Genomic DNA, 72,089 nt, shown 5'->3' on the forward strand with positions numbered 1-72,089 from the left:
GGTCACAGGGACTCGAAATAGTAAAATGGTTTCTGAATGATAACTCAAGAATGCTTACGCCTAAGATCATAAAACTTCATAGGTACATTGATCATGACTGGAAGATGACCCCTATTCATTTTCAGGTTACTAGGTCAAAGGTCAAGGGCACAGTGACTCAAAACAGTAAAATGGTTGCCTGATGATAACTCAAGAATAATAAGGCCTAGGATCATGAAAATTTATAGGTTAATTGATCATGACTGGCAGATGACCCCTATTGATTTTTAGGTCACTAGGTCAAGGTCACAGTGACAAAAAACGCATTCACACAATGACTGCCACTACAACTGACAGCCCATTTTTCATTCATTGTATGTGTGTGTCCAAAAACTTTAATCTTGGTTAAAGTATGATAACTTTTGCAATAATGAAGATAGCAACTTCATATTTGGCATGCTTGCGTATCTCACTGAGCTGCACATTTTGAGTGGTGAAAAGTCAAGGTCAAGGTTATTCTTCAAGGTCAAAGGTCAAATATCATTGTATTTTTCTTTCCTAAAACTTTGACCCATTTATGCCTAGTGGACTCTTCCATCCAGCTAAAGTGGATCAATTTATCATGACTGGCAGAGGACCCCTTTTGATTTTCAGGTCACTAGGTCAAAGGTCAAGGTCACAGTGACAAAAAACGTTTTCACACAATGGCTTTCACTACAACTGACAGCCCATATTGAGGGCTTGCATGTTTTACAAACAGCCCTTGTTGTTTTTTTCTCCTACAGGCAATTATCATGAAACATTTGTCCCAATAGCTAAGTTCGAAACTGGAATATGTGGTGTCAAAAACAACATAAATAGATAAAAGTAATATATAAAGGGAAAGCTTGCAAACACTATTATTCACATTTTACGGAATCATTAAACATCTCCAGAACATTTGTTCTGATAATCTCTTTGACGAGCTAAAACAGTGCAGGTCTGTTGATGAGCATGGACACCAGAGGGTTGGGCAGTTTTAAATATGCCTAAATCTGATCAAATTTTAACCTTAATCTTTCTGAATCTGCTCGCAGAATCTATAATATCCTCGTTGTGTAAAGAACTAACAACAAGTTATTCAACTGATTGCACTGAATCCTCTGGATCGATTATTAATTACCGGTAAATGTTCGCATCCAATGCAAATCTGATCTTATCCAACGGGATACCGGAGCCTACTTTGTCTCAAAGTATCCGTTTAAATTGCCCTATTTTCGGACATTTGAGTATTCAAAACATGTTCACTCAGTCTTTATTCCAATTTTTAACAAGGGCAATTATAAAATATTGAGTTGATAGATCTTCAAAACAGGGCGTCCTTCGACAACGAACATCTACATCAAAGACGTTGATACTTTTGCTGAAAATATCACATCTCATCTTATTTTGTTATCAACGCTGTGAACTCAGTAGACCCAATAGACAAGTTCTTATTTGCATACACGAACCTGGTGATTTTGCAAACAAATTACGACGTAGCATTAGAGAATGGACAACTGCATACCAAAATTAAAGCAAGCAAAAGTGTTAATCAAAATATTACATGGTTACACCACAAATCTAATCAAATTGCACATCCTATCAAACAATTCACTGGAAAGCTCAAATAAAAAAAACTATCACCATTTTGTGTGGTCATGTCTTTAAACATTCATCAAACCTTTGAACAAATTGTCTATATAACCTCTAATAAATGGATCCGATGCACTTGGCAAAGATCCAGTTAAAGAATCAACTTTTATTACTAATTTAGAGGCATGCTGCTAGTTTTTTTGAATAGCCGTCTATCCATGTACATGTACATAGCAAACCTCCCTTTGTGATGTTAACATTATGTCTGAAGACGTAACTTGTGAATAAAAATGCCTTATAAGGAAAATTGCAGAGCCCGATGGAATCTTTCATATCTCAAGCCTTTTCAATTTGTGTCTACTTTGAGGTATCTACCCACAGTCATGGAAAGAAGCAAATGCCCGGCTTATCTTCCAATTGGGTGATCCTTCCTTGGTAAACAATTAGCGGTCCATTAGCGGTCTTCAACTTTCTGTAAACAGTAACTCCACAATAAATCAATGAACATTTACATATATTATACATTTTCAAGCGGATTGTGAATGGTAAAAAGAAAATGTAGTATTTTGTGACATAAGCAGGGCATTTGACTCGGTTTTGTGCAAAGGTTTACTTCACAAACTAAGCAAAATATGAATTAATGGGTTACAATAGAATGAAATACTTCATATTAAGCTAATGTTAATGAATCTACACAATGTATTGTATAACCAGGCAAACATTTAACCTGAAATAATATATTTGTGGATGTTCCCAAGTGAACTTGTGCTACAGCTTGCTCCAAACACATATCAATTTGTAGGGAATGCTTTTAATAGCTTTTACCTTCAACCCTTAAATCCTTCAATAAATTATCTCCTATATATGTTCAGTTGAATTGGATCAATCGTTTAAACGTATGCTTAAAGGCAGGTTAACAATAGGTAATTTTTTATTATCTGAGGGGCCAAATTATTTTAAACATACGTCATACCAGAATACCAACATATTGTGGTGTATTTGCAAATGATAAGTCCATCCCTTTCTATCATACTCCAAGAGAACCAATTGGAGCCGACTGAATCTGAAAGCATTATTGTAAAAATTGTTTAGACAAAAATTCAAAAGAACAAAGAGTTTCTAGTTGTCAGATCCCTTTTCACTTGCCGTCTTTTTTTTTTACATACAAATACACTGTGTTGACACCAAAACTTGATCTAAATTTCATTTGTTCTTTCTTATAATATATGTCCTTTACTATTTGAAAAAGAGATCTTGCTTTTGAACATTGGAACTTGTCTCACGATTTTATTTTACATAATATAAAAAGCACATTATTATTATGTCAACCAGAATTTTGAAATATATCTAGTTATAACTTACATTTATGAAGTATCCCTATAATTAACACCAGCTTCCAGCCCAACCCATGCATTATCTTTAGGTCAGAATGTACCTTTTAAATTTCTATGAATATATATGATTAAACCATAACGTCTGAAAACTCTAGACATCAAATTATTTGCCAAAACATTATGAAACTTGCTCAAAGTGTTCTTTTGTTTTGTCACATGGGAACAAGTAATTCTGTTGCTTTTTTTAATGATCAAATGTTTGATTTATGTTATTTTTATTGGTATACGTTTTCTCCCATTTGTTGGTTTCTTTTATAATTGAAAAGAGCAAGATAGTTGTGTTTAGTGGAATATTTTAATATAATAAAGTGGGTGATGCTAATGTAATATATCAACATAGATTGTCATAGAATGTTTGATTTACATGCAAATCATAATAAATCATCATTGGTTCTTTAATACTAGTAATTGCAGAAAAATGTTACTTTTTTAAAAACACAGCTGCACAAATAATGGCAATACTTTCGCAATCTAACTCTTATAAAGGCTCTTATGCAATCTTCAATGACTATTGTTGTTCTTCCTGCAATGAGATAACTATTGAAAAGTATGCACACTTCTATTGCATGGAATGTCAAAGATTTTACTATTTTCCCCATCATGGTCAAGTGTTCAATAAACATACCACATATTGGATATCAGTATTATCTGAAAGTATCCAGTGACCAAGGAAGTGGAGGATTCCACTAGGAAATGTGACAGGAAATCTTGACAATCCTTTCATTCATCACGGTCAACTGAGTTGTCTAAAATGTGTCCATAAGGAACAGATACGGTATCTGAGATTGTGTTTGAATTATTATTTAATATTAATTAACTTAACATTATGTTCAATTATTGACATTAATAAGCTGCTGAAGAATCAATGAAAATAAAAAACGTGTTTTTATGCCCAAACATAATAATGAATATTGAATGTGTATGATTACTTGATGACCTTTACAAGGTAATAACATTACCACATAATATTTAAAACTAAGAACTGTATACAAACTACTGATTAAGATAGGCCATTGTGAAGAACTCAACAAATATACTTCATGTATTATATGCAAAAAGAACATTTGAACAGAAGAAAGAGACATTGTTCAAATGAGTTTATTGTTTATTAAACAATGAAAACATGAAACATGTTGGTTGATATTGGTAGCACTTATCAATGCATGTTCAATTACATCACAGGCAACAAATTACTTTTATTGTTGCCAAAATGAAACACTTTTGTCATTCATACATCTTGCATGCCCTGTTGTTGATAGTCTTGTTTAATGGTAAAGTTAGCTTTCACTAAATTATCCAAATGGTCCATATGATTACCAATTTTCCCAACAAGCCCAGATGATGATAATTTTCAATGTATTAGTTATGTGCTCAGAGTGAATGACCTTTTCAATGTGAATAACTCAATAATTAAATCCATTTCAAACTAATTAACAACCATCTTATAAGCCTTAATGACATCAGAAAACAGTAAATTTCAGCTGATTTTTTACGTGTTCATAGTAAAAAACATTTGAATGTGGAAACCTCCATAATTAAATCCATCTCAAACAACCATCTTAATGACACAAGAAAATAGTTCAATGAATTCTGAACTCTCCCCCTCGTGCTTTCCCAGAATGCATAACTATGCTGGAGGTCCAGTGGCCACTATGTTGGGCAGATCTTGGATCCCGTCCTTGGTGATACATCTGACCTTGAATGTGGGCATGTTCACAATAAACCTCTGCTTGATCTGAAATGAAACGGTCGGAAAGTTTGATCACTGTTGCTATGACGCCAAGATGCATGGCTTTGCGTTTATTTATAAGGTAGTTTATAAATATATATATATATTTATATATATATATATATATATATATATAAACACTTGTATTACATTATATCAAGTCTTTTTCATACCCTTTTGGGGAAGAACATTTCAACCGAAATTTTGTGTTTTTCAGATTTTCAAGTTAGGCAGGGCTTTAGATACATGTAATAAGCGTAATTAAAATAACCAAAATCGTAATTAAATTCAAAATAAAGCATACAAAAACTCAAATAAAAATTTAAAAACTTAATTCCCGTAAAAAAAAAACTTGCGTCACGAAACGCAACTCTAACAAACACCAGGTGTAATTTTTAGAATGGTTATTTTCCGTACAAAAATGTACCAGATAGTTAATATGCCGTCCTATGAAGAAAAGAAGGCAGTCTTTCCAGCGGTTATCAATCTTTGGGGGTATTATTGTAATTATTTGTAGACCCGTCTGATTTCTACTTTCATTTTAGAGGTATTCAACTCAAAATGACCCGAAAACGGGGTGCATCGCTTTGAAAAGCCATCAATTGTGCAGCAATTTTCACGCACTCTTTCTTATTCAACGCAAAAATGAATGAACTTTGATCAGAAATTCAGTAATCGTTTGTTGTTATGTACAGGTACCTTTTTGAATTCCATTTGTATAAATAATAGGGATGGCAACAGTAATTTGGTTAACCGGTTATCCGTTTCTTAAGGAGGTTAACCGGTTACAAAATTAATATTCGGTTACTTTTGCAGAAAACACAATTTTTAGTTGAACGCAATAAATGCTCAAATCGTTAGTTTTGTTTAACTTCATTTTATTGTATTTGCTAATCCGCTTTTCTTATCACAAATTATCGGCAATTACCACCTTGTGATGCCCCCCTGTGGATCAAAAGCCATTAGAGTTGTAAACCATCGGGGTGCAGCGGATTAATGAGCAGGCACACGAGCAATTAGCACCTACTCTGCAGTGTGTTTGTTTAGCACTTTACATTCTACATGTATTGTGTTTCAATTATTCACATATTGATAAATTTAAATTATAAACCGACCAATTAGGCTTGTCAATTAGCCCTTTTTACTGCCACATGTCCTTTTTTTTATAAGTATTACATCCATGTGAATATTCAGTATAAAGTGGTCCAACTTGTTCAGATATCACGTATTTAAAAAGTTAAGAAACAATATACATGTATAATCATGCCTCTAACATCGGATGTCTGGAAATTTAATTTTAATTCCCAATTTAAAGGACCAACACAATTTGTAAAGAAGCAGTAATTAATTGATAAATTTAACCATTGTTAAAGTAATACGGTTACACGACAATACACAAGATAGAGTATATTTGCATATACATGTAATTGTTTATAAACGTATACGTTTTTCGGAGTTTTTTTTTCATTTATGTGGTACAACGACAGTCGGTTAACCAGTTAACAGCTCGAACATCGAAACAGGTTAACCGGTTACGGATTTGCTTAGGTTTTCCATCCCTAATAAATAATATAGTAACCTCGGTAGATTTTTATTATATTATATATGTCATTCCCTAAATTACCCAATTGAGTTAAAAAAAACGGGGGTGAAAAACCCAATTAAGCTCAAAAGTAGGAGGTGAACATTTTTTGCTAAAACTCTATTGAATTTACAAAAACCCTATTGTAGTCAAAAACAGGGGTTGATACCCCAAAAGTTATCTATAGCCCTGGTTAGGTAAATTAATTACCCTAGATTAAAATGTTTTTTACATGAACTTTTATTTCAAATGTATCTATATTTTAAATACTAATTTCAATTTTAAGGCAATGGTTCTTGAACTTTAATATTAGTGTGTATATCGTTATGTCACCTATTTTCGCGATGTATTTTTGATTTCACATCGCGAAATTTTATTACCGAATATACTGAAAATATGAACTTTTTTTAAGTAATGTAATATACCAGTTGTGACATTTTTATCAATATAAACTAATAATTGTAACAAAATATTGTATTTTAAAAGTTTTCTTATTTTCGTCAATCTGGTTGACAGTCCCTTTAAGACATAGGAATGCCATTAAAACAAGATCTACAACATGTTATATATAATTTTAATTTAATTAAAATAATTGTGCAATCTCAAGTCAGGTTTACAGATTAGCTACCAACAAACAAAATGTCAATGCAATACCTCCAGCCAAACACAGGATATTTAGCAGATACTTTTTTTCTATTGTCAGCAACAGTGACGTTGAAATTTATCCGATCGGCCAGGCTGAGCACAAACTTGCTCCAAGCCAAGCTCAAGCCAAGCTCAAGCCAAGTATGTGCGCTTGAAGTATACACACACATTTTTCCTGTAGCATCTTATTCAATACTTAAGATATTGGGCAGAAACAGTTCATCTAGTTTCACTAACATTGTCCTTCACCTTAACCTGACAAGCACCAAATTAAATCTTAAGCAATATACCTAGTCAAGTTTACTTTATTTAAAGTTTCATCAAGATTGATTCAATCATACTGAAGTTTATGAATGTACAACACTTATGAGAGAGCAGACATGATAAATTCTGCCATATTTGGGAAAATATGCAAGGACAATAACTACAAAGCACTTAATGCAATCTGACTGGGTTTCCAACCTGACCAAGATACATTATTACCAAGTTTTGTGATGATCCTATTACAACTCTTGAGTAATTAAGTGGAATAAATTTCCTGGATGCTGCCAGCCCGCCACATGTGTTTGCTAATACCCCCCATTTGTTGTGTTGGTCAATTTCTTTAAACTTTCATAATAAAAGGCCTATAAATACCAGGTATGTTTGGAATTACACGTATTGTCAAGCTTTACCTTGAACAAATCCATTCCAACTATAAAACTAAATAACTGTTTGTATAAATATTGGATAACATTACTAGAACGATAACAGGTTACTTGCTTTCCAAACACTGATCATGAACTGCAATCCCATATTTTTTTGTCCACAGAAACAACAGTAAATGTTTAATTCCGAACAGTTAACTTTAGCAAAAGAATAAGAAAGAAAATTCTTTATTGATACACAAAATAATTATCATGTTTGAAAAAAGACTATCAACTGAAGTTTCCATTTTGTTTGACCAAACTGGTTTTGACCAATAGTAATTTGATACTGAATGAAAAAAAACAACAAATCCCTACCTCATTAACACACTTAGCTAAAAGTTTCTGTGCCTCATCCAAGGTTATATCTGAAAAGAATAAACTCCATATTAGCAAATGCTATTTATTTACCATATCTATGGTATGGTGTAAGCAATACATAGAGGATATTTGTTGGATTCGATGGAATATCGATTTTATTTCACGAGTGATCATATAAAATAATATTTTCTCGAGTTGTGCAGCCACGAGTGAAAATATGTATTTTTATGATCACGAGTGAATAAAAATCGATATTCCATCGAATCCAACAAATTTTCTTTTTATTTTATGCTCTTTTCATCGTTTATTTACATTGGAAAAGAGTTTAAACTGGATAATTTTGCTGGATTTATGACGTCATTTCGTCAAAAAAAATGACGTCATTTCACAGTAAAACAGTAAACAGTGAAAAACCAGTTTTATTTCACTGATATTTCTCTATAAACCTACGGAAAGCATAAAATAAATGGACAAAATTCAAGTTAACCAATACATACTTACGTTATTCAAAACTTATGAGTGAAAGTTAGCCTATACATTTGGCAAAAGTTACATTCCATTCCCGACAGTCTGGCAATTCTTCAGACAAAATCAAATGTTAAAATAATTTCACAATTAAAATAGAAAAATCTTTCACCCCCATAACCATGCACTTTTTTTATTTGTTCATTAAACCTAGGAATGCAAAAAAGCACAGAATGCAATAATATGCCAAACAAGAAATATCTTTTAAAAAGATATACGGCGTTGATTGTGGTCGATGTTTATGAACGATCAAAAGTTATCTCTATGAGATAAAAAGTAGCGGATGCCTTTTTTCTGCGCAGTTCTTAGCTACATCATAAGCAAATCAATTACGGGGTGTTGCGCCAGATTTCGTGGCTTATTTTGCTTTATGTGATATTATTACTCAGATATCTATATTTACAGAATAGAAAAACACAAGAAACATGAAAATAAACGATTGCATATAGGTCAGCCGGCAATACTCGAATCTTATTTAATTGCATAATTATAGTATAGTGAATTATTGTGCTCATGCTTAATAAACTGGTCTAAATGGATAAATATTTCTAATTATTTTTATCAAAATTGGTCCTTATCATGCAAATGTTAAAACCATATTAAAAATCGATGATTGACATACCACAATAATATCGCCGAATATCTTTATTTAGTATCTTTCTGATCAAAACAGACTTCAAGTGCACAAAGTTTACGAGACGGCGTTTATATAAAGATTTCTGCAACTGACCGCAAACTGACCTTGATACCTTGCGGATTGGAATGCAATGCATTACAGTCAGTACGTTATTGTCAGTAAGACCGGTGTAACACAATGATCGCAACCCCTTCTGCGAACTCCGGTGATGAACTGTATATAAACTCTGACTTTCACAAATGGCCGGGAGTTGACCCGAAACCTCGCGGGTTGAAATGCAATGCAAGTTAGTACTAAATATGACAACATAGCTACTAGTATAAACGCTTTTGCGCTGGTAATTCTCTGAAAATAAAAGGTGAACGCACAAACTGTATTTATGTCGAAAATTGATTGTAAAACTGTTCTATCTATTGAGCCTTTTCATTAGAGATAAAATTGTTTCATGCAGTAAAACAGTGTTACAAAGACGCGGATATGTTTCCAATGTTATGGTGTTATACTCAAATCAGCCAATGGAATAAATGAAGTGTATTCATTCGTACCTAGCCGCGGGAAATTTTATTTGAGTATTATTGGACACTTACAAAGGTCAAGTCAGGGTGAAAAGCTGGCTTATTCAGCTAACGCCGAAAAACACGTAAACAGATATTGTGAATTTGAAAAAAGTCATTTGTTTGAGATTTTATCACACCACTATTTCTTTGTATGCCTGTCCACACCATGGATCACTGCTTACACCATATTAAGTTGCCAGGTCAGTGAATAACATGTACCTAAGGGCTATGTGCTATGGGTAGACATAACAACTAACATTCAAGAGATACAAACTACAATGAATAATAATTGTATTTTCCATTTATTATTGCATCCCAAACTATAATTTTGTACATGGTTCATTGTGTTTAACAAATTAATTGACTAAATATGCAACGTTTCATTTCTGTCAATGGTGTATTCTTTTTTAATTTAAAGGTGTTTCTAACAAAACACAGATTTATTATGTTTTGGTCAGAAATTTATCATGAAAAGTAGATTTGTTGTGTAAGTGAGAGATTTTCACATCACAATCCAAAATTTCATTTAATGAATGCATTAGAGGATACAACTTACTCCATAAAACTTGTCAGACACATTGCCTGACAAATTGTGTCTGATATTGCCCTAATATTAATCAGGCATTGTTCCTTTTTTATCAGAATTGTCTGACAGGTTTTGTAGAGATTGATACAATCAAAGAGAAAAGATCCATTTAAACATATTTCTTATTTTGTGGTCACTCTAAATATGGTTAACAACAACCCCAGCTATCATCACCAATGAAGCATATTGTGTCGGTCTGTGGACATGGTGTCAGCCTAGATATCAGAGGGTCCTGGCTTCGATCCCCACTATGGGAGCTTTGTCAAGATTTCACCTTATGACACAAAGTACTGATTCTTGTAAGAAATTGAATCAAGCTTAAACAAGTAAGTTAAACTCTTTCAGAGACAAAGTGCAAAAGGGTATATAGAACCAGCATAAAACCAAAACAGCCTCCTAGTAACTCGCCGTCTGTTCAGGATTTATGCTGTTTGCTGCTCATCAGTATCTTAGGGTAGGAAATAAGCCTTTAAAACTTGAATCTATCCATAAGGCCTTAAATTTAAGTTGATTTTCTAAAGGACTACAAGCACGTCAAAGTATATGAGTGATAAAGGGTAAAATAAATAAGCTTACACTAAGAAATCCTATGAAAGACCAAGTACCTTCGCGATAATGTCTGTCCAATATACTGACAGTGAAGAATGACCCGTAGCCATGAGCTCCGAACGGGACTTTGTTTAACGAGGCGAGGTAGTCCATGAAATAAAGTGCTGGCCCCTCATCTTTGTCATATCCAGCTAACAACAGATTCACCATGTAGGGGGTCTATAAACAAGAAACATCAATGATTAAGAAAGGGACAAAAGAAAAAGAGTACTGCGATTAGTTAACAAATTAACCATGATGGACGTTGGTCATTAGAAAATGAGAAAAAAAATTGCTTTTAGTTAACAACAATAAATTTACAATGAAGGGCAATGGGAAATTTAAATTTTGTCGAAGATATTATTGCATTACATAACACTTATATTTACATGTAAATTTCTGTCAGTTCAAAATCAGACACATTGGCATTTGGGAGTATATATCTATTTGTTCAATAATTTCACTTAAATAAACTCATTAAATTCCAATTACAAATAATTTACCAACTAAAAATATTTAGTAGCCAAAACTTGAATTCTAACAAAATTTGACAAGAAAAGTAGTTAAAGGACAAGAAATGTTTAATTTTCAATAAGATTGGAAGCTCATAAAACATTCAAAATGTGTAAGTAGACTGCGAGTATAATTATGCCATCTTGTGAAAAGGTTGAAAATACAAACAAGAGGGCCATGATGGCCCTGTATCGCTCCCAGGGTTTTTTCCCCACTTTTTGGGAAGATAGCCCATGGCTTTGGAATTGGGAATTTTATCAGCATTTTCATGAAATTGGGAAAATAAATTCATTAGCCTTTTTTTCCACACGAAAAGTCCACTGATTAGAGAAATACTAAATTTGATATAACCCTTTATAATCATTCAAATTAAAAGAACAAAATCATATAATACTTTGTTAGATGTAATTGAATTAAAATTGAGATAAAATACACATTAGACTTCTTTCTAAAAAAAAATATTTTTTTTTTTTTTTGGAAATTGGGAATTTTTTGCCACATTTTGGGAAAAAAGTATACTTTTTGGGAACATAACCGAATTTCGGCTATAAAATCGGGCCAAAAAAAACCCTGGCTCCAATGTTTTTTATGCGAAAAAAGCCTGCAATGCACATGGGTTGAAATGTACTCAAGCATGTGACTTTCTCTTTCTATCCCTCATCCCACTGGGCGCTTAAAGTTGGAAGGGTGAGCATTTTTATATATGGAAAACGTTACTAGGGTGCTAACTAAACAGACTAAAAAGCCTGGGAATTGTCGCACAGGTCCTTTGCTTATAACGTAGGTACATTTATCTCTCCAAAAGATATTGTCGTTCTTTCTATTTCACATATTTTTAAATGCTAAAGATCAAATCTACGCATGTTTTACAAGATTAATGAAAGTTCCTTCATTCAATCATGAATCTTTTTCCAAAATTCCAAAAAGTGTTTGTAGGTTTCAAAGTTTCTGTTACTTATATAGTTCATGACATATGCAAAATACCTAATGACGTAGATCACCTGAACTTTACTTCATTCTTGAGGCATTAGTGAGTGTAGCAGGATTGTTAACGTGGTGAAGAAATTGTTTATTGTACAAAGAAGATATTTGCCTGAGGAAACATAAAGTTACGAGTTTTTCAGGTTCATGAGGTGACGAAAGGCAGTAGGAATGATAACTTTGTAGAGGTTGTTTGTTAAACAAAGTAAATGTTTATAAGAGAAAAAATTGAGTTATAATTCATCAAGGTGTTGCGATCATGGCAATACTACTTGCATATGGCGTGAGGTTTAAAGAGATATCATGACAAACAATTAGCTTGACTTAACTTTCCTTTACTGTTTTCATCTGATGTTCCAATAGACCATAATTCCTTCTGTAGAGTTTGTTTTCGTTTTGAAAACAGGACTTCCGGTTTCAAAAAGGAGAAATTGCTTATGATGAGCAATTTCTCCTTTTATCACAATGATTTCTACCCCACCCAGCCAATTTATAATTAGTCCTTTATAATATTATTTCTCATCTGCTATTTCTTTCAATTTGGGGCAGTCCAAAATGTGTCGTTTGGTAAAGGGTTAACATTAATGGATAGTTAACATGTTGGTCTACCTTTCACGCTCGACATGTATGCATTTATCTCTTATAATTTAAAAGTTATTCCAAGTGTATTTTGATAAACTTGTAGTTTGAGAAGAAAATAGTTTATTCATCCCATAATGAATAAAAAGCAAAAACGCATAAACATGCAAAGTTCAACGACTTCCTGCGGCCATGTTTTTTGACGAATCAAATTTTCTTGAACAACATTTTAATGGCTTCAAGGGATAAATTTGGCCCCACGGGCATAATTTGAACAAACTTGGTAGAGAACTATAAGATGTCACTAACATACCAAATTTGGTAGCCCTAGGCCCAATGGTTATGGACAGGAAGATTTTTAAAGTTTGCATAAAAGAGGCTTTATATCCAGTGTTTTTCTTTATGGCAATTTCGGGGCCGTGTTTTTTGACGAATCAAATTTTCTTGAACAACATTTTAATGGCTTCAAGGGATAAATTTGGCCCCAGGGGCATAATTTGAACAACCTTGGTAGAGAACTATAAGATGTCCATACATGCCAGACGTCCCGATCTCGGCGGGACAGTCCATCTTTTGGGCCCTTTGTCCCGATATGAGACGATTTTTCTTGACATTCGTAAAAAACGATGTAAGGTCTATAGGTTCCCAATAAAATTGGCTATTTAAGCTCTGTTTCGCTAACACTTACCACCGCTAATCCCTTTATTGCCCCCAATTAACAATCCGATTCTACTTCTAGTGTGTACCAGTGTTGTTTATGACACCTAATCAGCGATTTATCGGCTAATTATTGATTTTATCAGGCATGCACACTATGGTGGTCTTCAAGATAGTGCATGGTCGCTTATTGCTATCGATAGTTGTATTATAATGAAATAAATGTTGAAAATGTGTTTGTTTTTGTCCTTGTTTGAAACGGTTTACAAAACAATTGTTTTGTAAAATTAACTCTACGTCATTAATGAGTCTTTTACATTCAATGTTTAGTTCCAAAATAGTGGGATAATCCGAATGTGCAATATACCAAAATTGCAACAATAAGTCCAATAAGTGATACCCATCCTGTCTAGTGTAATTGGGTGTAATTGTAACAAGAGCACTGCCTTGCGGGTGCAGACCGCTCATCTATTTTCTTTTTAAAGGTGAAGGGACTCTCATTTTCAATCACAAAGGAGGGAGGGGTGGAGTGAAGAGGGGTGTATAGTGTGGGGGTGTGGACATTTATTACATTATTTTCCATAAATGCGGAAAAAAAAAATCGGGGGTGGGGGGGGGGGTGGGGTGGGTGGGTGGTGGGGATTCTTGGGTGCGATGGTTGGACGGTATTTCAAACATAAAATAATAAAAATAAAAATTTGTGTTTTTTAACCGTTTAAAAAAAAAAAAATTGGGAGGGTGGGGTGGGGATGTATAGTGTGAGGGTGTGGTGGTCATTTGTGAGATGATCTTAAAAAAAAAAAAAAAAAAAAAATGTGGGGGGGGTGGGATTCGGGTGGGGGGAGGGGGGGGGATTCTACGGTGCGATGGTTGGACGGTATTTCAAACATAAAATAATAATAAAAAAAAAAAAATGGGTTTTTTAACAGTTTCAAAAAAAATAATTTGGGGGGGGGGGGGGGGGGTAGGGGGGGGGAGTATAGTGTGAGGGTGTGGTGGTCATTTGTGAGATGATCTTAAAAAAAAAAAAAAAAAAATAGGGGGGGGGATTCGGGGGGGGGGGGGGGGGGGTGGAGGGCACGGGGGATGGTTTGGGTGGAGTCTATTGTGGTATGTCAGGTAAGAGTAGTTTTGTCAAAGTATCAATCAAATCTAATCATAAATAAAGAAGTTATGGCAATTTTAGCAATATTTAATAATTTGACCTTGAGAGTCAAGGTCATTCAAAGGTCAAGGTAAAATTAAACTTGCCAGGTACAGGAACCTCATGATAGCATGAAAGTATTTGAAGTTTGAAAGCAAAAGCCTTAATAGTTAAAAAGTAAAGTGGACCGAAACACAAAATTTAACCATATATTCAAAGTTACTAAGTCAAAAAAGGGCCATAATTCCGTAAAAATGACAACCAGAGTTATGCAATTTGTCCTTTTACTGTACCCTTATGATAATTTGCGAGTGTTCCAAGTATGAAAGCAATATCTATGATACTTTAGGGGTAAAGTGGACCAAAACACAAAACTTAACCAAATTTTCTAAGTATAAGGGGCCCATAATTCCGTCCAAATGCCAGTCAGAGTTACATAACTTTGCCTGCACAGTCCCCTTATATATACAGATGAAACTGACCTAACGGCCACCTGAATTTACCGGTCACCTGCAGACAACGGTCAGTCTGGAATCCCCCCGACGAAAAACACTCTAGATTACACCTGAATTTAACGGCCACCTGTCCATAACGGCCAACGGCCACTATATTCAACTCCGAAATTCATGTTTGAACTGAAATCAACGGTCACGCGTCAGTCGTCTCGAGTCGCGAAAATTAAAAACACTGCACATCATTTGTCCGTCTATTTTGCGGTTAAAGCGTTTGATAGCGGTAATTGCCTTTGATATTATAAAAGCGGCTCGCTGCGAGTAAACAAATAATAAGGTGTTGAGAAGGTTTGTTTTCCGGGGAAAATTGTGGGGGTTTCTTCAACAGAAGATATGTCAGAGTTTTTGACACGTTTAAAGTAATAATCGCTAATTAAATGACCGCTAATTAGAACATTGTACTTACAACATTGAGTATCGATTTTAAAATAACATTTTCGGATCATTCTTTAAAAGAGCTTTCTAGCGTGCACAACACTTCTAAAAGCAATCGGAATAATAAATCACGGAATAACAATGAGTGGTAAACGTAAGTTCCTCACATTAGAGGAGCGAGTCAAGTGTTTGAAACTATTTGAATCTGGAAAAAGTTCGCGTGTAATAGCAAGTGAGCTCTGTGTTGGACCTACGCAAATGCAGAGTGTGCTTAAGCGTAAGCGAGAAATTATGGAGGAGTATGATTCGAATGCAAATGTGAGTTTAAAGCGTTGTATTTTGTATGAGGTTGTTGAATTAAAATGCTTTTTGTGTGATGTTTGCGTACGAATAAATTTAAACAAACTTGTTGCGTCTTTTTCTTTGAATTAGAACTGTACAATATCACCGTACTATCGGTTTATGAAAGCAAATCCGCTTTTTAGACTTGTACGGCACATGACAAGTTTTATTAACTGAATGATCGAGATGCATGATTAAACAATTATACAAGCGTTGATAAAGTCATTGCTTTAGTTTAATAACAATATGAAATTAAATCAATCTATAAAATATTATTCTGTATTATTCAATGTAAGTAAATTCTGTTATTATGCTTAGTTAACGGCAATGAGCATTTGTTTAACACTGTGTGCAAACAACTGAGTGGGGTAACGATGTAGCAATACTACCAACTGACAAACCATCTTAAAATTGTGATCCGAATTCAACGGTCACCTGTGGACAACAGTCACTTTGGTCATTTCCCTTGACTGACCGCTGAATTCAGGTTTGACTGTAGTTAATAGGTGTTGCAAGTATGAAAGCAATAGCTTTGATACTGTAGGAATAAAGTGGACCTAAACACAAAACTTAACCAAATTTTCAATTCTCTAAGTATAAAAAGGGCACATAATTCTGTCAAAATGCCAGTCAGAGTTACATTACTTTGCCTGCACAGTCCGCTTATGATAGTTAGTAAGTGTTGCAAGTATGAAAGCAATAGCTTTGATACTTACGGAATAAAATGGACCAAAACACAAAACTTAACCAAAATTTTCAATTTTCTAAGTATAAAAAGGGCACATAATTCTGTCAAATTGCATGCCAGAGTTATCTAACTTTGCCTGCCCAGTCCTCTCATGATAGTAAGTAAGTGTACCAAGTTTGAATGCAATAGCACTGATACTTTCTGAGAAAAGTGGACCTAAACGCAAAACTTAACCGGACGCCAACGCCGACGCCAAGGTGATGACAATAGCTCATAATTTTTTTTCAAAAAATAGATGAGGTAATAAAAACAACAAGGTGCTATGCATGACAGTTTGACCCTACTCCAATGAAGCTAAAAACAACAAGGTGCTATGCAGGACAGTTTGACCCTACTCCAATTAAGCCGCGACAATTGACAAGTAACAAACTGCGCATGGATACATGCTTAAAAAACATCGCAACAAACAGTAAAAGTGGTAAGCTGATGTAACTGTTCGGTAGATAGTTTACTGTAACCCGTACTTTCAGTGTAACGAATAGCCTCCCCTGCGTTAATGTTTGCCATTGAAAGTAATATAATGAGTATTGTTGTCGTAATGTTCCAGATTTTGTACTCTAAAAAGATGAATATTATCTTCGTTGTTTGCTGTATGTCTTATTTAATAAAACTGTTATTGTTATGTTTTAGATTTCATGCTTCATATCAGATGTTTTATGTCTTGAATAAAAGTATCAAGAGTTTTTGTTAGTACTATACTGACTACAGTAAAGGTGGAATGATAGATTGTTTTAGGTGTCCTGCTTTTTGGTCAAATGTCCCGACAATTTTTTATGGAATGTCCCGCTTTGGACCTAAACAATTCTGGCATGTATGAAGATGTCACTACATACTAAATTTGGTAGCCCTAGGCCCAACGGTTATGGACAGGAAGATTTTTAAAGTTTGCACAAAAGAGGCTTTATATAATATATTATGCATATGTTCAGTTTTGTGACCCCCGGGCAGGGTCAAATTTGAGCCCTGCGGAATAATTTGAACAAATTTGGTAGAGGACTATAAGATGTCACTACATACCAAATTTAGTAGCCCTAGGCTCTATAATTATGAACAAGATTTTTAAAGTTTGCACAAAATAGGCCTTATTCAAGCATATGTTCATTTTTGTGACCCCCGGGGCAAGGTCAAATTTGACCCCAGGGGCATAATTTGAAAAAACTTGGTAGAGAACTTTAAGATTTTAATACATACCAAATTTGGTAGAAATAGAACCAATGGTTATGGACAGAAAGATTTTTTAAGTTTGCACAAAATAGGCCCAATATAAGCATATGTTCAATTTTGTGACCCCTGGGGAACGGTCAAATTTGAGCCCAGGGGCTTAATTTGAACAAACTTGGTTTAGGACTATTAGATGTCACTACATACCAAATTTGGTAGCCCTATACCATACAGTTATGGACAGGAAGATTTTTAACGTTTGCACAAAATAGGCCTAATTTAAGCGTATGTTCATTTTTGTGACCCCCGGGGCAGGGTCAAATTTGACCCCAGGGGCATAATTTGAACAAACTTATTAGATTTCACTTCATACCGAATTTGGTAGCCCTTAGTTGGCACGATGGTTATGGACAAGTAGATTTTAAAGTTTGCATAAAATAGGCTTTATATAAGCATATGTTCATTTTTGTGACCCCCGGGGCAGGGTCAAATTTGACCCCAGGCAGGGCTCGAAATTAACAATCGCACACTCACAAAATGCGAGTGCAAAATACCGATTGCGAGTTAAGTTTTAAGCCACTAGTATTTTTTGGAAAGTAAATAAATAGTGAAACAAGGGACAAAATTGTCACAAAACCAGGTTTTCATTGTGAAAAAAAATCTGATAAAGGGAGACAACTCAAACTGAACTTTTGAAATGAACAAAGAAAATTAACCCCCTTTGTAAGTTTGTTTTAAAATAAATCTATTTTTAGTCGTGGCGACCTTGACATTGGAGATATGCACATGAATTTATTTTTTTTGACCTTTGACAATGAAAGATGACCTTGACCTTTCACCACTAAAAATGTGCAGCTTCATAAGATACACATGCATGGCAAATATCAAGTTGCTATCTTCAATATTGCAAAAGTTATGAGCAACGTTAAAGTTTTCGGACGGACACACGGACGGACGGACGGTCAAAATTTGTGTGCGTATGGAAAGGCGTTGTCCATATACACATGCATACCAAATATGAAGGTTATATCTCAAGGGACATAGAAGTTAAGAGCATTTTTCGAAACCTAAACGCAGATTTTGAAACCTAAACGCAGACCCCTACTTCAAGGTCAAGGTCACAGGGGTCAAAATTGTTGTGCGTATGGAAAGGCCTTGTCCATATACACATGCATACCAAATATGAAGGTTATATCTCAAGGGACATTTATGGCCATTTTTGACCTTTGAACTCAAAGTGTGACCTTGACCTTGGAGATAATGACGTAATTATTTCGCGCGACACACCGTCCAATGATGGTGAACAAATGTGCCAAATGATTTTAAAATCTGACAATGAACGACATAGTTATGGCTCGGACAAGCTCATTTATGGCCATTTTTGACCTTTGAACTCAAAGTGTGACCTTGACCTTGGAGATATCGACGTAATTATTTCGCGCGACACACCGTCCAATGATGGTGAACAAATGTGCCAAATGATTTTAAAATCTGACAATGAACGACATAGTTATGGCCCGGACAAGCTTGTTCCGCCTGCCCGCCAGCCCGCCAGCCAGCCAGCCAGCCAGCCAGCCAGCCAGCCAGCCAGCCAGCCAGCCAGCCCGCCCGCATTCGCCAATCTAATAACCAGTTTTTTCCTTCGGAAAACCTGGTTAAAAACAATGAGTAATATTGCTAAATGCGCTCGACGTCGTGAACCCTAAACCATTGGTCAATTTATGAACGTCCGAATACCCGTATGCAGAAGCGCGCACCTTGTATGTAGACTTGTATACTTATAGTACAGATACGCGGATGGTATTGGTACAAAGAACGTGAAACAGTCTACTAATTTACACGTGTTCATTGAACTTGAACAGGCATGGTGTCGAAGCGAAAAATAACAAGTTTCATTTTGCCCACATACTGAAATAACAACACGAAAGATAAAGCAAAGTTAACCGTTGAGTTAGAAAAAAAAACGGAAATTAAATTGTTTCCAGCAAAATTTGCGAGAATGTTTTTGATTTTGCGAGTTGGTATTAAAGCTGCTCGCAATGTTTTGCAAGTAGAAGAAAAAGTTAAATTCGAGCCCTGCCCAGTGGCATAATTTGAACAAACAAAGTAGAAAACTATTAAATGCCACTACATACCAAATGTGGTAGCACTAGGCCCAGTGGTTATGGACAAAAAGATTTTTAAAGTTTGCACAAAATAGGCTTTATATAAGCATATGTTCAATTTATTGACACCTGGGGCGGGGTCAAATTTGACCCCAGGGGCATAATTTAAACAAATTTGAAAGAGGTTCACCCCAGGAACATTTGTGAGAAGTTTTATCAGAATTGGAATTGTAGTTAAGGAGAAGAAGATGTTTAAAGAAAAAGTTAACGCACGCACACACACACGGATGGACGAACGCAAGCACGCACGGCGGACACAGGACCATGACATAAGCCCCGCTGGCCTCTGGCCAGTGGAGCTAAAAAAATTCTTACAGAGCTACGGAGGTAATCTGCAAGATTCTTTCTAGTGAAATTTGCAGCTGCATGTGGGGATAACTCATAACCTGCAAAAAAAAAAACATTTACAGAAAGTGTGAATGATGCAGTACAAATATATCAAAACAAAGTGCAGCATGATGCAGTTCAAAATATTATGACAGCTATTCAAATACCTTTATCCAAGATTCTAAATTTTGTTATTCCAACTAAACATATACACTAACATGTATCCATGATTCTAAATTTTGTTATTTCAACTAAACGTATACACTTATCCATGATTCTAAATTTTGTTATTTCAACTAAACGTATACACTTATCCATGATTCTAAATTTTGTTATTTCAACTAAACGTATACACTTATCCATGATTCTAAATTTTGTTATTTCAACTAAACGTATACACTTATCCATGATTCTAAATTTTGTTATTTCAACTAAACGTATACACTTATCCATGATTCTAAATTTTGTTATTTCAACTAAACGTATACACTTATCCATGATTCTAAATTTTGTTATTTCAACAAAACGTATACACTTATCCATGATTCTAAATTTTGTTATTTCAACTAAACGTATACACTTATCCATGATTCTAAATTTTGTTATTTCAACTAAACGTATACACTTATCCATGATTCTAAATTTTGTTATTTCAACTAAACGTATACACTTATCCATGATTCTAAATTTTGTTATTTCAACTAAACGTATACACTTATCCATGATTCTAAATTTTGTTATTTCAACTAAACGTATACACTTATCCATGATTCTAAGTTTTGTTATTTCAACTAAACGTATACACTTATCCATGATTCTAAATTTAGAAATTTTGTTATTTCAACTAAACGTATACACTTATCCATGATTCTTTAGCAGATATTGATAGTGAGATACAATTGTATTACATGAAACACATGAACCATTTGACTTTCCACAATTCTAGTTGCTAATCATGTGTGTTTGAAGTTTAATTGGATCAAAGATATTATAACAAAACAGATAATTATACAAACAACATTAGCACATGTAATATGAAAACTGTAAAATTAAAAGAACATTTTAATAAATATCTAAAGCATGTTCATATTGGTTCTAAACTTTATTAATAAAATAGAAAACTATGCAGCAAACAGTCAGTACCATTTCTCATTTTGTAGAGCTGAATGTTTTTACTCATGTACTCTGCGAACTGGACTGTGTCGCCAGACTCTCCCACCACCAGCATCAGGAGATTGTCATTTAACTTGTGCATTTTATCCAGATCTAAAATGGAATAATACTTAGTTATGCTCCACTCTCTTATATTAAATGAGGTAAAACTACTTTCCCGCAAGTCTGCTGAAGTATACATGGCCCCTATTCCAAAGAACATCTAAAACTATTTCCTGTAGAACAATAATTTAACATACATTTATGATTTTGTGGGTCATACCGCAAAACATCAATAGCAAAATACCTATAATGACATTATAAAGCCATAGAATAGAAGAAAAAAATTGCATAAATAATGCAATGTCTGAACAATGCTACAGAAACCTTTGAATACAACATTCAGAGACAAACCAGTGGTAGCAAAAGTAATCATGTCCAAACGAACAGTGGTACCTCCAAATTCAGTGGTAAGGGTCCCTTGTAAACAGGAGGTTAAGTTGGGTGCATATAACATGGAACCAGTAAATAACTTGCATGTATTGATGCCAGTTATTCCGGCAACTAATGAAGACCCAGTGGTGTGTTTGGAGAAACCACCTGACCAGTTTAAGACTATCAAGAAAAGGGCGGTTGTGTGGAATGCCTATGAATTTGAAGAGGTTTTTGAGGGTGGCCATCAACAAGCGATGCCTGCTAAAGGCATCAAGTTACATACCGTAGCTAATGTGGATCACTGCTCAACAACGGAACATAACAGAAATCTGTTGGGGATGTCCGGTGCTGGTTCTAATAGCCAACCAGAGAACCGGAGACCGTGGCAGGTTGCCATGTTGAGTCGGACCAGCAAAAGAGGGAAAAAGAAGTTTTCATTCCTGACCATCAGTATAAAGTGTACAAAGCCTCGATAGGGAAATTGACGGGTGAACAAGTCGGTGCACTCACCGGCACACTTTTCTCCGAAGAAGTTGACGACGACATTGGCTTAATAAAGCAGGGCAGTTTCCGAACGAGGGGTCACCAAACAACTTATGAGCACGGATTGCCGAGTGGTCTAAGCGATGTCCCAGAAGTTGAACGCGTGTTTACTTTATTTTAACCTTTACCGAAAACCGTACGTAGTTCACTATCACGACTTTCGCTTTACGACATCTACCGCAAACCATACGTATTCAAACATGTCACACAACAACAAAAGCTATCATAAAACAAGAGCACCGCCTTGCGGGTGCAGACCGCTCATCTATTTTCTTTTTAAAGGTGAAGGGACTCTCATTTTCAATCACAAATGAGGGAGGGGTGGAGTGAAGAGGGGTGCATTGTGTGGGGGCTGGGACATTTATTACATTATCTTCGAAAAAAAGGAAAAAAAAAATCCAATTATTTGTGTTTTTTAACCGTTTAAAAAAAAAATGGGGGTGTGAGGTGGGGGGGGGGGGGTATAGTGTGAGGGTGTGGTGGTTATTTGTGAGATGATCTTACAAAAAAAAAAAAAAAAAAAAAAATTAGGGGGGGGGGGGATTCGGGTGGGGGGAGGGGGGGATGGGGGGGGGATTCTTGGGTGCGATGGTTGGACGGTATTTCAAACATAAAATAATCAAAATAAATAGTTTTTTTTTAACCGTTTGAAAAAAAAAATTGGGGCGGGGTGGGGTGGGGGGGGTATAGTGTGAGGGTGTGGTGGTCATTTGTGAGATGATCTTTAAAAAAAAAAAAAAAAAAATAGGGGGGGGGGAAATTCGGGGGGGTGGGGGGGGGATTCCGGGTGGGGTGGCACGGGCGATGGTTTGGGTGGCGTCTATTGTGGTATGTCAGGTAAGAGTAGTTTTGTCAAAGTATCAATCAAATCTAATCATAAATAAAGAATCTAATCATAAATAAAGAAGTTATGGCAATTTTAGCAAAATTTAATAATTTGACCTTGATAGTCAAGGTCATTCAAAGGTCAAGGTAAAATTCAACTTGCCAGGTACAGTAACCTCATGTTAGCATGAAAGTATTTGAAGTTTGAAAGCAATAGCCTTGATACTTAAGAAGTAAAGTGGATCGAAACACAAAATTTAACCATGTATTCAAAGTTACTAAGTCAAAAAAGGGCCATAATTCCGTAAAAATGACATCAAGAGTTATGCAACTTGTCCTTTTACTGTACCCTTATGATAGTTTGCGAGTGTTCCAAGTATGAAAGCAATATCTATGATACTTTAGGGGACCAAAACACAAAACTTAACCAAACTTTCAATTTTCTAAGTATAAAGGGCCCATAATTCCGTCCAAATGCCAGTTAGAGTTACATAACTTTGCCTGCATCGTCCCCTTACGATAGTTAATAAGTGTTGCAAGTATGAAAGCAATAGCTTTGATACTGTAGGAATAAAGTGGACCTAAACACAAAACTTAACCAAATTTTAAATTTTCTAAGTATAAAAAGGACACATAATTCTGTCAAAATGCCAGTCAGAGTTACATTACTTTGCCTGCACAGTCCCCTTATGATAGTTAGTAAGTGTTGCAAGTATGAAAGCAATAGCTTTGATACTTAAGGAATAAAATGGACCTAAACACAAAACTTAACCAAACTTTTCAATTTTCTAAGTATAAAAAGGGCACATAATTCTGTCAAAATGCACGCCAGAGTTATCTAACTTTGCCTGCCCAGTCCCCTCATGATAGTAAGTAAGTGTACCAAGTTTGAATGCAATAGCATTGATACTTTCTGAGAAAAGTGGACCTAAACGCAAAACTTAACCAAAATTTTCAATTTTTTAAGTATAAAAAGGGCACATAATTCAGTCAAAATGCACTACAGAGTTATCTAACTTTGCCTGCCCAGTCCCCTCATGATAGTAAGTAAGTGTACCAAGTTTGAATGCAATAGCATTGATACTTTCTGAGAAAAGTGGACCTAAACGCAAAACTTAACCGGACGCCGACGCCGACGCAGACGCTGACGCTGACGCCGACGCAGACGCCGACGCCGACGCCAAGGTGATGACAGTAGCTCATAATTTTTTTTCAAAAAATAGATGAGCTAAAAATTGACAAATCTGTTTTAACTTAAAAATAAATTGATATTCTTTCAAACAAGTACAACTTAAAAGTCAGTCTTCTTCAAATGCTGGCAGTGAAACGCCAGAAACGTCCGGTCAAGAGAGTGTTGAAAGACTGTTTGCTTAACCTGCTTTGCACGCCGGAGAGAAACAGGCTTGTGGAAGCTACACTGGAGTCCCTGATCAGACTTTGTCTGCACACGGAGAAACTTGGTGAAGAGGAGGTCACCAGAATAATTGATAAATTCGCTGAAAAGCCCAGAAATATTGAACTTTGAACATAAACATAACATGTTTATTAATAAAAGAGTTTGAATTATGTTTTCTCCCTCTGTATGGTGAACTATAGTGTTAAAACTTGATTTTGTACTGTTACTAGCTAAGCATAGAAATTTCCCTCTTTTCCCCTTTTATGCGCGAATTTTCCCCCCTCAGGGGACCCGACCCCCTTCCCCCTAAACTGAAAAAAAACACTGAGTTTGGCTATGCCCTTGACTTGAGATGTAGATCAGGGTTAGCATTCCGAAAAAAAAATGTAATGCCACATCCGTCATCGTGACTTTAACAAGCCGAAGAGACCAAACCACATCGACCCAAAAAGTACCGTGGCAGTAAAATCATGCAGTAAATACAAAAAAAGCATATAACAAGTAAATAAAAATGCGGTGGGGTTAATATGGGCAAAAGCCCGCGAAGCGGGCGTTGACCGTTCATACATATGGGAATTTAGACATAAAATTACATAAGAATACCACATATGGATACGTCTCAAAAAAATTTGCCACGCGACATATATTTTCGCGTTGCTATTTATGACCTTGAACAAATCAAAAACACTTTGACATATGCTTAATCACATGTAAATACATACCTCAGGAAAAGTTATATCAATGACATCATAATTGTGTAGCGAATCGCACTAAATATTCTCGCATTATTTGTTTTTCTTCACAACCGTTCCAGAATTAAGTCATTACTCAATTATCTCCCCTGAATGCTCTTCTTCAGTGGGTATAAGCCGAAGACTGGTTCACTACATATTGTGACAGTCTTTACCACACAATTGAGGTGAACATAACCCGTCTTTAATATATTGCCGAATCTCAGATTTCTGTCGAATTTATTTGCTTTGATCTTTTCGATATCGTATTGTTATTATTATCCTGACAAATCACAAACGCTTGCTAAAAAATTGTTTGTTTTAAACATTATAGTTGGCATCTCTATTCTTCCAGTATTCTCGCGGTATTTCAATAACGACACCCTACTGTTTATTTGTCAGAATTTGTGACGCATTTTCCATTCGCTCTCAGAAAGAAGTATTACGTGTGATCATGAGCAATATTCTGGTATGTTGTCGTTGTTATCCACCAGAAACACACAGGCCTTGAAGAATTTTTCCATAGCCACTCGCCCTGCAGGGCGAGTGGGCCTGACAATCCAATCGCCCGTCACTTTCATCTACTCGCCCTGCATTAAAAAAAAATATATCTATATTTATAGTTTTGATGACCTTTCTTTCTGTTCCCTGTCTCCACCACCTTGAAGATATTTTGAAATAGAACCCTTTTCCATGCTGAGTTTTAATATTTCAGGTGAATTTTTACTGAAAGACACGCTTGATTGACAAATGGTTACAATATGGTAAATTTTTGCTAAGGCTTCTGATCAAGAAATATTATGTTTATTAATAATTATTTTTTCTTTTTATTTTTAATTAAATATAAGAAGTATTATAATTAACCATTTTTTTATTTTTTTTAATGATATTTACATTAAAATGAAATTTTATTTTTCACGGAATGACCAATATATTTAACTGTGTTTTTCACTTTAAATCGATTAGCTGACAGCACTGACACCTACAAAAAGAGCGCAGCCGATTTCGAGAATTATTTTGACTGTGCCCGTTACGTCATTTTTCAGTGTCAAAACGAAAGTGCAGTTTCTTTGTGTACTAAAAATATTTTTGTTCTTTCGAAAAATTGCTCGCAATTTGTATTGATGTGGCAGGAGTTCTGGAACTGAATTTATATTTCTCAACTTGAAAAACAGCACTCGCCCGGTCGGTCGAGTATTTAACAAACTTTACTCGCCCGACCATCAACTTCACTCGCATATGCGAGCGGTCGAGTGGATTCTTCAAGGCCTGACACATTTATTCATAACATTTTAAGATATTCCGATCTAACTTTTTAGTCTTTTAGCTTTAATTTTTAACGTATTTACACCTCGTCTTCTCGCACTTTACCGATATCCAGAAAGGTTACATATCACTTTAATTAGTTTAGGCCTAAAACCACAAAATCCGATACCGTTGGATTTTCGTACCACAATCTTACGTAAAAAATCTTCCAGATTTGAAATCAACAAAAAAAGACATTTATAAATTGTCTGCATTATTGATCAAATTTAAAGATATTTGTTGGTTTTCCGTTTTTAGAAGCTGTTCTGCAAAGGCAAGAGCTGGGCATCATACAAGCCATTCTATCCAGCAAAACTGACAGTTTTGGTTTACAGAAATCAACAAAGGAGGGATTCCTGAACTATCAAAATTTCCAAGCTATACACACAGTTATTATCTGTGGTGATCTTTATTGGTTCTGTTTGTTTACTTGGATGGAACATGTGTGAACTTTTATAGAACTTTGAAAAGTCTATATATGTCTATCTATAAACAAAAATCAGCTATGGTATAATAAGATCAGATGTTCAAACAATGTCAAAGGGTTGTTGAAAAACTAGTAATACACAACTTACCACAAGTATGTAAAAGCACTAAGTACCTGTGATCATTTTTAGTAAGATAGTGTAAATCTAAACAGTAGCAAATAGCTTGTTTAGTAAATGCATAATGCAATTAATATGATTTCCGTTCTATTGTGTAATTAATAAATTGGTTGTTACTTATTAATCCATGATAAATGTTTTATGGCTAGTACAAAACCAGCAATGTTAATTTTGTAAAAGGTAATACAATAACACCACTTTGTAATTTCATATACGTAAATATTCTTGACATGTAGGTTGATGACAGTGTTATAGTTTTACTTATTTTGTAACTATTATTTTATGTGCAAATTAATGATGTGAAGTGTTTTGTATCTCCACACAATACCACATACCTTTTTTTATTTTATGCTTTCCGGTGGTTTATAGAGAAATATCAGTGAATTAAAACTGATAATTTCACTGTTTCAAACAATGAAAATTATCAGTGAAAATTATCGATAATTTTCACTGTTTGTGTTAAATGACGTCATTTTTTTGACGAAATGACGTCATGTTCCCAACGAAATTCTTTAGTTAAACTCTTTACCAATGTATACAAACTGTGAAATTAAGCATAAAATAAAAAGAAAATTTGTTGGGTTCGGTGGATTTCGATTTTAATTCACTCGTGATCATATAAAATATATATTTTCACTCGTGGCTGCGCCACTCGTGAAAATATTATTTTCTATGATCACTCGTGAATTAAAATCGATAATCCACCGAATCCAACAAATATCCTCTATATATATGTACTGTGTTATGTGTTATTTGAATGTTTAAATAAAAAAATATGGATGATATAACAGGATGCATTCTAATATTTGCATTCAAATTGTAACTATAGAGCTAAGTGAATGCAGTTTAGACTGTGATTTTAGAATTGCTACAAAATGGCTAGTTTTTTAGTGGCGACAAAATTTAAACTATTCAACAATAGTTTGCGAAAGAAAATTAGAAACCTGCAAGATACCTGTATTTATTAAATATTTTAATTGCGAAACAAGTATGTTGTTATGCTGTTACACATAATTATACATTAATAATAAATAAGAAGACAATTAGTGGTGTTAACGTTTCCCAACAGTAGAAATCATTCTTCTGATGAAGTCAGTGATTATAATACAGACGAAAGCTCCAGGTATGGCTTTCAATACGTAGTGTGTGTTATTTGACAATCTAAAACTTATTGGATTAAAAAAAATCCTGTCAAATTTGTCAATCAAAATTAATTTGACACATCACATGATTTTGATTATGTTAAATCAGTGTACTGTATGCTAAATGCAACTGCTTTAGCAAGCTGGCAAGTTTCCTGGGTAGGACCAGTACTTAGTGTGTATATGACGTACCATGACGTCGAAAGTCTACAAGACCTACTAGGTAGAACGAGTTATGTACTTCCACGTACAATTTTCACCAACCCTTGAGTGTTAGCCAATCAGAAGACACCTTACGTCTGTTGCTTTTGGAGATATTTGACATTGAACATTATTATTATTATTATTTATACCGAATTATGCGACTATCGACCGCTTACTCATAGATATTGTGCATATTTATTAAACATTACTATTATTATGATTTATACCAAATACGCACAATATGAGTTAGCGGTCGATAGTCACATAATTTGGTATAAATTACCTACTTAAGGGATCAACACAGAGACCTCCCAGTGACTAAGCCAGTTAGCAGACACCCCATCCACTATACCACAGATACCGAACCAGCTATAAATTATTGTGGCTAGAAAAAAAAATAAAATAAGATGCTAGATCTTTAAGCTTGGAACATGTAACTCGTTTAAAGATTGAATTTTTTTTATGCATTACTTAGATATTGCAACAATTATAATATTTTGAACACAATCATGTCCATATATTTATTAAAAATACATGGTTATCAAAAAAACTTAAAAAGCTTTTGCCCATAAATTAGGGGTTTCCGGTCTTTTCTCCCCCTGGACGTTTCTCCCCTGGTCTTTTCTCCTCCCCAACCCTAGACTTTTCTCCTCCAAACATTTTTTTATTATCTCTATATTTAGGTAGGAGAAAATAAAGTATGTGATTGAAGAACCGTAAATGAAGGAGCAATTAGTTATACCAATAAATGTTGGTGTTGTTATTGCGTTATCAGTGAGTAGTATTATTTTTAATTAAATTTTGTTGTAAGTCTATAAGACTATAAAAGAAATAGTAAAATAGCGACATATTATTTTAAGTTTCTGTTTAAGTTTATAAGTTAATCTATTGAAATAAAAATTGATTGTTAATCATTCTTCAATATTTATGAAATGATCAAAAGATGTTGTTTTTCACACTTCTATATTTTGTTTATAAGAACATGAGACTGATTGAAATGTTTGATGTCTAGTGATAAAATACACAATTTGATTAAATTATCACATTTATGATTGATCTGGAACATTGTTGGGTGCTAATTAAGAAATATTCTTTATTTAAAATATTATTTCATACAAAAAATATCATTTAATACAAAAAATGTCTTGGCACAGATATAACTTCTGAAATGATATTATTGCAGCAATTTAAATAATATCCTTCATTTAAAATATTATTTCATACAAAAAATATTATTTAATACAAAAAATGTCTTGGCACAGATTATTACAAAAAATATATTTAAATTTTCATTAAATGTTTTACAAAACTAAAATTAGTTTTTGCTGTATACCATAATATTATGAGTAAAAATTTATGATTTGAAATAAAATAAAATTAATTAATTTGTAATTGTGTTTTGTTTCTGTTTAAAATATATTTAAACTTTCATTAAATGTTTTACAAAACTAAAAATTGTTCTTGATATATACCATGATATTATAAATAAAAATTGATGATTTGAAATAAGATAAATTAATTAGTAACTGCGTTGTGTTTTTGTTTCTGTTTAATTATCAGTTAAAAATCAGCCAAGATGTTGATTGGCACATTCTTTCAAATAAACAAGGATAGCAATTCCAAAGGATGACACATTCCACCCATGTAATTTAGCAAGATTTTTTCACAAGAATGTCATAGGGATTCAGACCTGACCATTTCCACATCCTGTCCATATCCTGCCCAGTCCAGTGTACAGAAGAAACTCCCTCCGGAAGAAACCCCCTTCGCTAAAAACGGCAGGGCGGAAGAAACCCCCTTTCATAGTTTACATACGCGGAAGAAACCCCCTCGCTAGTTTTGAATAGGCAGAAGAAACCCCCTCGCTAGTTTTGCATAAGCGGAAGAAACCCCCTTCCATAGCAGAACAAACCCCCTTCCAGACGATCTAATTACATTCAATCGCACGGTAATTGTTTATAAAAAATTCACTTTCATTTTCAGAAAGTTCCTGGTAAGCATGATTCCATTTTTTTTTAAAGACGAATGCTTCGGTTATTATAAATATGTACGAAAAATCTTCGTCACTATCGGCTCTGGGCGCTAATTTTGTGTTTTTGTTATTTTTATCAATCTAGTACAAGTTAACGCATATAAAATGGTATAATCTCACTGAAACGAGTGCAAGACAAATTCACACGAGCATCTCATCATTAACAACTTGTGAACATACGGCCGGTACACCTCTTTACTCAGCACATAACAGTTTGGAAATAGATTTTCGCACCTTCATTTAATTATATAAAAGGTCCTTTAATGTACCGGCTATTGTAGATAATGATGAGAAGTTGTGTCATGATCGGCGCCTTTGCGGCTCGTGTGAAGTTATGTACAGTTTTTTTAAATTACATTAGCATTCAGCTATAAGTGTGTGATTTTAGGGAATGATTTGATCTTTGTAAATATATGTAAATATATGCCTGTTTATCGTTAATAAATGCGTGTCCTTTTTTGCAACAACAATTTGTTTAATGTTTTTTAGTATATGCTTGCTTGATCTTTGTAAATGAATGTTAATATATTTCATTCTATTTTTGTCTTTTTTATCCTTCAATAATAATTCTTTCCCCCATTCATACATTATTTGTTTTATTACCATCTTGATTAATTCTTCACAGCTTGTGTGAACAAACGGCCGATACATTGCTTTAATCAGATTTTCGCACCTTCATTCAATTATCACGATAACGATGTTTGAGTTTCACAGATTGAATATTTAGTGTGTATCATTAACAACTTCATTAACAACTTGTGAACAAACGGCCGGTACATTTCTTAACTGTAAATCGAAACACATTCCCGTAAGTTGGTATTAACGCGTTTTTAATACGAAACACACTTCCGAATGTAAATGTTACCGCAACGTTGAAATATTTTTGCAGTGTAAATTCTATTTTATGTTGACTCCTTCTCTCAATAAAAAGGGCGTTAAAATTATGCAGCATAGAAAGCGCGGGTGTATTGAGCGTTGTAACAAGCACACAATTAGTCAGGGGATTGATGCATGTTCGGAGGGAATATTTCATCAAGTCTATAAATAGTCACGTATGCCGAAATTTATTTGATACAAGAGAAAAAATGGCAAGGTTTGTGTTAAAGAAATTATTGAGAGCTTTTATCGTTAATATTTACCAGAAAGTGCTTTAAAAATGTTATAAACAGTTTATCCGGAAATGAATATAAACTTGAAAAGTAGCAAGCATGCAGTGATAGAGTCGGGTTGAAACGGATGTATTGGGGAATCGTTTGAGTCGGGATTTTACTACCTCTGCGGGAAAGACTTAACACAGGAAGGGGGTTTATTCCGCCTCTCTGAAAACACAAAGGGGGTTTATTCCGACTGTCTAAAAACTTGAAGGGGGTTTGTTCCGCCTATGCAAAACTAGCGAGGGGGTTTCTTCCGCGTATGCAAAATGTGAAAGGGGGTTTCTTCCGCTATGCCGTTTTTAGGGAAGGGGGTTTCTTCCGAAGGGGGTTTATTCCGGTAATCGCCCAGTCCCAGTGTCATGAAAAGAGTTAGTTTTGATTTGACTTTCATTGCTTCATGATCAATTTGGAAATTGTTAAATTGTTTTAAATTCAAAATTAATAATCAATATTCAAAATTTGGGTTGCTACACATTTAAATCACACACTTATTTTAGCAATTTATTTCAATTTGCTATCATTGATTGTGTGATCTAAATCTTTAGCAGTTTAACTTTAAAAAACATAAAATGATAATTCACTTGAATAATTTAATAATTTTTTACATTTTGTACATTGATACTTTGGCATTAGTAAATAAAAAGTAGCTTGGAATATGTTTAAAATAAATGTACATACTTAATTCAAATTAATGTAAGGATTTATTTTGAAATATAATTCAGAAGATGTTCTGTGAAGGCAAGAGCTGGGCATCATACAAGCAAAACTGACAGTTTTGGTTTACAGAAATCAACAAAGGAGGGATTCCTGAACTATCAAATTTCCAATACACACAGTTATTATCTGTGGTGATCTTTATTGGTTCTGTTTGTTTACTTGGATGGAACATGTGTGAACTTTGAAAAGTCTATATATGTCTAATTTATAAACAAAAATCAGCTATTGTATAATAAGATCAGATGTGCAAACAATGTCAAAGGGTTGTTAAATTAACAATTTGAAGGCAATTATGATGAAAAAATATGAGAGTTCCCATGCAAATGTTGTCTGTATATCAACAAGTGTCTGCCGATAATTGTCAAACTAGTAATACAAAACTTACCACAAGTATGTAAAAGCACTAAGTACCTGTGATCATTTTTAGTAAGATAGTGTAATTCTAAACAGTAGCAAATAGCTTGTTTATTAAATGCATAATGCAATTAATATGATTTCCGTTCTATTGTGTAATTAATAAATTGGTTGTTACTTGTTAATCCATGATAAATGTTTTATGGCTAGTACAAAACCAGCAATGTTAATTTAGTAAAAGGTAATACAATAACACCACTTTGTAATTTCATATAGGTAAATATTCTTGAAATGTAGGTTGATGACAGTGTTTTAGTTTTACTTATTTTGTAACTATTATTTTATGTGCAAATAAATGATGTGAAGTGTTTTTTATCTCCATACATTACCACATACCTTTTTATATATGTACTGTTATGTGTTATTTGAATGTTTAAATAAAAAAATATGGATTATATAACATGATGCATTCTATATTTGCATTCAAATTGTATTTATTGAGCTAAGTGTATGCAGTTTAGACTGTGATTTTAGAATTGCTACAAAATGGCTAGTTTTTTAGTGGCGACAAAATTTAAACTATTCAACAATAGTTTGGGAAAGAAAATTAGAAACCTGCAAGATACCTGTATTTATTAAATATTTTAATTGCGAATCAAGTATGTTGTTATGCTGTTACACATAATTATACATTGATAATAAATAAGAAGACAATTAGTGGTGTTAACATCACATGATTTGGATTATGTTAAATCAGTGTACTGTATGCTAAATGCAACTGCTTTAGCAAGCTGTCAAGTTGAATTGAGACATTTGATGAAACAAACTGTTTCCTGGGTAGGACCGGTACTTAGTGACTATATGACATACCATGACGTCGAAAGAGTACAAGACCTGCTAAGTAGAACGAGAAATGTACTTTGACGTACAATTTTCACCGACCCTTGAGTGTTAGCCAATCAGAAGACACCTTACGTCTGTTGCTTTTAGAGATTTTTGACATTGAACATTATTATTATTATTATTTATACCGAATTATGCGACTATCCACCGCTTACTCATAGATATTGTGCGTATTTATTAACCCTTTCCTTGACAGCCATTTAGCCAATATAAGCCTCTCCAGTTTCCACAAGACCTAGCTGCCTGCTGACCAGTGGCTGATAGCCATCTTATCAATATCAGTACCCCATCTTTACAGGCATTATTGGAAAAACGCTGTATTATGACCCTCATTGCTTTTGAACCTGATATTCTCATAAAAATTGAAATATCATTGAAAAATACTCAATATGAAAGTTTTAGCTAATAAAATTTCCTTTCCTGTGGTGTAAACTGTATGTTTCTACTTTAATTTATTGGTCAGTTATAGTCATGCAAAGTTGACCGTTGTGCGTTTTACTGCGTTTCAATGCAAATCTACCTCTTTGGAAACGCAACCCTCATTGCCTTTAAACCTGATTTTCTCATAAAAGTTGAAATATTATTGAAAAACACTCTATATGGAAGTTTTAGCTAATAAAATTTCATTTCCTGTGGTGTAAACTTATGTTTCTACATTATTTTATTCATCAGTTATAGTCATGTAAAGTTGACCGTTGTGTGTTTTACTGGGTTTAAATGCAAATCTCTTTCCAGCTCATATAGAAACTTTGCGAAGTTGGTGTGTTGAATCAAATACAAATAATTATATTTGGACTATTAATTTTTTTTCTTACTTTCCAAACTACAATTCTTCTTTCTTGAAGATTTTTTTATTTTATAAATTTATTCTGCAAGCCTCAAAATTCATGTAAATTCTTATAAATAACTATAGAAAAACACAGAGTTTCTCAATTAACTTCATTCATTTTCAAAATCAATTGTATTATATCTTATAAAATTCTTACAATACTTGATATTTCTTTTACATTAATTCACCAAATGATTTATAAACATTTAAAGATACCGGTAACAATTTAATTGGATGTTGCATAATGTGCCATGAATATTCATATAATCAATTTGCATTTTGCATTTTATTACCGATCGAAATCCGGCAATGTCGGCGTCTTCAATAAGTCTTCAGTTCGTGTATTTATTTGCAAAATTCCAATTTTAGGCGGCTACTTTATTATCAAATACTCCAGTTTATAATCTGATCGCAGACATATAACTTTATAACCCAGAAGTCGCCGACAAACCCGCGTATTCGTGTATCAAATAACAAAACGCCGAGGTAATATGGCATGCACGCCAACATCATCTGAAGACTACTGCTGCGTCCGGTAAACATGTTTATTCAAAGTGTCTAGAACCCGTGTTTCTTATCCCTAAATGTTAGATTAGCATGTGCGCTATTAATTATTATGTTGGTCAGTTCAAAGGCATATTGAAGACCGCCGACTGCGTCTTTGTTTTATTGCCCAATCAAGCACCGATAATCCAATATCCAGTGTATTATGAAACACAAACTTTAGATAAGCATGTGTCGCTTGTAAAAACATTTGATTGTACATGCCCAACATATCGATGTAATTCTCGTATATGATCTCGGAAACAAATATTTACGATATAACGGAATCAAACAACAATAAGAATGAAATCGCTTTAAACCCAAATCATATTATATCCCTATGGAACGTGTTTATTTTTGCTGCATTTTTAACGAGTTATTAATACGTTTTCAGAAAATGTCTAAATTAAATACGGTTCGAGAATAGCAGTTATTTTAGGACATTACGAAATGCCCGAAGCGCGCACATCCCGGAACGTGATTTACGCATGTCAAATGGTAAACCCTCGTCTTGATTGGTCGCCAATTGCATCATAACTTTAAATAGCAACATTACCGGATGTTTACTCGACAGTTTAGAAAAATGATGAACGGAAGTGTATATGCATTTCTGTTACACTTAAAACGTTATTTCAAGCATTTAAATAGCAAATTAAATCGTGCCTCGTAAAAACGCGTATATATCAGGTAATAGATAGGGTAGTAGAAATGCGTAGATAACAGGGAATCGATACAGGCGTAGATACAGGGAATCGATAGGGTCGTAGAAACGCGTACCTGTCAAGGAAAGGGTTAAACATTATTATTATTATAATTTATACCAAATTATGCGACTATCGACCGCTAACTCATAGATATTGTGCGTATTTATTGACCTGGCATGGCGGAATTAACCTCTGACTTATGCTAGTTATGGTTATCACAAAATATGACCAACGGGGAGTTTATAATACATTATTTATCCCATTAATGCTTGGTAACTGGTTACCGTTGGGAATTTCCTACACAGTAATGCGCTGGACGGTCGTGATACTCCGCCCCGCATGATCATTTCATACACACAATATGATGAATAATTTTAATTTTAAAAAGGTAACAATTGAATCTTCTTCAAATTTGTATATAATCTATTTCAATGCATTAAATACTTGAAACTTCTGTGTTGTTTTTTTGCCATTCTGATATTTTTAGTCATTTTGTTCTCAACTAAAAAAGAGATTTTAAACATTTATTATGAATAAATCTGAAGGAAAAGCGGCTCAAGAGACTAGTGTTTTGATTGGCTCTTCAGAAAATGTGTACGTAGAAGTACAAACATGTATGTCGAAGTACAAATTGTACTTTGACGTACAAATATATACTTCGAAGTGTATTTTAAATTCATGTCGACGTACATTTCTCTTTTTAACGTGTAGGTCTTCTTGACTTTCAACCCAAATGGTACGCCATAGTATGTCTTTAGGGTTATCTAAAGAATGCTCCCACTTAAAGGATCAATACAGAGACCTTCCAGTGACTAAGCCAGTTAGCATCCACTATACCACAGACACCAAACCAGCTATAAATTCTTGTGGCTAGAAAGAAAAAAAAAATAAGATGCTAGATCTTTAAGCTTGGAACATGTAACTCGTTTTAAGATTGATTTTTTTGGATGCATTACTCAATTATTGCAACAATTATCATATTTTGAACACAATCATGTCCATATATTTATTAAAAATACATGGTTATCAAAAAAACTTAAAAAGCTTTTGCCCGTAAATTAGGTAGCACCTATAATCATATTAACGTTAAAATGACATAAACACACTCAATCTATTTCATTGACAAATCGTGAAAATGAAGCAATGATAAACTTCCTTTCCTATTGATGAGCTTGATTGATCACTGATTGAATTAACATTGATAATAGATCAATAGAGGCGTTAAAAGTAGCAAATTAATCCACCCAGTAAGAAATATACTGGGAGGAGAAAAGACTAGGGTATTAGGAGGAGAAAAGACTAGAGGGAGAAATGTCCAAGGGGGAGAAGAGACCAGGGGGAGAAAAGACCGTACACCAAATTAGGTAGCACCTCTAATCATATTAAATCGCTAGGGTAAAAACAGGGCCAACCTTGTTTCATTGACACTATGCTCCGTGCTGAGACAGTATCGCACGCAACAAGAACGAAATCTTTCCCCTGAATTCCAATAAGGCATTCCATAGTGACAATATAAAATATACAGTTTCAGAATGAAGCAGCAAAACAAACCGGTACCGGTTCCGGTATAATGGAGTAAATAAAAACTACACCGACTAAAAAAGGCGACACTACACTCATTTCAAAGCCGCCTCAAGTCAAGACGGCTTACGTACGTGATGTTTTGGCATTTCGATTAGTTTAAACATATTTATTTCTTATGGCATGTACAATATATACAGATGTTACACAATATAAGCAGAAAAGGATTGAAACGAAAGAAGCAAGTTCTTATATAGTTTCTCTCCTAAGAATTAATATTTACACATGGAAGTGGCAGTGTTTAAAGACTACACATTTCATGATATATGCAAGTAGTAACAAGACGGGATATAAACATTAAAAAAATGAGGTGATCAAGGTAGGATGAAGGATTTTGGTTGTGGGTCAATGTCAAATAAATGCAACGTCGAGTCGGGATCGGATTGTTATAAGAAACGCTTAGATTCGGTGATGTATTGTTGGACACAAAGAAAGATAGTAGAGTTATCATCACCGTTTAGGGATGTATTGCCAAAGAGGAGAGTATCAAGGTCTACAGGACTTATAATTCCTAAGACATTGTTCATTAACTTTGTCTGTATTACGCTATAATAAGAACATGTGAAGAAGAAGTGGAAGTTAGACTCAATATCTCCACAGCGACAAAGAGGAGAATCAATAATATTTTTAGCGTAAAGGTGCTCATTAAGGGAACTGGATTTGGTCCTTAATCGCGTGTGAATGACTTGAGAATGACGTTTACCTATGTAATAGTACGATGGTGTTATAACTATATTCCTGTTAAGTTTAGATTTAAATGCATTCAACGATTCACTATTTTTAACATCTGGTAGGTTATTCCATTTTCGAGTGACTGCGGGTACGAATGTATTGTAGTAAAGGGCTGTTCTATATTCGGAAGTACGTAAGTCATTAGCATTGCGAAGATTATACCTAGCAACAGATCCAACATGTTGGGGTACAAGGTCGGATAAATACTGTGGGGTAATCGAATTTTTCATTTTGTAGAATAATGTTAATTTATGTTTGTCATGGCGGTCCTGAAGCGATTCCCAGTTAATTTCCTTATGCAGGTCAGTTAATGAAACTAGTTTAGACGATCCACAAGCGATTCGCGCTGCTTCATTTTGAATTTTATCAATTTCTTTTTTTTTCCGCTTGGGTGCAGTTGTCCCATATCACATCTGAATATACGATAAGAGGTCGAATAAACGATATGTAAATTATTTCAAGAGAATTCCGATCAAGTGCGAACCTTAGTTTTCGCATAATATTAATTCGATTCCATGCTTTTTCTGTTATGTATTTAATATGGATGTTCCATTTACAGTCTTTAGAGAGGAAAACCCAAAGATGTTTGTGGGAACCGACCTCTGGTATTTGTTTAGACATCATTGTAAAAGTACATTGATTTGGATGTTGCTTTCTGGAGAATGTTAGGGATTCAGATTTTGAGGGATAAAATAATACATGCCAATCTAAAGCACATTTAGATATGTTGTTGATATCCCTCTGTAGTATTGTATTTGAGATGATTGGATCATCGATAATAATGTATAGGGAAGTGTCATCAGCAAAAGACGAATATTACTTTTGATGTCGTAAACAATATCATTAATAAAAATTAAAAATAACAGAGGCCCTAATATGGAACCTTGGGGAACACCGGCTTCTAATATTGCCCAGTTAGAGACTGCGCCTGGAAGTACTACGCGTTGTCGTCTATTATGAAGATAATTACTAAACCAGGATAGAAACTTTCCTCGAATGCCAATAGCATTTAGTTTATGGAGAAGACCTTTGTGCCAGACCTTATCAAAGGCTTTACTGATATAAAAAAAGACAGCTTTTACCTCTAAATCATTGTCGAGGGCTTTACAAAACGTATCGTATATATATGTCAGTTGGTTAGTAGTTGAATCACCTGGCAAAAATCCAGACTGAAAAAGCGTAAGTAATTTGTTACTAATGAGGTGATTATATACGTGTTTGAAATGATTTTTTCGAAAACCTTTTCCATTGTATTTAAGAGGGAAATTGGTCTATAGTTGCTAACTACTTTTGGGTCGCCATTTTTGAAAACAGCACTAACGTTAGCTTCTTTCAAACAACTCGGCATGATACATTTATTAAGTGAAACGTTAAAGAACTGACAAATAGGAGTGGACAGTTGATTTTGGCATTCTTTTAAAATTCGATTATTTATTCCATCTGGCCCCGATTGTTTGTCCACGGGAAGTGATTTAAGAATGTCTAGAACATCGGTAGGTGTAATGCATAGAGACTGCAACGAGTTGGCTATCGGTACATTAGTAAGTTCCGGCATATTTTCATTATAGATTTCAATTTCGGACTGACTTTGAAAAAAATTGTTTAGGATATTTGCCTTTTCAAAACAATCGGTTGTGGTAGTATTGTCAATGGGATTTAGGAGTGCTGTATTAAGGTTTTTGCTAGGCTTATTAATAAAAGACTTAAGTATTCGCCACCAGTCCTTAGATGAATGGTTGTTTTGTTTTGTTTGAGTGTATTGGCTAAACTTTCGTAATGCTGATCTATCGCTTGCCTTATTAATAAAATTGTCATACTTCTAATTTTACGAAATTTAGACCAATAATAATTTGAGTTTGTAGATTTCGCGTGATGCGTTTGCGTTTTCTTATCATTCGACGAATGTGCGTATTAAGCCATGGTGGGTCACGCGGTTTAATTTTAATAGACTTGTTTGGGATACAATATTTAGCGTTAGAAACAATAGTATCGGTGATATTAACGCAATAGGTGTTAACATCATCATTTGCAATAGAATCCCAATCAAATGTAGAGAACCTTTCGCGAAGCAGGTCATAATTTCCATCTGCATATTTCCATATGTAACGCTCATATACTGTTGAATTTGGCTTATAATATTTAAATAGACTATATATGGGACAATGATAACGGTTTTGTTGGTCAAGAAAAGGATCACCAACACCTGATAAAGCCAAGCTATCAAGATTACTTATTAATAATAGGTCAAGAATAGATGAAGACCCTTCCGTAAAGTGCGTAGGTTCGTCAATAACTTGAGCAAGACCGTATTCAGTACACCAAGAATCAAGTTTTCGGGCTTGTGAGGGTTGATTGCTGTTAAGATTAAAGTCTCCGGTTATTATAATATCGGATATACCAGTTTCGATTGCCAAACCGATGGAGTCATCAATTAACTTAGTGTATGCTGCATCCGCGTTTGGTGGTCTATAAAATAACCCAAAAAGAACATTCCTTTTACTCTTAAAGTTTAGTTCGATCCAAATAGTTTCTAATGGAGTAAGTTCAAGATCCAGTCTACGTTCGTAGTGTTTAAAATCTTTAACATATAGCATTACCCCACCGTGGCTGTCCTGTGTTCGATCTTTACGTTCCGGTGTTTGGTATGAGGGGATAAGAAGTTCGTCAGTTACGATTGAATTGTTAAGCCAAGTCTCGGAAAAAGATAATAAATCAAAACACGAGAACTCTGCTGAGATGATGTCCATCTTGTGCCATTTACTTTGTACATTATACTAAATAAAAGAATAGTTGTTTTGCAATGATAATATATCAGTAAATTTATTGGACTCCGTGGCAGAGGATTCAGAAGAAAAAGTTGATAACGGGCCTGGGTTTAATTCGATGTCTCCAGAAAGCAACACTAATAATGTCAGCCATGTGGCTAGCATGACTATAAGAAATATATAAAATATTCGTTTTAAGAAATAAGAATTGGCAATCAAGCGTTTTCCAACTATCATGCGCTTGTATGGTCGTTTAATGGACCGGGACAGTTGGGATTGACTTTTGATTATTTTAAGCGTCGATATAAGAGCAATTTCATTATTGCAAAGTGAGATCCGAAAAAAAGATTAAGGAATATGAAAAACAATCCGATCGCTTTGTATCTTGGTAGGATGTTATGGGTATCCATCGTTTAACAATTGAAAAATTAGGTACTGTACGTTATATTTTCGAGTTATAATAGACCAGAAAACTGCAACGAATCCTTAATCCTGTACATAGTCAAAGAAAAAGAAAATGAAAATTAAAAAAGAAATAGGGAACAATATCAAAATGTATGAATTCATTTTATGAGTAAAGGTCACTTCAATAATTTTTAAGTGCTTAGTACATTTTAAACAATTGGTTATTTTGGTGATCGGTTTTCGTGGGCCAAAGACGAAGTGATGCATTCGACAGTGATAACAACCTATAATAAGTTACACATAGATTCTGACGATCAGGAAAGTGATGTTCACAATTTAAGTTAGAAGGTGAGAATTAGGTTTGGCACGTTAAATATGTAATAGTGTGAAAGCAATTTAAGGAAATGTTCACGTTTAGAGAAAAAGAGATTGCTAGACATACTAACTCTGAAATGTGGAAAACTGTCAAAAGTATTACTACTAAAAAATAAAAAATAATACGGAATACATGTTAAGCATTAAGCTTAATCGTTGGATATATATGAACATTTACATAATTAATACTTAATTAAGTACACAGTTGTTCAAGCACACTAAAAAGCAATAAAGCATAGCAAATTGGCTCAATCCATATTAGTGCATTGTTTACAAAATACAATATGATTATAACTTAAAGATCAAGTATTACGTACACGTTAAGACTGCACACATAAGAGAGAACGACTATCGTTGTATAAGGATTCTGATAATATAGTCAAAATACTACTGCAAACTTTAAAAAATATATGTAAAGCATTAAGTTTAACCCTTAGACATATATAAAAATTTACATAATAAATACTTAATTAAGTACACAGTTGTTCACGTAAGAACGTGCGATTTAAATTTGACATGTTAAGTTTATAATTGTTTAAGAGAAATTTATAGAAATGTTTACGTGTAAAAAGAGAGCTTGCTAGATATATTAAATCTGAAATGTAAAATACTGTCAAAAGTACTATTACAAGAAATAAAAAAACATACATTCTTAGCATTAAGCTTGAACGTTAGATATATATGAGCATTTACATAAATAATACTTATTAAGGTAGACAATGGTTCATGCGCACTAAAAAGCAGTAAGGCATAAACAATAGACTCAATCAATGTATGTACATTGTAAACAATATGCAATATGATTGTATCTTAAATATTGATTATTATGTACGCGTTAAGACCGCACGTTTAAGCGAGAACGTCTATCGTTGATCAAGGATTCAGGAAATGTGGTCAATAATACTACTGCAAAGATTAGAAAAAACACACAAAAAAACAACATGTTAAGCATTAAGCTTAAACGTTGGATATGTATGAATATTTACATAATTAACACTTATTAAGTACACAGTTGTTCGCGTGCACTAGATATATGAATTCTGAAATGTAAATACTGTCAAAAGTCCTATTATAAGAAATAAAAAACATACATGCTCAGCATTGAGATTAAACTTTAAATATATATGAGCATTTACATAAATAATACTTATTAAGGTAGACAATGGTTCATGCGCACTAAAAAGCAGTAAGGCATAATCAATATCACTGGGGGCTGACGAGGTCAAATCGTAGTCCGTTTCGCTACGACGTCGGGTATAGGTTTTACTACGAAAACATTGTGTAAATACACTACTTAATCAGGCGAGTTTCATCTTTTCTGGTGTTTATGGATTAGAGAACGGAACATCCAGTAATAGTAGGTACTTATTTTCAATAACAAACTAATAACAAATACGCGTAATTGCAACCTTTAAGTTTATTTTAAGCTAAAATCGAAATATTTTGATTTGAAGCAATGCATAAGGTGGTCATTCTGTTAAAATAGCTAATTACGGTTACTTAAATAAAATAAAACTACATGTTACTTTGATTCAGTGTACATAACACATTTTAAAGTGCAAAACAGGTTACGAACATATATTTTAATTATTCAAATGCTTTTTTTCGAAGGAAATTACAAGTCACTTTATGTATAGGTTTCGCACAGAGTAGGTATTGGTTGCGCAACGAAGTACAAATATAATGTATAGGTTGCTCAACGAAGTTTCTGTATCCATTTCAGGACAAATCACATGCAGTTTGCAGTTACTGCAGACTGCCATTTCCCAGTGCAAAAGATGCCGTGCTTCACTGTGCGCATGAACATCCAAACGAAAAGGTTGAACCCGGTAAAAGCCGGCAGAGTCCCGGCAGAGTCCTGGTATACCGTCACTACGCCGGCACTCACCGGGACTATACCGGCATTAGACCCCGGCAGAGCTGCGGCAACGCCCCGGTTTAACCGGGGACAACCGGGACTCCACCGGGAAAGTATTCAAATGTTTCATACCGGTTGTTCCCGGTACAGTCCCGGTTGTTCCCGGTGCCAAGCCGGTCGTTGCCGGTCCTACCCGGTGACTCCCGGTTCATCCCGTAGGTATTAAACATTTTAATACTTTCCCGGTGGAGCCCTGGTGGAGCCCCGGTTGTCCCCGGTCGTCCACGGTTCATCCCGGTGGAGCACCGGTTCATCCCGGTAGGGCCCCGGTTCAACCCGGTAGATGCCTGATCACGCACTGGGGCTCCGCCGGCATCATAGTGAGACTGGGCCTTAACCGCATTGTAACATGAGGTAAATTTACCTGCTGTCATGTACGCAGTAAACAATAACCTGTGACAGAACCCACTGCCACACCTTTACAACAATATATTGGTTATGCAATTGCGGATTTGTGCCATTGGGGTCCTACTTTCCACACCTTACGGCTGTTACAGGTGTGGATTTTACAGGTAAAATCATGTATACGAACATGAAATTCATCTCAAAATTAGTTGACGATAACCGATTTTCAAGAAAATCGCTTTGATATATATACAATGTAAAAATCAAATTCCGTATGAGATAAATAATGATCGAAGTTGGGACATGGGATTTACTTTGACATAAGCAGAGTTTTGAGATAAGCGAGTTGGGGATAACGAGAATCGAATGTTATTTGATAAAGAGTACCGTATGCTGAAAACCTATCGTCGGTCTGTATCAAAATGAACGTATAAGGGATTGTCACGAGGTAAAGATGCGTCATTTTTATTGAGACCGACGACATTAGGTTATCGACTCTCAACTGTCATCTTATATTATATGGATTTTCGAGTTTAATCGTTACATTTGGCCTAGTCGTGAATTTAATTATATCATAATAATGTGCAATACAATGTCGACTGTGCGCTTCGAATCATTTTGTGCCGTTGTTACTACCTCTTCCTCAAAGGAAACATCCAGCCACTCCATGACTCTGTATTAACTTTTTTTTCTTTATTTTGCCTTCGAGAGATAACCAATACGTCTTCTGTGAGAAACGCATACACGCTAAAGCGTTGTCGTAGCGAGGCTTATACGTATACTGTCAGAGACATGATCATGCTTAATAATAATATTTAGCCTTTATTTCTGATAACTGAGTCACCCTATACATTTCTAAACACACCAGTGGCTTAACGATACATAGATCAATATGGAAATTGTAAAATTGTGTCAATTAAACACAGTTGTAAACCTTAATTGCATTTTTAAAAGTGAAACTTGACTTTGCTTTGAAAATCAGCGGTATATTTCATGTTTAACCGCATAAACCAGACACATCTTTGATTATAATTTGATGTAACAAACCTATGAAATGTCATTTTGCTTAAATTCAGAGTTTTGTTATTAGAAAAGCATGATCTTACATGTTTAAAACACAATTTTCGACTAATACTTTCTCGATGTCATATGTTTTTAAACAATGTTTTCGTAGTAAAACATATACCCGACGTCGTAGCGAAACGGACTACGCTTTGACCTCGTCAGCCCCCAGTGAATATACTCAATCGATGTAAGTACATTGTTTACAATATGCAATATAAAATATTAAATATTGATTATTATGTACACGTTAAGACCGCACATTTAAGCGAGAACGACTATCGTTGATCAAGGATTCTAAAAATATGGTCAATAATACTACTGCAAAGATTAGAAAAAAAAACATGTTAAGCATTAAGCTTAAACGTTGGATATGTATGAAAATATACATAATTAACACTAATTTAAGTTCACAGTTGTTCACGTGCACTAAGAAGTAAAAATGGAAAGAATAACGAATTAACTCAGTCTAATGTAAGTACATTGTTTACATTATGCAAAATGAGTATGTCTTAAAAATTAAGTATTACTGTTAGACTGCATAATTTAGACGTTAAATATATATGAACATTTTTATATTTAAAACCTTTTTAAGTATACAATTGTTCACGTGCACTAAAAACAGTAAACCATAACTTTTAGACTCAATCATGTGTTAGTACATTGATTACAGATCCAATAAGACTATGTCTTAGATGTTAAGAATTGCGTGGACGATTAGACTGCACGTTATATATTTAGGTGGATATTTTCATATTTAATACCTATTAATGTCCACACTTGTTCACGTGCACTAAAAAATGTAAAGCATAACAAATTGACTCCATTTAAGCGTATCCTACACAGGGGATATGTAGGGTCCGTCTACGGAGCCCATTGAGTCTTCGTATAAGTATTGTTAAAATACGTCATGCTTTGATATATGTTTTATATCCCAAAGAAATCAGCCCTTCAGAAACGAAATTGAGCACTTGAGCACAATTGAGCACTACGCACTTTACGGAAGTGTCTTCATCTATTCTTGACCTATTATTAGTAAGTAATCTTGGCTTTATCAGGTGTTGGTGATCCTTTTCTTGACCAACAAAACCGTTATCATTTTCCCATATATAGTCTATTTAAATATAATAAGCCAAATTCAACAGTATATGAGCGTTACATATGGAAATATGCAGATGGAAATTATGACCTGCTTCGCGAAAGGTTCTCTACATTTGATTGGGATTCTATTGCAAATGATGATGTAAACACTTATTGCGTTAATATCACCGATACTATTGTTTCTAACGCTAAATATTGTATCCCAAACAAGTCTATTAAAATTAAACCGCGTGACCCACCATGGCTTAATACGCACATTCGTCGAATGATAAGAAAACGCAAACGTGCCTATCATCACGCGAAATCTAAAAACTCAAATTATTATTGGTCTAAATTTCGTAAAATTAGAAATAAGACAATTTTATTAATAAGGCAAGCGAAAGATCAGCATTACGAAAGTTTAGCCAATACACTCAAACAAAACAACCATTCATCTAAGGACTGGTGGCGAATACTTAAGTCTTTTATTAATAAGCCTAGCAAAAACCTTAATACAGCACTCCTAAATCCCATTGACAATACTACCACAACCGATTGTTTTGAAAAGGCAAATATCCTAAACAATTTTTTTCAAAGTCAGTCCGAAATTGAAATCTATAATAAAAATATGCCGGAACTAACTAATGTACCGATAGCCAACTCGTTGCAGTCTCTATGCATTACACCTACCGATGTTCTAGACATTCTTAAATCACTTCCCGTGGACAAAGCATCGGGGCCAGATGGAATAAATAATCGAATTTTAAAAGAATGCCAAAATCAACTGTCCACTCCTCTTTGTCAGTTCTTTAACGTTTCACTTAATAAATGTATCATGCCGAGTTGTTGGAAAGAAGCTAACGTTAGTGCTGTTTTCAAAAATGGCGACCCAAAAGTAGTTAGCAACTATAGACCAATTTCCCTCTTAAATACAATGGAAAAGGTTTTCGAAAAAATCATTTTCAAACACGTATATAATCACCTCATTAGTAACAAATTACTTACGCCTTTTCAGTCTGGATTTTTGCCAGGTGATTCAACTACTAACCAACTGACATATATATACGATACGTTTTGTAAAGCCCTCGACAATGGTTTAGAGGTAAAAGCTGTCTTTTTTATATCAGTAAAGCCTTTGATAAGGTCTGGCACAAAGGTCTTCTCCATAAACTAAATGCTATTGGCATTCGAGGAAAGTTTCTATCCTGGTTTACTAATTATCTTCATAATAGACGACAACGCGTAGTACTTCCAGGCGCAGTCTCTAACTGGGCAATATTAGAAGCCGGTGTTCCCCAAGGTTCCATATTAGGGCCTCTGTTATTTTTAATTTTTATTAATGATATTGTTTACGACATCAAAAGTAATATTCGCCTTTTTGCTGATGACACTTCCCTATACATTATTATCGATGATCCAATCATCTCAAATACAATACTACAGAGGGATATCAACAAAATATCTAAATGTGCTTTAGATTGGCATGTATTATTTTATCCCTCAAAATCTGAATCCCTAACATTCTCCAGAAAGCAACATCCAAATCAATGTACTTTTACAATGATGTCTAAACAAATACCAGAGGTCGGTTCCCACAAACATCTTGGGGTTTTCCTCTCTAAAGACTGTAAATGGAACATCCATATTAAATACATAACAGAAAAAGCATGGACTCGAATTAATATTATGCGAAAACTAAGGTTCGCACTTGATCGGAATTCTCTTGAAATAATTTACATATCGTTTATTCGACCTCTTATCGAATATTCAGATGTGATATGGGACAACTGCACCCAAGCGGAAAAAAAATAAATTGATATAATTCAAAATGAAGCAGTGCGAATCGCTTGTGGATCGTCTAAACTAGTTTCATTAACTGACCTGCATAAGGAAATTAACTGGGAATCGCTTCAGGACCGCCATGACAAACATAAATTAACATTATTCTACAAAATGAAAAATTCTATTACCCCACAGTATTTATCCGACCTTGTACCCCAACATGTTGGATCAGTTGCTAGGTATAATCTTTGCAATGCTAATGACTTACGTACTTCCGAATATAGAACAACCCTTTACTACAATTCATTCGTACCCGCAGTCACTCGAAAATGGAATAACCTACCAGATGATGTTAAAAATAGTGAATCGTTGAATGCATTTAAATCTAAACTTAACAGGAATATAGTTATAACACCATCGTACTATTACATAGGTAAACGTCGTTCTCAAGTCATTCACACGCAGATGAATGTCCAGGGTATCATCTCTCAACCGTGCTATGTGAACGTCCAGCTCCGGTGTTGTGCTTTAAAAAGTTCAAAGTGATAGCCGCGATGTGGCGTTCAAGGCGATGATACTGAGCTTCTTTAGCGTTGCGACGATTATTCTGGCTACATCACAGCGCCTATTTCGCAGTTCTTTATATCTTTTAAACGCCATGGAAACTCCGGACGCAAACGCTGCCCCGTTGAATACTTGGGTTTAAATGATGTACAAATGGACTTAAAACAGCGCACATTTTATTGACGACTTTAACGGCCTAATCATATTGTTGATTCACATCGAAATCGAGACATCTATTGAATATTTCATCTTTTGTGGTCACTATTTAGCGCCAAAAATATGTTAATTGAAACGACGTCATATGAACCGGGCTCAGTGAAAAGGGGTTAAATGCATGTTCGTAAAGTGTCGTCCCAGATTATCCTGTTCGGACTGGGACGATACTTTCCGCTTTTATGTTATTTTTTGTTTCAAGAAAGTCTCTTCTTAGCAAAAATCCAGTTTAGATCGAAAGTGTCGTCCGAGATAAGCAAGTGCGGATTGCACAGGCTTATCTGGGACGACACCTTACGCACATGCATTAAACCCCCTTTTCACAGAGCACGGCCCACATTATTTTCAATCGGCGCAGAACATCGATCCGAAACCCAGTATGTTTTCCGCTTTATAGAATCCACTTGCGAAATTCGGCAAATGGACATGACTTTAAGAAAGGCTTTCGTTAAAAGGAAAACATCTGACTGTTTCCGTCCGGAAATATTCAGCGCTTTAAGGTAGAAAAATAATATATATAAGTTTACTTTGCATGATGCCGTTTAAATTTTTGTGTTTGTCAGCGCTGAATATTGGTTACCCCAAAGAATAATGCTTCGTGAAACGATATTTGTTCCTGTTCCGGCGCTAATCTAAAATCTTGACTTTTTCATAAATACTTTTTCTTTTCGACAATTTATTTTGCATATGCTTATTTTAAGACCAGGATAAACAAAACAGATCAAATACATCGATTAACTCTCGCGATGTATTTTAGTTTCCCCAACAGTTTGCAGCCTAACGTAATATAAGTGCGTTAAATGAACGTGATTACTGACGAGTCACTCAGTGGAATGATGTTATTTTTTAAATCTCGTTTGTTTTTTTTGCTTTTTCTGCACTGAAACTCGAGAAAAATCGTTACGCGAACCGAACGTTTTTCGTCGGGACAATATATTTAGCGACAAAGAAATGCGCAAATGGCGACATTATGCAAGACAAAATAAAAAAAAATATGTTAATATTGGTGCGTGTTTAAAGCAGCGCATTTTTCCTCTCCAAAGAACCTTGAGTTTATTCATAAACCGCATATGAAATAAAAAAACAGAATATCAGTTGGTATATTGAGCATAATGGCTTGTTAATATACACTTCGACAGGTACTGTATACTTTCACACCACTACCGTAATCATGAACTATATGTCATCAACAAGAAACCACCTGCTTTAGATTTTTAATTAATTTTAAACTAAAATGTGAAGAAAAAATATCAATGTTACTATTATTATTATGTTACGCTAATGGAAATTTTAATGGGAATGCAATCGAATGACTTCCGGTAATGGTGGGTGTTGACGTGTTTTTCATAGCTCGTCGAAAAATATTGATTATGTGACTCTTTTCGATACTCATTGGTCTGAAAAAGCTATAGGAGTAAAAAGTAGGTCTATTGACATGTTGTGGTGTTTCGAGTTTTGATGAGGACTATGTGAAAAAGGATATATTTGATCATCTTCCACGCTAAGGTACTGCAAAGTTCCACATATTTGTTATCGTCCATTTGCTTGTTTGTTGACCTAAATTTTGATGAACCAGATGAACCTCAATCAGCTACAATCCGCTTACCGTTATTGCATATAACGTTACATTTCGTTTCACCTCGTGCATCTCGTGTTCTATACTTGTGATCTATACTGGTGAAAATTAAAAGTACCGTCATGAATAATCATTCAACACCTGTACTGGGAAAACGTCCTGAAAAGCGTGACCTATCCACTTCTAGTATTGACCTTGAAACAGAGAGTAAAAAAATAAAATCTCTTACACTGACATCATGCAGAATAGCCAAATCATCAACCAAATCCAACTTAGCGAGGCCGACTTGGAGTGCATCTCCCAAAAAATGCATGCACTTTTTAATCTGATCTGGAGGACATGGTACGTTCAGTAGTACAGGCTTTCATACCACAGGTCATAACTGGAATTAACGCCTCACTCAATGACAGAATTGAATCCCTCACACAAGAAAATAAGCATCTCAAGAACCAGGTAGCTGAGCTACTGTGCCAAGCAGACAGAGCGGAGCAATACAGATGCCACAACTGCCTACGTATCACAGGTATCCCGGAGGCCAGAGATGAGGACACAGATAACATTATAGTTACGATGGCGAAAGACCTTGGCGCCAAACTGTCGATCGATGACATTGATCGCTCCCACCGAGTAGGACCGCCAAAACACTCCGGTCTAAAGGCCAGGGACATTATTGTCAAGTTTGTGTCCTACAGAGCCCGGTAAAAACTCCACAGTGTGAGATCCCGCGCCAAATATTCTGATCGTTATAAAGAGAACTTTATTAACAAGTCGCTTACAAAGCTTCGCAGTGAATTGTTTTTTGATGCGCGCAAACTAGTGCACGATAAACTTGTTGAAATGCATGGACCCACGACGGCAATATCCTGGTTCGAGACCTCAAACGTGTCATCCATCGAGTTGAATCGGCTGAACATATTTGCAAGCTCCGTTCCAATGCCAACCGGTCATACGCATCGGTCACAAATGGCAGTAAATAAAAACGCTTGTCTACAGTCTTCTTGATGAACAGTACACACAAACTAAGTTGATGTGAACTGATCCTAACCGTTGCGGTTAAACGTTGAAATCATGTCGTCTCTGTAATGTTATCTTACTCATCCGTTTATATTTGTAAATGACAATTAATCTCATCCTCAATTATACCCACTATTTAACCATCACTAGGTTTACAAATAATAATTTCTCATTAAATAGCCCCCAGCATAAATAAATAAATAGATAAATAATAATAAATGAACTAATACTATTTCTCTGTATTCGTGTAATGTGTCATGTCATATTGCTTAGACGTTTGTTACTCTGTTGCATTGTGATTTAATATGGTAAATAGTTTTTCTCTGTACTGTTTAACGGTAAATCCAGCTACTGAAAACATCTGAGTAGCTCTTGTCCATTTTTTACCTAACTTAATTACTAGTCTCACAGTTATCTTCTCAGTCAACTATCGACTATTACCTTGCAGCAAAATCCATATAGTATATGGTAAATATTATGATTCATTTACTGATCAGTCCGCTAAGTTACATCTTACACCTGAGCGATTGTCACAATAATGTGCGTCTTGTTGGTGATATCTACCGTATAGTTAATTGTACAGTAATTGACATTCCTATTTACTGTAGTAACACAAGCATGTGTGTCTTAAGAGGTGATAACTTCAGTATAGAATATATATTATTGTTCAGTAATTGGCACTCCTATTTACTGATTACTAAATAACATAATCATAACTATGCATATAACAAACTATGCTTGTGTCATATGCACGATAAGCGCACCCTTTCAATATTTATATCGAATATTACGCATTTTCCTAAAATCATCCCAATGCGAGCCCTCAATTTCGTTTCTGAAGGGCTGATTTCTTTGGGATATAAAACATATATCAAAGCATGACGTATTTTAAAAATACTTATAAGAAGATTCAATGGGCTCCGTAGACGGACCCTACATATCCCCTGTGTAGGATACGCTTAAATGGAGTCAATTTGTTATGCTTTACATTTTTTAGTGCACGTGAACAAGTGTGGACATTAATAGGTATTAAATATGAAAATATCCACCTAAATATATAACGTGCAGTCTAATCGTGCACGCAATTCTTAACATCTAAGACATAGTCTTATTGGATCTGTAATCAATGTACTAACACATGATTGAGTCTAAAAGTTATGCTTTACTGTTTTTAGTGCACGTGAACAAGTGTAGACTTAAAAAGGTTTTAAATATTAAAATGTTCATATATATTTAACGTCTAAATTATGCAGTATAACAGTAATACTTAATTTTTAAGACATACTCATTTTGCATAATGTAAACAATGTACTTACATTAGACTGAGTTAATTCGTTAGGCTTTCCATTTTTACTTCTTAGTGCACGTGAACAACTGTGAACTTAAATTAGTGTTAATTATGTATATTTTTATACATATCCAACGTTTAAGCTTAATGCTTAACATGTTTTTTTCTAATCTTTGCAGTAGTATTATTGACCATATTTTTAGAATCCTTGATCAACGATAGTCGTTCTCGCTTAAATGTGCGGTCTTAACGTGTACACAATAATCAATATTTAATATTTAATATTTTATATTGCATATTGTAAACAATGTACTTACATCGATTGAGTATATTGTTTATGCCTTACTGCTTTTAAGTGCGCATGAACCATTGTCTACCTTAATAAGTATTATTTATGTAAATGCTCATATATATCTAACGTTCAAGCTTAATGCTAAGAATGTATGTTTTTTAGTTCTTGTAATAGTACTTTTGACAGTATTTTACATTTCAGGTTTAATATATCTAGCAAGCTCTCTTTTTACACGTAAACATTTCTATAAATTTCTCTTAAACAATTATAAACTTAACATGTCAAATCTAAATCGCATGTTCTTACGTGAACAACTGTGTACTTAATTAAGTTCTCTTTATAACGATCAGAATATTTGGCACGGGATCTCACACTGTGGAGTTTTTACCGGGCTCTGTAGGACACAAACTTGACAATAATGTCCCTGGCCTTTTGACCGGAGTGTTTTGGCGGTCCTACTCGGTGGGAGCGATCAATGTCATCGATCGACAGTTCGGCACCAAAGTCTTTCGCCATCGTAACTATAATGTTATCTGTGTCCTCATCTCTGGCCTCCGGGATACCTGTGATACGTAGGCAGTTGCGGCGGCTGTATTGCTCCGCTCTGTCTGCTTGGCACAGTAGCTCAGCTACCTGGTTCTTGAGATGCTTATTTTCTTGTGTGAGAGATTCCATTCTGTCATTGAGTGAGGCGTTAATTCCAGTTATGACCTGTGGTATGAAAGCCTGTACTACTGAACGTACCATGTCCTCCAGATCAGATTTAAACAGTGCATGCATTTTTTGGGAGATGCACTCCAAGTCGGCCTCGCTAAGTTGGATTTGGTTGATGATTTGGCTATTCTGCATGTCAGAGTCAGAGATTTTATTTTTTTACTCTCTGTTTCAAGGTCAATACTAGAAGTGGATAGGTCACGCTTTTCAGGACGTTTTCCCAGTACAGGTGTTGAATGATTATTCATGACGGTACTTTTAATTTTCACCAGTATAGATCACAAGTATAGAACACGAGATGCACGAGGTGAAACGAAATGTAACGTTATATGCAATAACGGTAAGCGGATTGTAGCTGATTGTAGCTGAATAGCTAATAATTAGTTGACGACAATGACATACACTGACAACTACTCGGAAACAGTCGAAAACTGGTTCATCAAAATTTAGGTCAACACACAAGCAAATGGACGAAAACAAATATGTGGAACTTTGCAGTACCTTAGCGAGGAAGATGATCAAATATATTCTATTTCACATAGTCCTCATCAAAACTCGAAACACCACAACATGTCAATAGACCTACTATTTACTCCTATAGCTTTTTCAGACCAATGCGTATCGAAAAGAGTCACATAATCAATATTTTTCGACGAGCTATGAAAAACACGTCAACACCCACCATTACCGGAAGTCATTCGATTGCATTCCCATTAAAATTTCCATTAGCGTAACACAATAATAATAGTAACATTGATATTTTTTTCTTCACATTTTAGTTTAAAATTAATTAAAAATCTAAAGCAGGTGGTTTCTTGTTGATGACATATAGTTCATGATTACGGTAGTGGTGTGAAAGTATACAGTACCTGTCGAAGTGTATATTAACAAGCCATTATGCTCAATATACCAACTGATATTCTGTTTTTTTATTTCATATGCGGTTTATGAATAAACTCAAGGTTTTTTGAAGAGGAAAAATGCGCTGCTTTAAACACGCACCAAGATTAACATAATTTTTTTTTTATTTTGTCTTGCATAATGTCGCCATTTGCGCATTTCTTTGTCGCTAAATATATTGTCCCGACGAAAAACGTTCGGTTCGCGTAACGATTTTTCTCGAGTTTCAGTGCAGAAAAAGCAAAAAAACAAACGAGAGTTAAAAAATAACATCATTCCACTGAGTGACTTGTCAGTAATCACGTTCATTTAACGCACTTATATTACGTTAGGCTGCAAACTGTTGGGGAAACTAAAATACATCGCGAGAGTTAATCGATGTATTTGATCTGTTTTGTTTATCCTGGTCTTAAAATAAGCATATGCAAAATAAATTGTCGAAAAGAAAAAGTATTTATGAAAAAGTCAAGATTTTAGATTAGCGCCGGAACAGGAACAAATATCGTTTCACGAAGCATTATTCTTTGGGGTAAACAATATTCAGCGCTGACAAACACAAACATTTAAACGGCATCATGCATAGTAAACTTATATATATTATTTTTCTACCTTAAAGCGCTGAATATTTCCGGACGGAAACAGTCAGATGTTTTCCTTTTAACGAAAACCTTTTTAAAGTCATGTCCATTTGCCGAATTTCGCAAGTGGATTCTATAAAGCGGAAAACATACTGGGTTTCGGATCGATGTTCTGCGCCGATTGAAAATAATGTGGGCCGTGCTCTGTGAAAAGGGGGTTTAATGCATGTGCGTAAGTTGTCGTCCCAGATAAGCCTGTGCAATCCGCACTTGCTTATCTCGGACGACACTTTCGATCTAAACTTTTTGTTAAGAAGAGACTTTCTTGAAACAAAAAATAACATAAAAGCGGAAAGTATCGTCCCAGTCCGAACAGGATAATCTGGGACGACACTTTACGAACATGCATTTAACCCCTTTTCACTGAGCCCGGTTCATATGACGTCGTTTCAATTAACGTATTTTTGGCGCTAAATAGTAACCACAAAAGATGAAATATTACATAGGTGTCTCGATTTCGATGTGAATCAACAATATGATTAGGCCGTTAAAGTCGTCAATAAAATGTGCGCTGTTTTAAGTCCATTTGTACATCATTTAAACCCAAGTATTCAACGGGGCAGCGTTTGCGTCCGGAGTTTCCATGGCGTTTAAAAGATATAAAGAACTGCGAAATAGGCGCTGTGATGTAGCCGGAATAATCGTCGCAACGCTAAAGAAGCTCAGTATCATCGCCTTGAACGCCACATCGCGGCTATCACTTTGAACTTTTTAAAGCACAACACCGGAGCTGGACGTTCACATAGCACGGTTGAGAGATGATACCCTGGACATTCATCTGCGTGTGCGTGTGTGGAGAGCGTGCGTTTGTTTTACCAATATTACGAGAACTCACCTATGAACACACACCAACACTTCGATGACTGTTTTCGTTGAGATGACTTAAACTCGAGTCCTTGAAATGTGTTTTTTTTTCTTCAGAAATATCATCTAGATGAAGACTTCGTTTGAAATTTACAATTTAGTAATGGTCCTCATAACTCCGCCAAGGATGGTCCCAAGCCCGCGCTGGAAAAGGAGAAGGGTTGGGCGTGGGGCTAGCAACTCCACCCCGTGAAAAAAATGCTTGCTACGGAAACGACAACAAGGGAACAAGTGACAAACGGCGCCGGGAGTGAAGCAGACCAGGCAACTGGACTTATGAAGGATGGGAATCAAAGCCGCAAGGACGTCCCCACCCCGACAGCGGAACTCTTGACGCCAAAGCGATGGATCAGAGTTGGATTTTGGAACGTGAGAACACTCTACCAGACTGGAAAGCTAGCGCAAGTGGTGTGTGAGCTGAACCGATACAACCTGACCCTTATGGGAGTAACAGAAGCAAGATGGACTGGCTCTGGCAAGCAGAAGGTGAGTTCCGGAAAGTCATCATCTGGTCAGGAAGAACTGACAACGACCACCGGGAAGGAGTTGCCGTCATCATCAGCAAGAGCAAGGCCAACACCGTGCTACAGTGGAAACCTGTGAACGAGCGACTGCTGTACGTCAGGATGAACTCCAAGTACGCCAAGCTGTCTGTTGTTGTGGGCTACGCACCAATAGACGATGCGAAATAAGAGGACAAGGATGCATTCTACGACGCCCTTTAAAGTGTTTTAGAGGACACCCCCCAACACGACGTGCTGATGTTGCTCGGCGACTTCAATGCTAAGGTTGGCTGCGACAACAAAGACAGAGAGAGGACCATGGGACGACATGGAATGGGTGTGATCACCGACAACGAGAAGAGACTAGTCAACTTCTGTCAACAGAACGACTTGGTCATGGGAGGGACCCTGTTCGCGCACAAGAAGATCCACAAACTAACATGGACATCACCAGACGGCAGGACCAAGAACCAGATCGACCAGATCATCATCAACGGTCGGTGGAGGCACTCTCTGCAGGACGTAAGCGTGATGCGACATGCAGACATCGGCAGCGACCATAGTCTTCTGGTGGCCAGGATGACTTTGAAGCTCAGGAAAGCAAAGGCGGGAGACATCAAGAACTAACGCTACGATGTCGTCAAGTTTAAAGACCAAAAAGTGAAAGAAGAGTTTAGGTTAACCCTCAGGAATAGATTTAGTATTTTGGAAGATGAGGCAGCACTGACCATCGAAGGCTTCAACAGAGTAATGAAAGAGACAGGAGAGGAAGTTCTGGGCTTCAGAAAGAGCAAGAAGACAGAATGGATCCCAGAAGAAACGTGGTCTAGTATAGAAGAAAGAAGACAGATCAAAAAGAAACTGTTGGACACCAAATCCCTAAGACTTAAGGGGGGAAAATTCAAAGGAATATAGTGAGAAAGACAAGGTGGTGAAGACATCAACCAGAAGAAACAACAGGAGGTACATTGAGAGGCTGGCAGAGGAGGCGGAGACAGCAGCCGAACATAATGACATGAAGACAGTGTACCAGAGCACCAGGAAGCTGAAGAGCGACTACGGCCAGCACCATGACCTTCCTGTGAGAGCTGAAGACGGAACTGATGTCACTGTGGAAGAGGAGAAGCTGAAGAGATGGAAGCAACACTTCGAGTCCATCCTTAACCGCCCAAACCCACCAACCCTAGCTAACATTCCTGAAGCTGAAGAGGACCTTGACATCAACCTCTGCAACATCACTGTAACGGAAGTCAATGAAGCCATCCATAAGCTGAAGAATGGGAAGGCGCCTGTCGACGATGGAGTGTGCCCTAAGATGCTGAAAGCAGAAGACACAGTGACGCCGCAGCTTCTTTGCCAGATTCTTCAAAAGATTTGGGACAGTGAAGAAGCGCCAAGCGAATGGAAGACCGGCACCATCGTCAAACTGCCCAAGAAAGGAGACCTGGGGAACTGTAACAACTTGCGAGGCATCACTTTACTATCTCTCACCAGTAAGATCTTCAGCTGCATCATCCTCCAACGCATCACAACAGCAGTGGACGGTATCCTTCGCCATGAACAGGCCGGCATCAGGAAAGACAAGCCCTGCATCGACCACATCTTCGTCCTTAGGCAGATCCTTGAGCAGTCCCATGAATGGAATGGATCCCTCTACGTGGTTTTTGTGGACTTTTAGAATGCCTTCGACAGCCTACACAGAGACTCCCTCTGGAAGATTCTGCGACATTATGGCATCTCTCAAAAACTTGTCAACGTCATCAGGTCCCTGTACGAAAACTTTGAGTGCAGAGTCGTCCACAACAATCAGCTCACTGAACCATTCAAGGTGGAACCTGGTGTGAAGCAAGGATGTATCCTCTCGCCGCTCCTCTTTTCAATAGCAATTGACTGGATCATGCGCCGCACCACAGAGGGAAGGAGGCAAGGAATACAGTGGACGCTGACCTCGCTTCAAGATGACCTGGACTACGCCGACGATATCGGGCTATTTGCTAGCAGGAACCAGGACATCCAGCAGAAGACACAACAGTTGGCACTGTCAGCAAGCACCATAGGTCTCAGAGTCAACATTGGAAAGACTCAGGTCATGAGGAAGAATACCAGAGTGGGCAACCAAATTACCATCAATGACCAGCCTCTGCAAGATGTGGACGAGTTCATTTACCTGAACAGCAAGGTCACCACAGATGGAGACTGTGCAAGGGAGATCAACACGAGAATCAGCAAAGTCAACCAAGCCTTCGCAATGCTGAAGCCCATCTGGAGGACCACAAGTCTTAGCATGCACACCAAGCTCCGCATCTTGAAGAGCAACGTGCTGAGCGTCCTTTTATATGGGTCTGAGTGCTGGAAGACCACTGCTACCATCGAGCGCAAACTGGAAGTCTTCCAGAACAAGCGCCTACGACATATCATGAAAGTCTTCTGGAAAAACATGATTACAACCATGGAACTGCGTGGAAGAGCTGGCACAAACAGCATCACTGAGACCATCGCTTTGAGGAGATGGAGATGGCTAGACTACGTCTGCAGAATGCCACCCGACTCACTGCCCAGGGTGGCACTGAGATGGACTCCACAGGGGAAAAGAAACCGAGGACGACCTAAAGAGAAGTGGCGCCGAACCGTGGAGCGAGAGCTCAAGAACAGAGGCCTCACTCTGCAGACAGCACCCGCAACAGCAGCTGACAGACCAAAATGGCGCTCCCTTGCCGTCGCCTCAAGCAACAGACGGCGCACAGAGGATTGAATGATGATGAATGGTCCTCATAAAGTCAGCATGTTACGAGTTTGTGCATTTTGCCACACACAGTTTGCAGTTCCTTCACAAAGTGTGTTAAGAGGTAACCAATCAAATGTCTACTTGTGAGCTGAAAGTGACCAATCAGATTTGCTTCTCAACCGGTGCTAGCATACAAAAATCCAGTCCTCAGAATATCGGAATACCTTAAGTTGAGTGCCGATGTCCTCATAATATCAGGAAATGAAGACGCGACGTATGTGCGTGTGTTATTGACAGTTACAGACTTGCACAATTTGTCGTTTTGGTTTATTTTGGTACAGTTGAAACTTTTAATTATCATTTATCTATAAATATAAGGTGAAATCTTTAGAAATACTATAATAATCTGTCTTGTGTCGTTTTTATAATGATAAGAAACAAAACATTGTGGCAACTAAGCTCAGACTTTAGTTTTTACGCAAAAGTCGACGTATCCATCACATACAAAAACAAAATGATGACTAAAATTATTTGATCTCAAAAAAGTTCAACACCCGATACATTGTCATTTGTTTGAAAGGTGAACAGAAAACACAAAAGAAACTTCGTCTTGCTAAAATTACAAAATTTAAACAATACCCAGCAAAGCCATTTGAAATCGAAGCCCTAATGGCGTTTAAATACTATTGATTACAAACACATATTGTTTATGAAACTGATCTAACGCAAATGGAATTAAACGCATAATATTTTACAAGTTAATCTGCAACAAGTTATGCAGAAAGAGCGTGGTTGTAAGAAGCAATGATTGCTACTTATTTGTACCCAACCTCATCAATTGCAGGTATTACGTAAATCTTAAAATGAAGAAAATGAAATTTTGGGTTAATATATTCTGAACCAGACTCGGTAACTAGAAATAACACTTTCACCGTGAGACATGAAAAGCCGATGCAGCGCCTTAAAATTAGTGATATTGTTTTAAAAAAAAGTTAAATTAGTAAGATGCATGTTCTTTCAATACTCTGTTTGGAAACTATAGAAGAGTGAGAAGAGTTATATTTACGTGGTTACACATTAAAATCCAGAGGGCGACAATGCGATAGTGCGATAGTACGGTGGCGACAATGTGATAGTACAATGGCGACAACGCTAAAGTAGGATGGCGACAACGCGATAGTACGATTGCGACAATGCGACAACGCGATAGTACGATGGCGAAAATGCGATAGTATGATGGCGACAGTGCGACAATACGATGGCGAAAATGCGATAGTACGATGGCGACAATGCGATAATGTGATAATACGATGACGACAATGCGATAAAACGATGGCGAAAGTGCGATAGTGCGATGGCGATAATGCGGCAATGCGCTAGTGCGATAATACGATGACGACAGTGCGATAATACGATGACGACAGTGCGATAGTACGATGGCGACAATGCGATAATACGAAGACGACAGTGCGACAACGCGATAGTACGATGGCGACAATGCGATAGTACGATGGCGACAATGCGATGATACGATGGCGACAGTACGATATTACTATCGTATTGTCGCCATCGTACTATCGCGTTGTCACATTGTCGCCATCGTACTATTGCATTGTCTCCATCAAACTATCGCGTTGTCGCATTGTCGCCATCGTACTATCGCATTGTCACCATCGACTATCGCATTGACGCCATCGTACTATCACACTATCGCATTGTCGCCCTCTGGATTTTTTATGTGTAACCACGATGGCACTAACGGTATTCCGTACCCCTCTATTTGTTTAGACCCAATACAATTTTGTTTAACTTATACACTGTTATGAAATACGCAGTTAACAAGTCAACAACATAAACATATATCTTACTGATGTGAATTGACATGACACGACTGTTTTCGTTGAGAGGACTTACACTCGAGTTAGACCAATCCAAAGGAGCGTTTTTGGTAAACAGGGCTTAATGCAACATAGTGTCGTTTACATAAAATTACCTCAAAAGAAAACAATAAGATGTGTAAATCTATATGCCTTCATGTCCATAGGCACGAATCCGGTGTTATTTTTTGGATATCTTGACTCCTTAAAGAATTAGAGAGGTAAACTGGGATTTCCTATTGACTTTTGCTCGAGGGTGGGGTCCATTAACCACTTGTAACATTTTACGCATTTAACACATGTAAAAACGGGCATCAAATTAATGCTCGGCGTACAATTTGCTCATGGAAAAAGATGTTTCTTTTAGCCTATTCAAGAAATGGATGAGTTACATAACTGGTGAAAACACTTAAACACGTGAAAAAACACGAAAAAAAGCGACCCCGGGGCACACCTATACCCCGAATTGCACATCAATGAGTCCGTGGTACTTTGTACTAACGGATAAATATAGATATCAGACACATATGAATAGCTTTTGATATATTTCTAATACAAAAAAGCCAACATCGGACTCGTGCTTAGGGACGTGAAGGCATATAGATTTACACATCTATTGTTTTCTTAAGAGGTAATTTAATGTCAACTACACTATGTTGCATTAATCCCTGTTTACCAAAAACGCTCCTTTGGATTTGTCTAACTCGAGTGTAAGTCCTCTCAACGAAAGAAGTCCTCAGAGTGCTGGTGTGTGTTCATAGCTTAGTTCTCGTAATATTGGTAAAACAAACGCAGTCGTGTCATGTCAATTCACATCAGTAAGATATATGTTTATGTTGTTGACTTGTAAACTGTGTATTTCGTTACAGTGTATAAGTTAAACAAAATAGTATTGGGTCTTAACATATAGAGGGGCGATCGTGACCACTCAATCGACGATTTCTGCTTTTAAGTTTGTTCACGTAAATATAACTTTTCTCACTCTTCTATAGTTTCCAAACAGAATATTGAAATACCGTGTATCTAACTATTATACTAATTAAACTTTTTTTAAACAATATCACTAGTTTAAGGCGCTTCATCGGCTTTTTATGTCTCACGTTGAAAGAGTTATTTCTAGGTACCGAGTCTGGTTCTGAACATATTTACCAAAACGTTCATTTTCTTCATATTAAGATTAACGTAATACCTGCAGTTGATGAGTTTGGGTACAAATAAGTAACAATCATTGCTTCTTACAACCACGCGCTTTCTGCATAACTTGTTGCAGATTGACTTGTAAAATATTATGCATATGATTCCATTTGCGTTAGATCAGTTTCATAAACGATAGGTGGTTGTCATCAATAGTATTTAATCGCAATCAGGGTTTCGATTTCAAATGAATTTTCGGGGTATTGTTCAATTTCTGTATATTTTAGCAGGACGGAGTTTCTTTTGTGTTTTCTGTTCACCTTTCAAAAAAAGACAATGTATCGGGTGTTGATCTTTTTTTAGATCAAATAATTTCTGTCATCATTTTAATGTCATTTTGTTTTTGTATGTGATGGATTCGTCGACTTTTGCGTAAAAACTAAAGTCTGAGCTTAGTTGCCATAAAACAGTTGATATCAGATTAAAGAAAACGGTTAATTAAATGGAAATGATTATTCTCATTTTTAGCAAAAATACTTGCTTCCAAAGAATTCTAATGCTAGTACAACATTAAATAAGCGATGGTCTGATCGAGCTTTTATTGAGAATCGTGCTTTTAAATATTTTGGTTTAATCGTGCGCGGCTGTTCAAACTCGTCAATGTTAGTGTAGTGTAACTTCATGCAACTGGCACCAATTTCAAGAAACCGAAAAGAAATCTTCGTCAAAGAGTCGCGACAAGTGATTCTTGCGCGGAAAATAATCAGATTGGATTCTACCGGAGCCGAAAGGGCAAAAGAAACATAAAATACCCAAAATCTTCCTTCGTGCTGACCGTGTGACTGCTGAGTTTCGTCAACGAAGAAGGTAAAACGTTTTCGCGACTTACATTACCAGTTTAGATATAGGTAGGTAAACAAACTAAGCGCTTGATGGCTCTCCGGTGGTTATTCGAAATAGGTCTGCATAAACACAGCAGTTACGGAATGTACCTGAAAATAAGCAGTGTAAAATTTCCGGATAATAGAATTTTTATGGTCAAAAAGTAAAAAATATCCCCGAAATATTTATCTGGCACAACACTCTTTCAATCTTGGTTAAATTCTGATGATCATGTTTTTCTTCCTTGCGACACCTTGTGTGTGGCCTTAAATAAAGTCGATTATCAAGAGGACATTTACTATTCTGTTTAATACAATGGCATAATTGTGACAATAATTTGTTTAATTAAGCGGTATCAATTACGTGTGCACGCGAAAGTTATTACATACTAACTTACGTACAGTAGTGGTTTATCGTTTGCATGCCACTGTTACTATGTGATACTTATTACAATAGTGTGAATGTGATAGTATTACGTTCCCAAACTATAGCAGATTTTAAATATGCAAATGTTTTATATAATTCAAAAGTTCAAATGCTCATGAGGATTGGCTTTTATTGTGACTTGAATTACTGTACAGACACCGTGTACTTAAACACTCGCCGCGGTGTTCATTTCACTGTATTCGCTTTCCAATATGAACCCTGCGATGGGTGTTCAGATCAAATGTCGCGGGAGCCGTTTGCCATAAGGCGAACACCGCGAATCACCGCAGACCCATAATATATACCGTGGTGTCCATCGTGTTTGCTAAAAATAAAATAATTGAACATAAACGTATTGTACGGATCCCTTATTTGTTTAAATACTGTGGCTAATAAACCGAATCGTATCGATAACTGTATACATACCGCTTTTCTATAGTTCACATTTATCCAATAATCCAATATAATAACAACATCACTTACGAAAAAACAATCTTAAACATTAATGTCGATAAATATGTTAAAGAATTTCATATACACAACCATATGCCTACTATACGCCATTTTTTAGAAGTGTCAAGAGTACAGTGCATTATGGGACACAGCTTTCATTGGACGAGCGAATTTAGCTTGAATGCAATACGATCACATAGAAAAAAAATGTTTTATTGCGTCATACGCAGTATGTAAAACGTGCTTCCCGGGGAAAGTGAAGACCGCGGACAGGCGTTTTTGTTAACTTACAAACATCCAAGAAAAGTCACCACAACTCGAACCTGGCATTCATTATTATTTAGACGCTCAATATGGTGCTTACTTTAGCAATATTCTCTTTATTTAGAAATTTGACCGGGGCCAATTGGCATTGGTGGCTAAAAAGTGTGGTGTGCAGCCCTAAAGGTGCATGTAGAGTAATCATTTCGAAAGAATTTATTGTGATTTGAAGTTGAATAATCTAAAAAATGTGTACATTTCATCAAAAGGATGAGTCCTAATATTGCAGGAGTTTATTGTGAGTTGAAATCTGTAAAATATTGGTTTTTTAGTTATTGCTCAAAATGTAAAGTCCTCACACTGCAGGGCTCACGCTAGGTTGAAATTTTCTTTTGACACACATTTACTCCTTTTTTGCCACTTTAAAAACATATGAGCCATTTAGTTATATTTATGGCTTGATGAGAAATACTGTGAAACCATTATTATTCGTCAGACATTAATTTTCGTCTTTTTCGTCCTTCGACCGATGGACGAATTAAAGATCCTAACGAACAATCATTTCCCATATTTGTAACAAATAAGACTGAATGACCGTAGGCATCAGGCATTTAAATCCAGCGTAATCCACGCATATACACAGGGTTCGAAATTAACACTCGCACACTCGCAAAATTAGAGAAAAAAAGATTGCAAGGTAAGCTATAAGCCACTTGTATTTTTTTGCAAGTAAAGAAATAGTGAAAAAAAGAGTTATATTGCTAAATGCGTTCGACGGCGTGAACGTTAAACCGTAGCTCAATTTTTTTGAACGTCCGAATACCCATATGCGGAAGCGCGCACCTTGTTTGTAGACTGGTATACTTATAGTACAGATACCCGGATGGTATTGATACAAAGAACATGAAACAGTCGAATATTCACACTCAAGTTAAATCAAGTCCAGTTTTGACACAAAGGGGTGTACATTATACAGTTTACTGACAACTGACATTTCCTGTAAAACGCGAATGCAATAAGGCTGTATCGAATGCGTCGACTTCGTTTAGGTATAATAGTGTTGATTAGCGCTAATTGTTAACAACTTTATTACCCACTGTGTGTATTGTGTTTTTCAGGGGTGTTGCAGATTATACGCCCAACGTGACGCGGCGAATCCGGATTTAAGACAATACTATTAAACGCAATTAAAATATGACGATGTCATTTTCACTTGTTACTGAAAGTCAGGTACTTAAATACTTATCTCAACTCAGTGAAAATAAAGCTACTGGTCTAGATGGTATTCCCTCTCGATTTATTAGAGATGGGGCTCCAGCTATTTCTTATCCGCTTACACATGTTATCAATTTGTCTCTTATACAGGGTGTGGTTCCAGATGAGTTAAAGTCTGCTAGGGTCATTCCTATTTTTAAGAAAGATGATAAAACAGCTGTTAGCAATTATCGCCCAGTATCTATTTTAAGCATTGTTTCCAAGATCTTTGAGAGGATTGTTTATGACCAGGTAGAGTCCTATTTCAAAGCCAATAAGTTGTTTTATAAATTTCAGTCGGGTTTTCGACATGGCTATTCCACTGATACATGTCTTATCCATCTGACCGACTATATAAGGTTGCAAATGGATAAAGGTCACTTTATTGGTATGATACTTTTAGACCTTCAAAAGGCTTTTGATACAGTGGACCACTCAACTCTTCTTATGAAACTTAGTGCAGCTGGCCTTGGTGATGATATCTTGAGATGGTTTAAGTCATATCTTTCTGATAGACAGAAGCTTGTTGATGTCTCAGGTACCCATTCATCAGCTGCTGGTATTTCTTGCGGGGTTCCACAAGGGTCAATCCTAGGTCCTCTTCTGTTTTTAATATATGTAAATGACATGTCAGCTGTGGTAAAAAACAAGTTATTATTATATGCAAATGACTCAGAAATTTTAGTTTCAGGTAAATGTAAGTCTGACATTGAACATGCCACTAAAGAAGACTCGCGTCTTGTTAGTCAATGGCTAGTTGATAATAAATTATCACTTCATTTGGGAAAGACTGAGTCAATCTTATTTGGGTCTAAACACAAACTTAAGTCAAATTCATCCCTTGATATTACTTGTAATGGCACTGTGATTAATCCAACTTCTTCGGTCAAATATCTTGGAGCTACCATAGATCAATCTCTGTCTTTCGATACTATGGCACGGTCTGTTTTGCAGAAGGCTAATGCCCGGTTGAAATACTTGTATCGTAAAAAGGACTTTCTTACCCAACATACCAAGAATCTCCTTATTATGTCCTTGATTCAATGTCACTTTGATTATTGCTGTTCAATATGGTACCCCGGTCTTACTCAGGTGCTTAAACATAAGCTTTAGGTTACTCAAAATAAGCTAATTAGGTTTGCTCTTAATCTTGACGCCAGGTCACATGTTGGTCCACAACACTATCGCTCTCTTAATTGGTTACCTGTCAGTAAACGTGTTGACCAGATTATCCTTTGTCAAGTTTTCAAGGTCAAAAATAATTAGCTCCTGATTATAACGGCCACCGGAAAAACTTTGCGAAACCGAAATTTCGCAAACTTAAGTACCCTTTTTCTTAAAGATTTGCTACTTTGAGACATAGTATGCGATAAAAGTCTTATCGTTGATTAATAATTGGTTATTTTCACTCAAAAAACGCGTTTTCTTCACTATGAAATTTATAAGCAAAGTTGGGGTTCCCATGGGATTTTTGCATTTTCCCATGGGATTTTCGATTTTCCCATGGGATTTTTTCTCCCATGGGATTTTTTTTCTCCCATAATTTGCAAATGGGAGAAAAATCCCATGGGATTTTGAACATTTTAAAAAACGTGTTTTATTTGCGTTTGCAAGTATTTTAACGTTATTTAAGGACTGTATATTGGTTTTATGCCAATTATATATAAAAATATTTAGTAATAAAAAAATCCCATTTTAAAATGGGAGAAAAAAATCCCATGGGATTTTTTTCTTATTTTGAGAGATTTATTCATGAAACTTTCAGAAACATCATATTTTATGAAATGATGAACAACTACGATATTTTAATGCGTTTAGTCGTGTTTAAAAAAAAACAAAAAATCCCATGGGATTTTTAAATCCCATGGGATTTTTAAATCCCATGGGATTTTTTCTCCCATGGGATTTTTTTCCAATGGGATTTTTCAGTTTCGTAAGCCGAATAAGTTTCTTAATGCGAAAAACAACAATAAAGGAAATAATAATTATAATTTTGAATAATAAATTGAATAATATAAATAACATGAATATTTTTAAAATGAGTTACAATTAAAGGTTTATGCTAGTAGAACTTATCATTTCTTGTTCGAGCAGATGGTTGAGTCCAATTGGTGAGTATGCCAGCTTAGAACCAGTATAAATGCATCGCAGACAGACAACGCTGTCATACTGTACACACCGCTGAGTAACAATCTTTATTGCATTTCATTTTGCAACAGAAAATGAACTCCGTAGTATAATTGATCTTATATATGCCCTCTGCTTTTGAAAGCGTGCAACACATTAACATAACAATAAGTCCATGCCAAAAACTATGTGCAAATTCCATTCAAAGCTATATACACATTATAAAGGTCAGATGACCCGCGTCATGCGAAAATGGGTCTTATGTCATATGCGGCCGAAGTTGGTCCATCCTAGCTTGTCCAACCGCGCAGTCTGGTCAGGTACTACGCTGACTGATATATAAAGTCAAGCCATGATTCGTGGTCTCATATCCTAACTCGGTAGCTCCTGTGCGAAACTTTCACCGGAAACGACGGCACCGAGACGGGCGCTCGAACTTTGCGGATGCGCGTTATATGTTATATATAATAGCGCGATGTGTTTTTTCTTGCCTCAAATTAGTAAGCCCAATCAGCGTTTTATTGTGTTTTTTGCTTCTACTATTAACAAGAACTTCAACTGATACGAACATGAATTTTATTTTAATATGTTTATTTAATGCTCGGAAAACTCATTGTATATTTAGACTACTACTTATAAAACAAAGTCGGGTTTTCGGCATAAAAATTGTTATTCCAAACCAGATTTTACGCACTTTACTGTACAAAATACAGTTAGGGCCACCGTGGTTACTGATTAAAATCCAGAGGGCGAGAATGCGAGAACGCGAAAGTACGATGACGACAGTGCGACAATACGATGGCGACAATGCGTTCGTACGATTGCGAAAACGCGCTAGTACGATGACGACAATGCGACAGTGCGACAATACAATGGCGGCAGTGCGATAGTACGGGGGCGACAATGCGATAGTCATATCGTACTGTCGCCGTGGTATCATCGCAATTTCGCCATCGTTCTATCGCATTGTCGCCATCGTATTGTCGCACTGTCGCCATCTCATTTTCGAATTGCCGCCATCATACTATCGCGTTATCGCATTGGCACCATCGTACTATCGCACTGTCGGCTATCGCCATCGTATTGTCGCACTGTCGTCATCGTATTTTCGCACTGTCGTCATCGTATTATCGCACTATAGAACTGTAGTATTGTCGCCATCGTACTATCTCACTGTCGCCATCGTATTGTCGCACTGTCGTCATCGCACTGTCTGATTGTCGTCATCGTATTATCGCGTTTTCGCATTGTCGCCATCGTACTATCGCATTGTCGCCATCGTATTGTCACCCTGTCATCATCGTATTGTCACATTGTCGCCATCGTACTATCGCGTTCTCGCGTTCTCGCCCTCTGGATTGTAATGTGTAACCACGATGGCACTAACGGTATTCCGTAATACTGCTAAAGCACAGTATGATTAGGTCACTCCCAATGCTCAAATCTCTATGTCTATTTTAGTAACAACACATGTCTATGGAAGGATATTTAGGTAAAAGTTACATCATTCGTGGTGAATATTTACATTATGACCGATGCTTATTCTAATTTGCTTTATGACAATTCCAACATGCTTGTTGTCTATTCGTTTATACTTGATGATTGCTGCAACATTACATCATTCATGAATAATATTTACATTGTGCGTGATGTTTATTCTAACATGCTTCATGACAGTTCCAACATGCTTGTTCTCTATCGGTTATACTTGATGATTGTTTCAACATGCTTGGTGACTATCCAATGTTTGTGTGTTCATTATTCCTGAAACCAGTCATAATCGGTTTTGCCACTAAGCGTCATTAACAACGGCAGTTAGCAACAGGCAGTAAGCAGAATGCAAGTTACTAAATTATGACATCAGGTGGCGCGCGTTTATTTTCCGTATGTTGAATAAATTACTTTTCGGAAAAAAAAGCGAAAACATCCGAATCATTTTGACTAGTAAACTGAATAAGCTGAATTAGTTCCCTTCGTTATATAATCTCCATTAAACTAAATACGTTCATTATTGCCATGAAGACCAGTAAGTTTACACAATGAATTGACTGCCGTGAATGTTTTTGATATTTGTAAGATGCAATTGGCACTCAAGAAATTATACATGCATTTTATTCAGAACATAACGGGGCTGATGTGTTGGAATTGTGGCCCTTCCCTAGTCCAAATAATTACAGTAGACGTAATCTACCGATGTGCATTGCATATCGACCTCATATTTATAAAGTAGCCCAAACCCCCATTGCCACAGACCTGTGCGTGAAACTTTCAGATTTCTCTAGTCTGTTTACCATGCTATAATTACAATTTCTATAAACACATATTTATCATTTTATGACTATATAATGTCTGTGGTATACAGAGAAACCTGAAAGTTACAAGTACTCGTGTCTAGTACTGTACAACTATTGTACTCCTCGTTGAGAAAACAACTACTTCATCTACATGTATTAAAATATCATAAAACATAATTTTCAATCAAGTTGGAAAAAATCAATAAATAAATGTCATATAAACAGGTTTGTCATGAACGTTGACGTCGCTCTTGGTTACCAGAAAAATTCCCACGCACGGATTTCAACCGTCATTGTTTACAATCAATTAAATGCATAAGTACTTGAATTTGTATAGTGTTTTTTAAAAGTGTCCAGCTACAGGTGGTTAGCGTGTGGCTATAATACTAGTTAGTGAAAACATATTTTGGAATGATAAGTAATCATATTATAACGAAAAATCAACTTTTCTTAAAAAAAATAAGTTAAATATATATTCAACAAGGTATCCAACTCGAAATCATCCGAAAACGGGATGCATCGTTTTAAACAGCCATTACTTCATCAATTTTGCAGCGATTTTCACGATCTTGGTCTTATTCAACGCAGAAATAAATTTCCTTTCTGGAAATGTATATGTCTTGCAATATTTTTACAAATACTGGGTCAACTTTTAAAAAATAACACGATACACAACTCGCGTGACCCAGCTGTGATCGATCAGACAGTATTCATGACTGAAATCTTCACGGGGAAATGGGCATTTTCCCTGCAAAGTTCACGAACCTCGATACCATAATTCAATAAAACGTATGAAAAAAAAACATTCTTACCGTGCTTGCCGTAGAATTATGCATCAAAACTAACTGTCCAGCGCATTTTCAAACCTTTGTTTACATACATTTCAACCAACTGACATTTTAAACACAAGGGTGATTTCATTGCTCCAATGCGGAGTTGTGTCCTTACAACTGGAGATTTCATTCATAAATACGGTCTGATCGATAACAACTGGGTCAAGCGAATTATGTATAGCTTTATTTCTTAAAATTTGACCCAGCATGTGTAGAAATATAACAATATATATACATTTCCTAAAAGGAAATTCATTTCTGCGTTGAATAAGACCGGGTCATGAAAATCGCTGCAAAATTAATTTAGTAATGGCTGCTCAAAACGATGCACCCCGTTTTCGGATGATTTCGAGTTGGATACCTTGTTATATATAAAACGGTAGTGATTTTTTTTTTATAGAAAATTTGATTTTTCGTTTTAATATGATTATTTATCATTCAAAAAGATGTTTTCACTAATTATTATCATAGCCACACGCTAACCACCTGTGTGTCCAGCACGTGTGCCGGGAGAACAGGGCTTAATGTATTTTTTGTTAAGCTCTATAATATTTATATCCAATCTGTATGAAAAAATGTCGGTGAACATTATTCCGGTGTTAATTTTTGAAAATATTGAGGCATTCGTTAATTATGGATCTAAAACGGAACATTAATCCGCAAAAAAAACACCGGGCATATTGCATATTAGATCGGACACATGAAATTATTTCGAAAGAAAGCAATAAGAGTTTCAATTCTACAAGAGTAAGTATCGCTGTGCACGATTACGCTCTTACTGCTCGTATATATTTGACTCTTGGCAAATACCTAGTGTTTTATTTTGCTTAATCTAAATTGTGTCATGCATCTATATGTACTTAAAGCAGCATGACCAACAGCTCTTTCATATGTGAAAGAGATTGACACGAAATACCTACCCATCTATAATAAAGTTTATATGTGCACTTCAATATTATAGTTTTAAAGCATTTTATGTGGTGCAATATAAAAGTACTCTAGTAAATTTGAAATTATGTAATCGATTTCCTCTCAACATACATGCAAAGTTCCAGATAACTTTTTCAGCAAAATCTTGGTTTACACTCTATAATAATCCAGCCTTAAAGTCTATTATTAATTCTTTTTTTTCATGTAAATATAATTTTTGGCACATCCGCATTTAGGTTTATAGTCTAAGAAGAGCTAATGACAATTGCCGGTTTACAGCAGACTTTTTGCGATAAAAGGACCAGATAATGGAAAACGTTCGGCTTTTCGACTGTTGTAAAGATGGTCTGTTATTCATAAT

General features: G+C 35.7%; 1 protein-coding gene across 1 annotated transcript; it reads right to left on the minus strand.

The window, feature by feature from the left end:
• Positions 1-4,069: 4,069 nt before the first annotated feature.
• Positions 4,070-37,502, minus strand: LOC127864789 (proteasome subunit beta type-2-like). The gene is made up of 6 exons (XM_052404663.1): positions 37,334-37,502; positions 21,491-21,613; positions 20,336-20,406; positions 10,861-11,023; positions 7,948-7,997; positions 4,070-4,722 (listed from the first exon to the last, which is right to left on the minus strand). Exons 1-6 carry the CDS (start codon positions 37,422-37,424, stop codon positions 4,615-4,617), a joined length of 606 nt encoding a protein of 201 aa, XP_052260623.1. The 5' UTR covers positions 37,425-37,502; the 3' UTR covers positions 4,070-4,614.
• Between the last annotated feature and the right edge of the window lie 34,587 nt (positions 37,503-72,089).

This window comes from Dreissena polymorpha, chromosome 1 (assembly GCF_020536995.1).
Source record: "Dreissena polymorpha isolate Duluth1 chromosome 1, UMN_Dpol_1.0, whole genome shotgun sequence".
Classification (NCBI taxonomy): domain Eukaryota; kingdom Metazoa; phylum Mollusca; class Bivalvia; order Myida; family Dreissenidae; genus Dreissena; species Dreissena polymorpha.

Bases quoted from the DNA above. Each gene is read 5' to 3' on its own strand.
- LOC127864789 (XM_052404663.1), bottom strand. From the start codon at position 37,424: ATGGAATGCCTTATTGGAATTCAGGGGAAAGATTTCGTTCTTGTTGCG. The intron at 21,614-37,333 runs GTTGGCCCTGTT...ATTCCATTTTAG, and splicing joins CATAGTGTCAATGAAACAAG to ATCTGGATAAAATGCACAAG. The intron at 7,998-10,860 runs GTACTTGGTCTT...TATTCTTTTCAG, and splicing joins GGACAGACATTATCGCGAAG to ATATAACCTTGGATGAGGCA.